Source organism: Bubalus kerabau, chromosome 10, assembly GCF_029407905.1.
Source record: "Bubalus kerabau isolate K-KA32 ecotype Philippines breed swamp buffalo chromosome 10, PCC_UOA_SB_1v2, whole genome shotgun sequence".
In the NCBI taxonomy this organism is placed as follows: domain Eukaryota; kingdom Metazoa; phylum Chordata; class Mammalia; order Artiodactyla; family Bovidae; genus Bubalus; species Bubalus kerabau.
In genome coordinates, this window is record NC_073633.1 from 107,121,903 (window position 1) to 107,192,758 (window position 70,856).

Consider the following 70,856-nt stretch of genomic DNA (forward strand, 5'->3'; position numbering starts at 1 on the left):
ATTCTGTTAGTTCATAACGAATCACAAAATACTACAGCCAGAATCTTACCATCACCTAGTTTAGTCTTGCCTTTCTTCATATAAGGAAACCAGAGTCTAGATTCCAGTGCTTTGCCCAGGGTCAGCAGAGAGAGGATTTTAAATTGCTTTTCCTCATCTTTTGCCCTCCCATCTCTGGCATAATTTTCTTAAATTCTGTTTGTTTCTTTGGCTGCGTGGGGTCTCGGCGGCAGCCCTCGGCATCTTCCTCATGTCGTGTGGTGTCTTTTGTGGGGGCACATGTGCAGCAGTGGCAGGGTGTGGGCTCAGTTGCTCTGAGGCCTGTGGGGTCTTAGTTCCTCGACCAGAGATCAAACCCACGTCACCTGCGTTGCAGGGCAGATCCTTAACCACTGGACCAGCAGGGAAGGCATAATTCATAATTTTTTAATGAATGTGAAGTGAAAGTCGCTCAGTCGTGTCCCACTCTTTGCAACCCCATGGACTGTAGGCTCCTCTGTCCATGGGGTTCTCCAGGCCAGAATACTGGAGTGGGTTGCCATGCCCTTCTCCAGGGGATCTTCCCAACCCAAATTGAACCCAGGTCTCCTGCATTGCAGGCAGATTCTTTACCATCTGAGCCACCAGGGAAGCCCTTTTAATGAATGTAGCCTAAAATAATTAAAGCCTAAACTTTTTTCTAGATATCCTGACAGTGATAGCTACTTTAAATATACTTATTTCCTTAAAAATTCTCAGCATATTGATTGGCTAGAAATCTGTAAATGAATCAGTGTCATGAAAAACACAGACCGAGGAGGGACTTGAGGTTACCTGAGAATAACGCAACGCGTGAGCTGGGCCTTCACTGTGCTGTAGCCGCCTGCGCTGGGACAGCCTGCGGATGCTGAGAGAAGACCGTGCGCTGAACGTTATGTTATGACATCCTCTTTCTGATTTGGATCATTGCACTATAGTTATGTGATAGAATGACCTTAGTTTTGGAATTATACACTGAAGTGTTTAGGGACAAAGTTATTGTGTCTGCCACAAGAAAGAGCGAGCACAGGAGAACACATACGAATGTGCCAATGTGGCAAATGTTAACATTTGGGAAATAAAGGGTAAATGAGGATTCTTTGCACTACTCATGGAACTTTTCTGTAAGTCTGAAATTATGTCAAAATAAAAAATTAAAAGAAAGAAATCAGAAAGACAACTTTTTTGATGGCTACATGTAGAACTACAATGGAAACCAGAAGTAGAAAGATTAATGGGAAAGGCAAAATTGCCCTGGAAAGGAAGCCTATTCACTGACAGTACTATATTTCTCTGGAATTTGAGTTTATGATACTAGACATAATATAGTATTCTATGTACTGTAGAAAAACATGCTCCTAGCAAACATTTGTAGAGGAATTCTTATTTGAGAACATAAATATAGCTATGCTGTCATTCTGTTTGTGGCTTGCATCTTTATTTTTATGTTCTGCTTTAGCAAATCTTTACCAATAGCCAGTGTTATAACTTAAAATCTCTTCACAGACAATTCACAGGAAGTTTCACTAAGATGTTAGGTAAAAACACACCCCAAATAATTAAAGACAATTTTGAGACTATGAAATAGAAAACACACACAAATAGAAAACAAATAGAAAAGCAATTTCCCCCAAAAAATGACATTTCAAAAATTATTTTACACCAAAAGAGGGGAGGAAAAGCAAAACAAAACAAACAAAAAAATGAACTCTAATATGTGCCTTCCGAGTGCACAGGTAGCCTATTCTGATGTCCCCAGGATTTAGCACATTTAAATAACCCTGCTTACTATATGTTAAGGAATTCAAAGACTCTGGTAATAAATGATTTTCCATATGATTATTAACAAATGTATTTTTCAATCACCAAATGTGTAATTCTTAGTGAAGAATTACATAGATTTTGTCTTCTGTAAATCCTTATTTATGATTCATACATCCCAAAGGTAAAATGCCCCTTTATTGAGACTGCAGTTTGGGCTGAGGGGGAGGCAGGAGGATGCTATTGGTGACTTTCTAGTTATCTGAGTAGGCAGTGCATTCACTGGGGCTTATTTTAATATGCTTAAAAGTTTACATTTACTATATACTATTTTACATTTATCAAATATCACATAATAAAGATGTTTTAAAAGAACATATATAGCATTTTCCCTTTTAAAAGTTACATTACAAAATAGAATTTTTCTCTTTCTTTTCTCTGCAACTATTTTAATAGTTGTTGATTCAGATGTTCAACCTTTATTTAGCAACTATTATATGCCAGACTGTTGTAAGTATCCAGGGTGTAAGCACACATAAATGTAACTAAAGAAAGAAAGAAAACCATGGTCCCTGCCTGCAGGTTACAGTTTAGCTGTGAGAACCAGGGCAGAGCTATGTGAAATTCTTTGCAAGTTCAGTACTATCAGAATGCTTTGCCCAAGCAAAACCTCTATAATATTCACTGATGACATTGGTGATGTTTGCACCAGCTATAGACCCTTTTGATGGGGAGAAGATTCTTTATGTTGTAATTAGATCGTGTTACCATTTAAAATAGACTTCATCCAGCAGTAAAGAGATTTGTCACACTGGGTTCCTAAAGGCCGCTGGAAATTGCATCCTTTTGGGAAATCTCAACATCCTTGTCTTGCTGAAATAATAATCACAGCAACAGGTTTTCTGGTAGAAGTAGGGTTGTAGATGTTTGTAAACTTGGCTTGGTATCCAGTTATACCACCATTAATAATCCACCCAGAGAAGAATTTCTCAAGTTACAGCTTGTATTCCCTCGCTGCACCATTTACACACGCGAGTTTTACACAAATTCATAAATTTCAGGTTCCAGATGACAGACTCTCTTTATCAGTCTTTCTGTAACAAAATTTAGCAAACCTGATGCTAATTAGGAAGAGCAGCACGAGGGAGTACCAAAAAACCCACTGGTAAACTGTTCTGCAAATAACTCATGCAATCACTACTCATTCTCGTCAATTAAAATATTTTTTCAAGATAATAAACATTGATCAAAACATCAACTGTTTCAAATCTCATGCAAAAATGCTCTGTGAAATATCTCATTTATGTACTCCAGTGCTTACCTGACTTAATTATATATATTTCGGGTTACGCAGAATTTAAAACAAGGGAGAGACCAGACCTTAAAAACGTCAAAGACTAGGTTTACCAATATGGCATACTATAATTTGGAAAATGCTTGTACCAGCGACAAATCAGAACTTTTGCCTTAATGAAAAAAGTGAGGCTATGATGTATTTTGCCTCCCAAATTTCAGTAGCAAAAGATAGCCATCTTTTGCTTTAAAGTTTTATGATTAAAAACCAACAATTCAAGTATTGAAAATAGTTCCCTTAGTGCTACTTATACATTTAGTCAACTAAACTACACATGAACGCCCACACAGATACATCATATGTTATCATACAGTGGTAAAGTCTAAACATATCACACTGAGCAGGATTTTCAGACTTCAAGTCTGAAAGTCTAGACTCTGACAGGAGTTGCAGAATTATTTTATATGTTTTACTGGGAGGTTTCTATGGCTTTTATTAGACTCTCAAAGGTGTTGATGACCCGAAAACCATTAATAACCATGACCGCAGGAGAGAGTAATCAGCATTCACACTCAGGGGGATCTGACATATAGAATGAATTTAATAAAGAGTTGAATGAATTTTGAATGAATAACCTTTTTCTAGAGTATCACTGAATTTTTAATGCTATCATCAGAGATGTGTTGACTAGAAAAATCAGCAAAAACAAGAAGAAAGATGATGAATCAAGGTTGAGTGACTACTATATGCAGGACAACGGTGCAGGTCGAGGGAGTTTTTTTAAGGTACTTTCAGTTTTTAATGAATTTATAATCTAATCAGAATGATAAAAACACACAAATTAGGCAAGAATATTAGCAAAGGGGAAAAGGTAGCCAGGGTATTATAAAATGTATACTAGAATTATTTTTTTAATTTTATTAATTTATTTTTGGCCATGCTGGGTCTTCATAGCTTTCCGGGCTCTCTCTAGCTGTAGCAAGCAGGGGCTACCCTCTGGCTACAGCGTTCGGGCTTCTCATTACCATGGCTTCCTTTCTTGCAGAGCCCAGGGTCTAGGGTGCATGGGCTCAGCGGTTGTGGCTCCCAGGCTCTCCCAGGCTCAGTAGTCGTGCTGCATGGGCTTAGTTGCCCTGAAGCAGGTGGGATCCTGTCAGGAATCGAACCCTCGCCTCCTCGAAGGAGGATTTTTTACCACTGAGTCACCAGGAAAGCCCCTAAAATGTATACTAGAATTACTGAAGAGGAAAAGCCTTTCCTAGGTTTGAAGGATTTTTGACAAAACCAGAAGCACAAAGGGTAGGGAGAGGTGGAATAGAAGGGGCTGGAATAAACGAAACGTCCCCCTCCCTGCTCCTCTTTTTACCATCTTCAGTGATTGGGAAGACAGCACCAAGGGGAACACAAAATAACCCAGTGGTTCTTGAGGGGCAATTGTTCTCGAAGCTCTTCCTCCTTAATGCTACCAAGGTTTTTTTTGGGGGGGAGGGGCATCATGGTGGGGAGGAAGAAATGGCAACCCCCTTGTCTTCTTGCCTGAAAAAGCCCATGTGGACAGAGGAGCCTGGTGGGCTGCGGCTGCAGAGTTGGACACGACTGAGCACCTTTAGTGGTGGAGGTGAGGGGTGCTGATGTGACCGGAGCGTAGGAAAGTCACCCCTCCAGTGCTCCAAACCCGTGAAATATCTTTAAGTAGGTACTAGCCCAAAGTCTCAGAGAAGGCAATGGCACCCCACTCCAGTACCCTTGCCCGGACAATCCTATGGACAGAGGAGCCTGGTGGGCTGCAGTCCATGGGGTCACTAAGAGTCGGACACGGCTGAGCAACTTCACTTTTCATTTTTCACTTTCATGCATTGGAGAAGGAAATGGCAACCCACTCCAGTGTTCTTGCCTGGAGAATCCCAGGGACAGGGGAGCCTGGTGGGCTGCCATCTATGGGATCGCACAGAGTCAGACACAACTGAAGCGACTTAGCAGCAGCAACAGCAGCCCAAAGTCTTTCTCCCACAGGCAAGTCCCTTGAAAAATTTTAGTTCACATTCAGGAAACAAACCCAATCAAGAGTCGTGTCTGGAAGCATAACCTGGTGCATCCCCAAGCCATGCTGCTGGCACTCTTCCTCTGTGAGGTTTCTGAGTTCAGGTAGGAAGGCCAAGCCAACTAGCATCTATACCCTTTCCCCATTTGGGTATCATGAGTTTTTGTAAAACTTGAGCAACACATTTTGCTTACTGATCTTATCTCTTCCATATAGAAAAACATGTAGGAGATATATGCTGAAACCAACACTGGAGAAGACAGTCCAGAGTTCAGCCCAACCACACTAGTATCTGTTGCTTTTTCATTTTTCACCTCAAGGTACATAAAGTACTGTAAGTGAACAAGTATCATTTCCTGGACTTCCTCTAATCTCACTGCTAACACTTTAAGGCTAATGCGAGGACCAACTCCTGTATAAAGTAAATGAGTTCAACTTCCAGCTCTGTCACCATGGGTGAAGCCAGGCAAGTTATTTATCCTAACCTCGACTTCCTTATTTGTGAAAAGGAATGAATAATAAGGTTTTTATGAGCTATAAATGAGATACTGCAAGGATATTCTGATTGTTTTCATCACTCTGTCTACAGTGTCTCTCTGTAAAATTCACCTCCCACTTGGCTGCCACGTAATTGTTGACCCGCCTCTGACTCGGTCAGTCTCTCGTCAGAACTCGGCGATGGATTCCATGCACACAGGAGAGCCTCACCTTCTGGCCTGCGATGTGTGGCCACTCTCTATCTAGCCTTAACCAACCCGCCTCCAGCCTGTCTCCCACGAAGCCCCTTGGTAACAGACAACTCCTCCTTCCTCAACAGCCCCTGCTCTTTTCAGCTTGTTTCTTTGTTCCTCGTAATCCCTCTGTGTGGAACGCCTTCCCAGCGTACATCCATAGCAGTTGCCGACCACCAAGCGAGCTCGGAGGCCACATCCTCCACAAAGCTCTAGCAGAGTGAGCTCTCCTGGATGCCTGATACTTGCTTTCTTTCACCTTGAAAAAAGTGTTACTTAGGGTCACATTACCTCCCAACCTAAAATGTAAGTCCTTTAAAAACCGAGGTTCAAATCCATTTTATTTTATATCCCCCAGGTCCTCGAGAGGCCACACTAGAGGGCCACACTCACAAAAGAGCTTGAAAAGCATTTACGGAATGAGTAATCAAACACTCATGGCAGACAGTGAGAACAGAGAGGGTAAAATAAAGCACTGGGGGCGTCCAGCGGACAGAGTTGTATTAGCCAACTTCACATTTGAAGTAAATCTTTAAGGGTATCAGAACTCTGCTAGGCAGAAATGATGGAAACCAGAAATCTAGGCCCAGAGAGCAACCTGAACAAAAGATGGAGGGGGAAAATACTGAAGAACAGTTCGTAGGCTGAAATTTAGGAGATGCCAAGAATAGCAGGTAATTAGGACTGAAAGGTCAGACTATAAGACCCTGAAGGAATTCCTAAGGAAAGTGGCCTTAATCCTAGAGGCCAAAGGAAGCCATGGGCGGTTGAGGACAAAAATCACATAGCCATATGTATGCTTTAGAAACACTACTCCATCAACTGGGCATAAGATGGAACCAGGGGTGAAAGCCAACTTTTGCGATAGTTAGAAAACAGTCTTGACCTATATTGGTGACGGATAATGGCAAGAATGTAAAGGTGAGAGAGAATAAGAGAGGACAGACTGGAAAGAGAACTGCAGTGGGGTGAGGGAGAGGGAGCAGGGTTCTGAATCTGGCCTACATGGAGACAATTCAGGTCCATGACCCTGGGTGGAAAAGCAGAACATCTATCTTCACTTGCCTCTAAGTGAAACGCAGCAGCATTAGGCTGCATAAGATTGGCAAAGGTGTCCACAGCATAAACAAGAACTTCTCCACTCAAGAGATGAACCATTTGGGAAAGCCTTTACCAGATATTGGGCTTCCCTCAGCTCAATTGATAAAGAATCCGCCTGCAATGCAGGAGACCAGGTTCAATTCCTGGGTTGGGAAGATCCCCTGGAGAAGGGAAAGTCTACCCACTCCAGTATTCTTGCCTGGAGAATTCCATGGACTGTATATATAGTCCATGGGGTCAAAAAGAGTCAGACGCGACAGAGTGACTTTCATTCATTATCAGAGATAAAGATGAGCACTGAATAAGAAACTTCAAAAATATGAAAGGCAAATTCTGTGTGGGGACTGAGAGAAGGAAGAGCAATAAAAATGGATAAGATCATGTTTGACTGGGACATGCAACGTTTCAGGCCCCACCCCACACTCATCTCACACAAGGACATCCCTTTGCTTGAGCCCAGTAGCTCCAGCTGCAGGGAAATCTAATCGCTTGTACACAGTTGGACTCTTTATTTCCTATTCTGTTCATCCTCCCATATTGTGGCATTGAAAACAATCCAAGGGTGACCAAGTGTCCTGGTTTGCCTGGGACAGAGGGGCTTTCTAGGACATGGGGCTTTCTAGGACATGTGCCTTTGATGCTAAAACCAGGAAAGACCAAGGCAAACTGATGAGCTAGCTAGTCACCCTAAGGGCCCTCAAATCTGGCACTGCATGCTAACAAGGCTATATTAATACTATGCTTCAATTAAGAAAAACACCAGGCCATTTAAGGTTTATTTTAGATCTGAGTTTGTCCATCTGTTCTTCCCACAAAGCAGAAAATATTGAAGGAAAATATTCCTACCACAAGGTCAGACAATTATGGGCACTCCAGTGCTTTAGCAAATGAATATTATCGTCAATAGTTCTACAATTTACCAAGTCCTGGCACATTTCTATCTTATGCAATGCTCACAAGGGCTGTGAGACAGACTTGGTTCTCATCACACTACAGAAGAAACCAAGGCTCTGGAAGATTTCGTCCTTTGCTCTATCTCACAGTGCAAGCAAAGTGGCTGACTCCCAGCACTGCAGCTGCTAAAGAACACCGAATTACTGTGTGTTCCACAGTGGCACGAGGGGTTCTCGCTACGTGGAGATTATGCAAAACTGCAGTTGTCTTTCTTTTGCAGTGTCCATGAACTCTAGCATTATACTAATACATAGTAAAATGCAGTGTCAGCTTTAGGCAGAAGGGAAAGTGAGGCCTATGGGAAAACGCGTAAAAGCCAATGATTAAGTGTTCAAAATCAGTATAATTAGGTAAGAGAAACAATAACTTACAAATCAAATTGTATGGCAAATGGTATCAAACCCATCCTCCCACCTGCAGCCTCTAATTAGAAAATCTTGTAAGGCAGAGACTGCGCCCGCCTTGGTCAATACTGGAATCAATACAGACCCACGTGTGCCTGGAATGATCAGTCCAGCATCTTGGAAAGGGATGGCAAAGGTGAAAGCCTGGATATACAAACCTGGGTAGTCCAATACTACTAGGACTTCACACAAGGGAGCGGCCTGGCCTTGCCGGGTTTATAGGCCCTGCAATTCACCAACGCCCTCTCCCTGCAGCCATGGCAACGCCCACACCACGAGGCAACTCCAGAATTCACCTTTGGATAGCCACGCTGCATCGAGTTTGCACCTACGCGGCTCAAATAAAGCCCAACCAAGACATCATTCCCACTAAAGCAGACAACCGTCACCTTTTCCCGTTTCTCTAGCTCTAATTCACCCAGGGAACATAGCTCTTTCTCTTCACCCATATCCACCGAAGGGGGTCCTGAACCACGACCACTTTTGCTACAGTGAAAGATTAATTAAAAAAAAAAAAAAAGCGGGCTTTTTCTTTTTTGCAGGGGTGCATATCAGAGACGAACGAAAGCCGGATGCACACACAAACATTAACAGTTGCCTAAAAAGGCAACCAAACTGGTACGATCAAAATAATTTTCAGTCAACGTCTCGCAGCGTGTCTGTCAGGCAAGCTCCGTTTCGCTGCCAGCAGACCACGGTCTCTGGAGCCGGTAAATAGTTTCCAAGACGGCTGTTAGGACTTACAGCTCTAAAAAATTTTTTTAAAATAAATAAAACGCATTCCCTGCAGGCAGGGACCGCGCTCGGCGTGAGCAAGAACCGTGACGTATTCGGGAGAGGTTTCCAGAACTGCCTTCCAGGGCGAGCAAGATGCCCAGGGGACGAATCTCCCTGTCGCGCCTAGAAATGCAGTCAAAGCGCCCTCTCGGCGCCCGCCGACGGAGCGCACACCCAGCGGTCTGAGGGCGGCGGCCTCGGCCTCCTAGCAGGCCCGCCTCACCCCGGGGACCCGCCAGCCCTCCAGCTCTGCCCCCGCCGCCTCCTGGGACCTGAGCACACACGAGACGGCCCACCGCAACGGAAAAAGGGAAGAGAACCCCCCCCCCCCCCCCCCACACACACACACACACACAACTTCCGTCGCAGAGCCTTTCTCTACTGGCCCAAGGGCGCCGTGAGAAACCCCGACGAGCCCGGGGCACCCGCGCCGCCCCTAGTAAAGATGGCGGCCACAGGCGCAGCCGCTCCCTCCCCGTGCGGTTGGCGGCCCCTCGGTCCACAGCCGTTCACGCGGAAGCCCTCCACGCCCACCGCGGCTTGACGCATTGCAGGTGCGGCGGGACCAATCAGGCGCCTCGACTCTTTCCGGCCAACCACTGCAGGGTCGCGCTGGCCAATCAGAGCGCCCTTCTCTGATTGAGCGAGGAAAGCGGCCTCGGCAGCGCCAGCTAAGCAACCGGCTCCAGGGCAGCGCGTTTTGGAGGCTGTGAGTCGCGGTCCGTGTGCTCCTCCGCCGGGAGATATAGTGCCCCCGCCCCGCCCCGCCCCGCCCCGCGAGCGCGCGCGCTTGAACAGCTTCAGCGCGAGGCTCGGCGGTCGTCTGGCTCCCGGAGCGGCGGGAGGCGAGTAGTTCTAAAGAGAGGACTGGGTTCCTTTGCCTTGTTCTTGGCCCTCCGAGGGGCACTCTCGAGCCGTCCTCGCCCTGCCTCCTGGCTCGGTGAGGTCGCGCTCCTGACGGCTCATCCGACACGTTCTGTCAGGTGCCGCCGGCGAGATGAGCAAAAACATCCCCTTGCCTCGAAAGCCTGCCTCGCTTGGCCCCGGAAGGCGACCTTTCCTGTTTACAGGCGGAGGCCCAGCCGCCCGGAGCGCACTCGCGGGCACCTTTGTTTCAGAGAGACCCGTTTTCGTTTCCCTTACCTGGTTTTTTCTTTTGACCTCTTCCCGCGGGCGCGGGTTTCCCGAGCCGGCCGGGCAGGAGGAGGACGGCCCAGGGGCCGGCCTGGGAGCCCGGGGACAGAACCGACGGTGAGCTCCGGGGCAGACCAAGGGGCAGTGTCTTGAGTCCTGAGGAAAGACTCTCCTAGATAAGGCTTGGCGAGATAGCCTGTCAGATGGGCCATCAGTTCTGTCAGTTCAGTTGCTCAGTCGTGTCCGACTCCTTGCGACCCCATGGACTGCAGCAGGCCAGGCCTCCCTGCCTATCATCGGAGCTTGCTCAGACTCATGTCCATCCAATCGGTGATGCCATCCAACCATCTGGTACCACAGTCTGCCTAGTGCAGAGTCTGTCTGGGGACCTTTCATCCTGCTCTGTGCCGTGAGCAGTCTGAGATCCAGAAACGTCAATCCACCTTCCTGCAGTCGCCCCGCGCTTGAGGAGCAGAGCATAGACTAGAATCCAGGTTTGTCTCCCAAGCTAGTGCCATAGTAACACCCCATCTTCTGGAGCTTTTGCTGTACTGTGAGATGACTCACAAAGTCCCTTTTGCATTTATTTTCGCACTGGAGGGAGAGTCTCCATTTACGAAGAAGTGAGGCGTATCTTCATGTGAATCAGTGTGGCACAAAATATTCCTCTGAGCTTACTTAAGTCCTGCTGCTGCTGCTACGTCACTTCAGTCGTGTCCGACTCTGTGCGACCCCATAGACGGCAGCCCACCAGGCTCCCCCGTCCCTGGGATTCTCCAGGCAAGAACACTGGAGTGGGTTGCCCTTTCCTTCACCAGTGCATGAAAGTGAAAAGTCAAAGTGAAGTCGCTCAGTCGTGTCCGACTTTTGGCGACCCCATGGACTGCAGCCCACCAGGCCCCTCCGTCCATGGGATTTTCCAGGCAAGAGTACTGGAGTGGGGTGCCATCGCCTTCTCTGTACTTAAGTCCTAGTACATATTAAACCCACTACTTTCGGTGGTCAGAAAACCAGCTCGCTAAATTGTGAGCTCCTCAAGGACAGGACCTATGATTTATTTTCATATTCTCAGTGTTTGGTGAATTTTATATCCATAAGCTCAATAAAGGTTTATTGAAGGAATAGATGAATATTTAATTAATAAATAATTAAGACAGAGGTAGAAAGAAAACCTGTATATGAAAGGTTCTTTTGAGTTCCAAGAAAGTCAATCAACCAATACTTACTGAGACTATTGTATAGAAAGTATAGTTTCTTCTTTCAACACCTTTTTTTTTTCCCATTTGAATTGTCTCCACTTGCTTTTAAATTAAGGAAATATCATCATTATGGGACATTATCTTTTGAAATAACAGGGTTTATCTCCAAGCTTTCCTTTGTATAGTCTATTATGTCCTTTGAAGAATACAGATGTAGAAGAAAATGATTTTTTAAAAAATCTGACTCATTCAAAATTGCTTACTTTCCCCTTTTATTGTTGCTTTTCTGTTCTTTGTAAAGAGATTATGTCCTCTACCTAGCTTTTGATTATTTTTGGCAATTTTTGGAAATAAATGTCCAGGATTGATCAGTTGGAGTAGACATGGCCTAGTCTGTTCTAAGTATTTTAACTATAATTCAACAGAATAAGAACTCTACAATAGTCTTAATTTTTACCATTTATAAAAAGATGTAACTCTGGAGTCAAGTCCCCTGTGACCTTAGCTCTATTTGTAGCCGCATCTCCAGGGGTCTCCTAGTTACTAGGGAATTCTGCACAAGTTCCTCACAAGTTTCACAAGCAAAATATTTAGAATCATAAAATTCTAAATCTGGGAGGAACCAAAGTCCATCTGGGTCCCCTTTTCCAATTTTCAGATAAGAAAACTAAGTTCCAAGAAGTACAAGTTCAGGACAGAGTAGCCTTTAAGGATCCTACTAGACTGAGCTTTCCTTTGACCTTTGAAAACATTTTAATCAAAGATTAATCATTTTAAGGGAAGCAGAGGAACGTTATCATCTGCAAGGCCTCCAAGTGATGGAAAATCTCAAGATGACTTTTCTCTGGACTTTGTGATTCCATTTAGTGATCGGCTGTCCTGAATTCTTCTCTGTGCTAGGCCTTATCTATATGGCTTGTTTAAAATCTTTGACCTTCATTTATATTGCTGACACTTTCCTCTTGTTAAGCTTTATCATATTTATTTACAGCTTCTTCAGGCTAGCAGAGGTCCCCTTTTTTATTCCTAAAAGAGCTGAGAGAAGCTGATTATTTTTAAATTGAAGTATAGTTGATTTGCAATGTTGTGCAAAGCTCATTTTTTTTTGAGATGAGTAATAAACAAATGAAAGCAAAGGTAGTTATATAATTATAATTCTTTCATAACCTGAAGTGTTTTTCAGGATATTTGAAATGCTAGTAAAGAATAATCACGGTTATATCTTCATTTTTCACTATGCAACTTATAAGCTGGTTCCTAAAAACTTGGTTCTTTTGTTTACTTGATTAAAACAGGTATAAATGAACTTGTTCAGAGTATGGTGCTTTTTCACAGAAAGAAAAACTTGTTCCATGACTTTAGCAATGCCTAACCCTCTAACCTAGCTGACCACCTTGCAAATGTTACAAGCAACAGAGTTTAGAAAGTAGAAAATGGCTTTGTGAGGACCTGTGGTATCACCACACAAAACAGGTTGAAACCTCAAAGTACCTCAAAATACAAAGTTCCCACAGGTGCAAAGTCCTGAATGGCTTTGATCAGTTTTTTACCTTTCTTTAGGATGTGAAATGCCTCTATTAGAATCACTATGTCAATAGACCACTGAAAGTATGGCTTCAACATGTTGCTGCTGTTCAGTTTTAAGGTCATTTTCTGGTGACTCAGACAGTGAAGAATCTGCCCGCAATGTGGGAGACCTGGGTTCTATCCCTGGGTCAAGAAGATCTGCTGGAGAAGGGAATGGCTACCCACCCCAGTATTCCTGCCTGGAGAATTCCACAGGTAGAGGAGAATTCCATGGATGGAGAATTTACAGTCCATGGATTCACAAAGAGTAGGACGTGACTGAGTGACTTAACACCTAGGTTTCAAGCTTTGTGTGAAACAGGTGCAACAAGGAAACTTTGTATGTCAGAGGAGAGCTAGAGCAGTGAAACTGTAAATCAGTTCTCTGAGTCACCAATTTCTTTGGCTGCTCTAGAAGAGGGTGATGACTCAGCAGCATTCCAGTGCTGTGGTGGAGGAAATGAGGCTTCGAGGGCTTGTTGCCCTGGGTACCAGCCCATTGGGGGCGCTGAAAAATGGAAAGCCTTGGGTCTTCCCACTGCTGGATTGTTGGATTCACTGAAACTGCTTGATTCCCTGACTGGTTCTGAATTGCCTTCTATCTGACCTTTGCCATATTTAGCTGATTGATGCTATAAAATATTATGAACAAACACAGTTTGTATTTGTTTAGGTCTTTATTGTTTACAAACTAATTTGACATTCTTTTCTCCTATGTAACCCTCACACAAGCCCATGGCTGAGTCTCTGTGGTTAACTGGCTAAGGGAATAGTCATTTAACCTGGCAGATAATACTGTACAATATTATCCTTTTCTTGGGAAATAACTGTTTTCTTTGTCAGAACAATAAAAATAACAAAAGTTTTCACTGAGAGAAGACAAAATTTCTGTCCCTCGCTTTGGTTTATAGGGGAGAATGTGAGAAGAAAGGCGCCCACCAGTATTCCTGGTATAGCTTGAAAACTCTCCTGAAGGCAAATCTTCCCAGTGGCCAAAATGATCCAGTCATCCTGTGGTGATGCCTAGAGTTGGTTTATTAGCCAATGACTCAGAGTCTCTACTTAGAATGAATAAAACTCAAAAGCATCTTCACTGGACTTGGACAGAGATAGGCCCAGTTTTTCTGTTGAACAACCTGCCTTTGGCCGAATTTTCTCCACACAGGAAGCTGGGAATGGATCCAGTCTCACGAAAGTGGGGAAAGAACTGCCAAAGAAAGGAAGGCTCAGCCCAGGTATGTACTTGTTCAGGGCTGTGGAGGGTATGGGTCAGAATCAAAGCAGGAACAGTCCAGCCTATTCCTGAGGAAGTATGACCCACTGCACTCTAGGGAGTCTCCTTCCCAGTGGTGGTTCCGGTGGCGAGATTAAAGCAGAGGACTTCCTTTTCCTTTTCTCTCTGTTTTGGAAAATTCATTTCTCATATCCTCCCTAGCCCAATAGTGAATTGAGCTTAGCACTAATCAATTAAACAATCTATTGATATTTATTACCAGATACTGAGCTGAGTTCAGAGTAGAAGATGGTAGCTTCTGCTAGTATGAGGAGATAGAGTATATGAAAAGATACTATCAGGTAGAAATGGGTAAAAGGTGTAGGAATTCGGGAGACAGGAAGAATTATTTTGAACTATAGTGTTAGTTGCTCAGTCGTGTCCAACTCTTTGTGACCCCATGGACTGTAGCCCAGCAGGCTCCTCTGTCCATGGGATTCTCTGGGCCAGAAGACTGGAGTGGGTTGCCATTCCTTTCTCCAGGGGATCTTCTTGGCCCAGGGATAGAACCCAGGTCTCCCACATGGCAGGCAGGTTCCTTACGGTCTGAGCTGCCACCCGCTGCACTGGAAGGTGGCATCTTCAGCGCTGGATCAGCAGGGCAGCACTACTTAGAGCTGTGGCCACTGGGGAATGTGAGAGATACGTGCTCTAAACAGGACATGAAGGATGGGGAGGGTTTAGATAGGTGGTAATGAAATGGACGGGGCTTCCCTGGTGGCTCAGCTGCTAAAGAGTCCACCTGCAATGAGGGAGACTGGGGTTCGATCCCTGGGTTGGGAAGATCCCCTGGAGAAGGGAATAGGCTACCCAGAATAGCCACAGTATTCTGGCCTGGAGAATCCCATGGACAGTCCATGGGGTCGCAAAGAGTCCGACACGACTGAGCGACTTTCACCTTCCCAGGTGGCTCAGTGGTAAAGAATCTGCCTGCCATTGAAGGAATTAGACAGGGAGCCTGCTGGGCTGCCGTCTATGGGGTCACACAGAATCAGACACGACTGAAGCAACTTAGCAGCAGCAGCAGCAGGAGACAGGGGTATGATCCCTGGGTTGGGAAGATCCCGTGGAGAAGGAAATGGCAACCTACTCCAGTTTTCTTGCCTGGAAAATCCCATGGACTGAGGAGGTTGCTGGGCTGCGGTCCATAGTGTTGCAAAGAGTCAGACACGACTGAGCATGTGCACATGCACACACACACGTGCACACACACACGTGCACACATGCACACACGTACACACACGCACGTGTGTGCACACACACACATGGATCTGGACAGGTATCTGGACACTGGGAGTGGCATGGAAAAGGCAGTGAGTTGGGAGGACGCAATGTGTATTCAGGGGTCCGAGAGGAAACCAATTTGTCTGAAGCAGAAAATCCATGTTTGTAGGATAACAAAAGTAATGCTGAAAAAGTAGATTAACAATGTGGTGAATGGCTTTGAACGCTAGACACAAGAACTTTACATTTTATCTCCTGCAGGCACTGGGGAGCCTCTGAAAAGTTCTGAGCAGAGAAGAGACAGGATGAAACCACACTGGTACTGTGTGCTGGATGGATCAGAAGGGCACAAAGTCATCAGGGGTGAACCAAGAATAACACATGTGAGACTAAAATGGGGGACCCTTAGGATTCTTGCGGAGAAGGCAATGGTACCCTACCCAGTACTCTTGCCTGGAAAATCCCATGGACGGAGGAGCCTGGTAGGCTAAAGTCCATGGGGCCGCTAAGAGTCGGACACGACTGAGCGACTTGACTTTTACTTTTCACTTTCATGCATTGGAGAAGGCAATGGTACCTCACTCCAGTACTCTTGCCTGGAGAATCCCAGGGACAGGGGAGCCTGGTGGGCTGCCATCTGTGGGGTCGCACAGAGTCGGACACGACTGACGCGACTTAGCAGCAGCAGCAGCAGCAGGATTCTTGATCCAGGTAAACAGGCATTCCTTCCTTTCTTCTTTTTTAAAGTTCTGCAGTGGGGTGTTCAGTCTAGCTTGGTGCAGCCCAGTAAGACTTCTGTGATGATGGAAATGTTCTACACTGTTCAACTAGGTAACCGCTAGGTAACCCCTGCTAGCCATGTGGGCCTACTGAGTACTTGACGGTGGCTAGTGAAACAAAGGAACTAAACTTAAAGTGTAATTCATTTTGATTCCTATAGCCACACGTTGCTCATGGCTAGTGGATAGCACAGCTGCAGAGGCAGGACAGAGTTATTTGTTATGAGTCAAAACCAAACCACACAGTCACCAGAGTAGATCTTAGTTCTGTTGGCATTGGGGAGGCCCATTCTTTGGTATAATCCACCATCAGCATCAGTTTCTCTGATTTATCATTATGGTCCAGTTTTCTGCATATCAAGACCTCAATGAAAGTACCAATTTGTGCTGACCGCTGGCTCTGCCCTTCAGGCAAACTGAGTCACCCCAAAACCTAACATTCCAGCTTACCACTGTGGCCATAGAGCCCTCCACCGACCTGGTTGTTAAATCATCTGTAAACTGCTAAATGCCTGTTGTTGCCTGAACGTCTTAAACCTGCTCTCTAGCGTGTCCCCAATTCTAGCACATATGGTAGAAATTAGATGTTGTTGCTTCCTGTTCAGATGTTGATTGAAGTAACTTTGGCGCTTGATTTTTGGATTAATGGGGAGAATGGTAACTCAGGAAATATCCAAAATTGATATGGCTTAAAGAATACTTTGCTCAGTAGGTCAGAGCAATTAAAAAAAAAAGTTTGAGTTCAGTATAAACAAAAAACGATGATCTTCTCCCACTGGGCATTTTGGAATTTGAGTACACATACTTGGTCCCTAAGTCTGTGTAATTATTGGCTGCCTGTGACTTGAGATCCCAGTCCATTAAGGCACAGGTCCCCTGGAGGAGGAAATGGCAACCCACTCCAGTGTTCCTGCATGGAGAATCCCATGGGCAGAGGAGCTACAGGTGGTGGGCCACAGTCCATGGGGTCGCACAGAGTCGGACACGACTGAAGTGACTGAGCATGCATGCAAAGCACAGAGCTAATGAGGCCCGAGTCAGGGGTCAAGCCTCATTCCTTGTTGGTTATTTTGCTCTGTTCTCTATCCCTGACCTCAGCTGGCTGTGTTGCACAGTCATGGCCTTGGTCCCAAGGGTGGACCAGGTGGAGGGAATAATGCTGATCCATCTCCACAGCTACTAGCAAAACAAGCACAAGCACTGTGAATGTTGGGCAAGACTTGTCCTCTACTATACAAAGTAATTTAAACACAGACAAGAATGGGGCACACATTCAAGGGGAATGGTGCTATTTCTCTTTAGACCATTAATATGCTGAGGACTGCTGCAAGCTGAGACACAGCAGGGTATGCAGTGGTCTGGTTATGATTCGCTTAAAATTCCGGGACACTAAGTAGGGCTTCCCTGAAGGCTTGGCAGGTAAAGAGTCTGCCTGCAATGCAGGAGACACAGGGTTGATCCTGGGTCAGGAAGGTCCCCTGGAGAAGGGAGTGGCAACCCACTCCAGTGTTCTTGTCTGAAAAAAATCCCATGGACAGAGGAGTCTGATGGGCTACAATCCATGGTGTTGCAAAGAGTTGGACACAACTGAGCAACTAAGCATGCATGCATGCAAAATAGACACATGCTAAAATTGATATGTTTTTCTCATGGTGCTAAGTCATGGCTTAAAACTCACTTATTTCCTTATGATGGTAACACATTTCAAATTTAAACGTAATGTTAGAATTTTCCCTGTGTTTTTACCTGAGAGTCATTCATAAAAGATAATAGCAAAAAAAGATACTGTAATAGCAAAATTTTAAGTAGAAAAATAATGAGGTATTTTGTTATTGATATAGTAAAGCTTATATAATAATCCTGTATAACATTTAATGAAATGTGAAACCACACACAAACAGCAGGGGCCTGTTCTGGCTATTGGAGATGATTAGTGAGGAAGAAAATCCCAAATGGTGGATCATCATCAAATTATATTGGACCATGGGACAGAGAAGGAGGCAGCTGTGGATGGCAGAGAAGTCAAAGACAAGACTTCTTTCCTGTGAGATAGCTCAGGAGAGGGGCTCCAGTTTGGGACTGGAAATTTCTTAAAGAAAATTCTCTAACTAGATAATCCACCTGTGAAGACACAGCAGCCTACGGTTACAGTGAATGAATTTAGACTTGTGACTTTGTAAAAAGCATCCAGCCAAGCATCACCTCTCTCCCCCCATCCCACTGCCCCCCCCCACATAGAGTCATTTTTTCAGAGCAGTGTAAGCTCCCCCCACCCCACTGCCCCCCCCACACACAGAGTCATTTTCTCAGAACAATGTAAGCTACATGAAGGCTACAGGATCTATCTGTCTATCTACCTACCTATCCATCCATCCATTTGTCTCTATTGAGTTTAAAATACCAACTCCTGAGCTTCCCTGGTGGCTCAGTGGTAAAGAATCTGACTGCCAATGCAGGAGACGGGTTCAATCGCCGATCTGGGAAGATCCCACGTGCCGCGGAGGGTCTAAGCCCGTGCACCACGACTATTGAGCCTGTGCTCTAGAGCCCGGCAGCCACAACTGCTGAGCCCAGGTGTCACAGCTGCTCAAGTCGGAACGCCCTAAAGCCCACAATCCCCAGCAAGAGAAGCCACCACGGTGAGAAGCCTGTGCCTCACAACTGGAGAGAGGCCCCTACCTGCTGCAGCTCAAGGAAAGCCGGAGCAGTAACCAAGACCCAGCACCGCCATAAATAATAAATGCATTTATAAAAATAAAATACCAACTCCGAGAGATGCATCATGGAATAGGACTGGGATGAGAGAGTTCTCGGTTATCTCTTTCAGTGACAGCATAGAGTCGTCAACTAAATGTTTGATGGTGAGCAAGTCTCCTCACCTGTTTAGACCTCATTTGCAAAATGAGAAATGTCCTCTGGCTAGGAAGCATCATAAAGTGAATGTTTTGCTTTTTCTTATACACTCTGCTCCTGGTGTGGTAGGTACAGCTATTACTACATTCCTATGATCTTATTTTAATTTTAAATTCTTGGGTAAGAAGTATTTCTTAAAAAAAAAAAACAAATTTTAATCTTGTGTTCCTTCCAAAAAAAATTAAAAATAAATTATATTAATTTACAAGAGATACAGTATAATGCTTACATGCTTGGTCCTCTGAAATAGATTTTTTCGTTTCAACACTTAAATTAGGCAAATCACTTAGTCTCTCAGTGCCTCGGTTTCTATATAAGGATAATGGTGCTGGCCTCACAGCATGGGCAGGAGGATGAAATGATAGTTAGCACAGGGCCTGACCACAGCCAATGCTCAGTTCAGTCAGTGCAGCCGTTCAGCTCTCTGTCACCCCATGGTCGCAGCACACCAGGCCTCCCTGTCCATCACCAACTCCCGGAGTTCACTCAAACTCATGTCCATTGAGTCGGTGATGCCATCCAACCATCTCATCCTCTGTCGTCCCCTTCTCCTGCTGCCTTCAATCTTTCCCGGCATCAGGGTCTTTTCCAACGAGTCAGTTACTTGCATCAGGTGGCCAAATGCTCAGCAAATGTTATTATTATTTTTTTTTTTAATTTTCAGCTGTGTCACAGGGCATGATATCTTAGCTCCCCAACCAGGGATCAAACCCGCGCCCCCTGCATTAAAAGCCTGGAGTCTCAACTGCTGGACTGCCAGGGAAGTTCCATCAAATGTTATCTTTAAGCTATTTCCATTTCTCCATTTGTCCTCTTCACCTTCAATATGTTTGTGGGTATACACACATATGACATATATGATAGTACATATTATACATTTATATTTTACAATCATATATTATAATCTCAGGCACAAGGTTTACAGTTGAAATTTCTAGATTAAATCCAAACCTGTCTTACCCCTGAATATGTACAATGATTACATTTGTATTTTTTCTGTTACACACAAATGGGTAATCAGGTTAGTGACAGAAGTGATATTAAAATTTGAGATTCCTGACATAGGGTTGCATTCTTTCTATTTTTCTTCAATTTAACATTACTTTATTCCCCAGTGGCTCAGATGGTAAAGTATTTGCCTGTAATGCAGGAGACCCAGGTCCAGTCCCTGGACCGGGAAGATTCCCTGGAGAAGGGAATGGCAATCCACTCCAGTAATCTTGCCTGGAGAATTCTGTGGACAGAGGAGCCTGGCAGGCTACAGTCTGTGGGGTCACAAAGAAGGAACACGACTGAGCAAGTAACACTTTGACTTTTTAAAATAATCGTAGCCATTTTCTCTCAATATCATGAAATATTCCATAGTCTTTTGACTCTCAGTAAATTATGACTTCACATTGCAGTGCTGTGCTCAGTCGTGCCAACTCTTTGAGACTCCATAGACTGTAGCCAAGGTGGCTTAATGGTAAAGAATCTACCTGCCAATGACTTCAAAATAATGTGGCTTCAGTTCATTTCAGTTCAGTCGCTCAGTTGTGTCCGATTCTTTGTGACCCCGTGGACTGCAGCACCCCAGGCCTCCCTGTCCATCACCAACTCCCAGAGTTTACCCAAACTCATGTCCATCGAGTCGGTGATGCCATCCAACTATCTCATCCTGTCATCTCCTTCTCCTCCCACCCTCAATCTTTCCCAGCATCAGGGTCTTTTCAGATGAGTCAGCTCTTCACATCAGGTGGTCAAAGTATTGGAGTTTCAGCTTCAACATCAGTCCTTCCAATGAATATTCAGGACTGATTTCCTTTAGGATGGACTGGTTGGATCTCCTTGCAATCCAAGGGATTTCTTGATTCCTGATCTTTTCATAAATTAGAAAGTTTATTGACTTAAATCTTTAATGAAATCCCAGTGATCATCCAGGTGGTCAGAAGAACCTGCTTCAGGAAATACATAAATCTTCACATGGTACATTTTCAATTTTCAGATGTTAATTTCATTAATACATAATCTAATCTTAGAGTCCCTGAACAAGGGCTCACACTCAATTTTATGCTCCATCCCTGATTCATGGCAAGATCTTGGGTAAGTCATTTGACCTTCTTATATTTCAATGTGTCAAACTGCCATAAAACAATGGCATGTTGTTTTATGTAAAGCAAGTAAAGCATGACCTCATTACAAATCCAATAGACTTGAAAGCTGTACTTTGATAAAGAACTATCAAAAGAGAACTCTAGCTGGTAAAATGTAAAGAATCACAATAATGAATTTTACTATAATAAGATGACTTTGAAATACGGTAGTCCCTTTCCCCCTATTTCCAACTCTCCTATTAACATACAGTTTATTCCCATTCAGGTTTTCGCCCAGGAAGACAGGATGATGGTGATAATCACGTTCAGTAGATGATGCCTTTCTCATCTGCAGAGGGAAGGCAGCACCATTCCCTGGCTCCCTGTGGCAGGCTCGCTTTAAATTGCACAGCTGGTTCCCCCTTTCCTACCGCATTCCAGAAGGCATATCAGTAAAACCAGTTCCATAGATATTTGTCTGAGGCTATCACACAAGTCCTGGGCACCTACAATGTGCCCAAACATTTTCCATTGTTTTAAAACATCTTTTCTGCAGATGTGTCAAAGCCAGAAACAAGCATAACCTAGCAAAGTCCTTCTAGCAGACGTTGTCAATCACACACTTTGCCACATTCTCTGAAAGAGTATGCAAATAATAACTTGCAACTGTTGCCCAGGCCCTGTAAACAAAAGATCAGATTCTGTGCTCTGCCTTGGCAAGAAAAGAAACTGCAGCATTTTGTCAAGATTTTTACAAAGTTCTGGGCTTTACATTTATAACTGATATGGTCCTTTTTCTGCTATACAGAAAATTGAAAATATGAGTAAATTTTAGATTAAAATACTACTTGAAATATAATTAAGATTGTGCATTTAAAAACTGGTCGAGCTCCAAAGTAGAGTCAATTAAACTGTGTGTTCCAACTCTAGGGGATTCTATGTATCTGTTTTTTTCCTTCTTTGTTTCTGTGGATCTACGAATAAAGATCTGATCTCTTAGGACCAGGTAACTAACATTAAAAAAAAAAAAAAAAAAAAAAAGCATGGGGTTTGAAAGTCTACAGAAGATGCACAGGTATATTGATTTCAGTAAGACTAGGGTCAGGATGAGTAGTGTTTTCCATAGGGAAAAAAAAATACAGTAGGAGACGGAGATTATTCAAGCATACAAAAAAAAATTCAGTGGAAACGTAAAAACATTAAGATAAGACTGGCTAAGCATATGAGCATGACACGGATTTAGCAATCGAGCATATATATTCATTTGTCTCCGACATTACCCGAAAAGCAAACGTCTAAGCAGTTTCTTGCGCGAAGACACTTGCTCCCTCCAGACCCCTGTCCTCGGTTGCCGAAGGTGCGGCCGCCCCCACCCCAGAACTGCCCATGGCTCCCCAGGGGCGTGGGCCAGCGGGAGACCGCGAGGCCAGGGCCAGTCCGCTGCCCCGGGGCGCGAGATGCGAGGGGCGGGTGGTGGGGGTAGGAAGGGGCAGGGGTCCCGCCGGTGGGGTGGGGGCCTGGGGCGAGGGGCGGGGGCCTTCTGAAGCCAGAGCCGCCCCCCGTCGGCTACGCAGCCCCTCTGTCTTCGCCCTGGTCCGGGCTGGCACCTGCGTGCACTTCTGGGCACGCGCCCCGCGCCCCTGCACACGTCCCCGCGGGGGGTCCCAGCCCCGCCGGCGGCCGCGCGCGCAAAGGGTCGGCAGGAGTCCGGGCGCCCCGGGGGCGGGGCCAGGACTGGGGGCGGGGCCGGAGGCGGGGCCAGTCAGCGAGGCCCGGCCCTCGCGGCGCGGCGCAGGGCGAGGCGGCGGCGCGGCGGCGGAGGGATACGCGGCGCCATATATATACCGCGGGGCGCAGGCTCGAGGCGCGGCGGCGGTGCTGGGAGCCTGGCGGGTGCGGAGCCGTTAGCGCAGTTGGCGGCGGCGGCGGTCGGCGGCGGCACAGCGCTAAGCGCACACGGGGCCCCGGCAGCAGCTGTAGCGGAGGCGCCCTGCGGTCCCGGCCTCGGCGCGGCCACCCTCGCTCTCTCGGCCTCCCTGCCTCGCTCGCACCATGGTAGGTGGGGCGCGGCGAGTACCGGCGCCGCGGCCGCCTGCCCGCGCTCTCCGGACCCTGTCTCTTTTCCCGTCTTTCTCTCGCTGGGTGGCTTTTCCTGGCTTCCGGGTGTTGCGCAGCCGCTGCGGGTCAGGACGCGCTCTGGGTTTGCATCCCAGTTTCCTCGGCTGGGCAGCCCCGTTTACGTTTCGGCCCGTCGTGGGGCCGGGGTTGGCCGCGCCCGGCCCCAGGCGGGGGTTTTGGCCACGCCGGGGCCCCCGCACCCGCCCGCTCAGCCGTCCGCCCCCGGGCCGCCCTAGGGGCGGGGGTCCGGGCGGGGCTGCGGCCAGCCCCCGGCTCGCGGGCAGCGGAGAATGAATGGGCCGGAGCGAGCCGGTGGCGCACGTCGCCGCGGTCGGAGCGCGGGGCCGCCGCCGTCCCCTCGGGGCGCTCCTCCCGCCTCCCTCCCGGGGGGCGCGGCGCGGGCGTGGGTCGGGAAGGAAGGAGCCGGGGAGGGTGGGGTGGGGGCAGGAAGGCGCGGGGCGGGGGGCAGCGGGGGCGGAAGCGGCGGGCCGGCCGACCGCCCTACCCGGGCGGGGCCCTGAGGCGGCCCGGGGCCCGCGTCGCGGCGTCCGGCGCCCCTGCAGACCCGCCCCGCGCGGCGGTGGAGGCGCGCGGGGCCGCGGGGCACCGGGTGGGCCCCCCCGCGGGAGGCGCTCGGCCGCGCTAACTGGGGCGGGGGGCGGGGAGGAGCGCTGGCGCGCGCCGCGGTCTCCAGTGGAGACGCGAAGTTTGTGCTCCGGGGGAGGTGGCGGCGCGCAGGGCAGAAGCGGGTGGGAGGCGCGGGGCGCGCTCGGGCCCCTCCCGCGGCGGGTGTGGGGGGTTCTCCCTGGCCTGGAGGGAGAGGCGCCCCGCGCCCTGCTCCCGGGGCCACCTCGCCCGGCACTTTCTCCGGCCCGCGCTCCCTCTCGTCCGAGGGGAAATGCCCTCCCCGTTTCCGCCTGTTCTGCGGCTCCCCGGAGGCCAGATGCGCCCGTGCGCCTCTCCGGGTGTGCCATCCCCCGGTCGGCAGGGCTGACATCACCCCCCGCCGTTCTGGCTCGGCGGGGCGGGGAGGCGGCTCTCGGCGGGGCCCGCGCACCTCTGCCCCGAGGCCGACGCGGTGTGGCGGTGAGCGTGTCCCTCTGTGTCGAGGCGGGCCGACAGCCTCGATAGAGGACACTTCCCCGGCGAGGTGACAGCTTCTCTTGCGAGGTGTGGCCGGCAGCGCTTCCTGTTGTAGGAGGCAGAGACGTAGCCCTGGCATTACATAAATCCTCGTGTCTCCTTCCTTCGCTATAAAGAAAACCGGCGTGCCGTGTCTGGGGTAGGGAGGAGAGGAGACACAGTTCTAATTTGAAAAAAATGTTTCCTCCCTAAGTCAGTATGTTGGAACATCACTCTTACTGTGAAAGTTTTCATTTGCGAGTTCGAATAAATTGCCATCAGCTTTCTACTAGGACTTGTTTTGGAACTGGTTTCGTTAGACATCCTTCATTAAAATAAAAATACATATTATCTGTCCTTGAGATGCCGAATTCCCATGGCTGGAGGCACAAGATCAGCGTTGCAGAGACCAAATAACGCAAGTGAGAATTACTTTCGTGGTCATTACCACCTCTAGTAAAGTGTGTTTATTAGGAGCAGCTCTTAGATCTCCCTTAAAAAGGTTAGAGTAAATATCCTCTAGCAAAGTTAATAGTTCCTCTCAAAAAAGGGAGGGTACAGTCTCATAATTATTATGTAGTTTCTGTGTACTTCATTTTTGCAGTTTTGTAACAGCTCAATTGTAGGATCGTTCTATTATTTCCACCCCCCACCCCCACCCCCCCGGCTTTTGAATCATAGAATAATTTGACCAAGGACATTTAGTTGTTCTAAATGATAGGCTTTTAACAAATAACTGCCTAATTTTAGTGATTGGAAAGCATGGAAATGAAGTTGGTAGGATAACCCATTGCTGTATATATTTTTTCCTCTTAATTGTATCTCGTAAAATAGATATAAAAGCCTGTTAATCCAAGCCAGTGCCATTATGTAACGCCAGTTTGGAGATTTGGAGTGCCCGCAGCGGTGCGCAAGGTGCACCGAAGGCCTGACCTGGCCCCGGTCCTGGCTGCAGGGCCAGCCGCGGCAGGTTGGGTCCCTCCGTGGATGGCTGCGGAGAGCGCGCGTCCTGCAGTAGGTGGCGCATTCCTTCCCAGAGCCGGGCCCCGCGGCTGCAGTGGGCCTGTTGCCGCTAGAGGTGCCATTTCTCAGATGATGAACTGACTCTCCTGATTCGACCCACCGCAGAGCAGAGAGCCCGTAGGCCCAGAGAAGAAAAGCTGAAGCGAGACCTTGTCTAACTTGTCATCCTTTGTTAACAGCATAAAGGGTTCCCTGCATTCTAATTGTTTCTCTTAAATGACATGGTTGAAATTTTCACAGTTGAGAAAGATCACTATTAAAAGACTTAATTGGAAAAGCTATGCTGACTCCAGACTCCGGTGGGTTGAATTGTAACCTTTTCTTTTTCTATGCAGGCTGATCAGCTGACCGAAGAGCAGATTGCTGGTAAGTGGGTGACTACAGGGAGTCTCGGTAGACCAGAACTAGGTAGACTCAGTTCTGGTGACTCTTCCCTCTCCCCTTAGTCTGAGCGGTTTTCTAAAGATTTTATTTAAATGCAAACAACAAGCAGAAATATTTAGGTTAAATGTTACTCCTTGTCAGTCTTTTGGAGATAATGCAAAAGTAAGTGGAACTAAGGATACCCCCTTGTTACACTGTGGAGTACGTACTTCACGGTATGCTGGGCTTTGTATGGAATGAGAGTGCATGGAGCCTGCTATTCAAAAATGTAGTTTAGAATTCTTAGGCCACTTTGTGATGCATCCTGAAAGCTTGTGCCTGCTGTTCTAAACGGGGATGGGTGAGGAGGACGGTGAGGACCCCCGTAATCATCGCGAAGGGAATGAAGTTAGTGTAGATTCTAGCTTTTAATATTCCCTGGAGGACTTTTTTGGGTTTTTTGACCTCGGTATGTGGCGTGCCAGATCTTAGTTCCCCAATCAGGGATTGAACCTGTGCCCCTTGTATTGGGAGTGCAGAGCCTTAACCACTGGACTGCCAGGGAAGTCCCTGGAGGGGTTTTTTGAGATGGTTTCTCTTCAGGAAACCAGGATTGCCTTTGAAATAGTCTGAATGCCATGCAGAGAGAACACACTGTTTACCAGGGATTGTCCATTTCTGGTAACTACCTCTCCTGTTGCTGTGAAACAAGGAGTTCTTACAGCTGTAGAGATTTCATGGGAAGGGACTTTACGGACCAATCTTCCCTTGTCAGATTGGACCTAGCACTAAACTGTGTGGAAGCTTAGCCTTTAAAAACGAGGGAATTCCGCCGTTTTATGGAACCGGTTGCCTGTGGTGACGTTCGCTCTGTGTTCTGTGTGGGGCGCGGCCAGTGTGACTGTTGTGGACTCTGTCTCAGCAGATAAGCAGCAGGCAGTTTCTGTTAACTTGCACAACTTGGCTTGCTTTGGCAAGTTCAGGGGACGGGCGTGCTGTGACTGGGTTGGGTGAAGACATTCATTCTAAAAGGTAAACTTGTGTTTTCAGAATTCAAGGAGGCTTTCTCCCTGTTTGACAAAGATGGTGATGGCACCATCACCACCAAGGAACTTGGAACCGTCATGAGGTCGTTGGGCCAGAACCCAACAGAAGCCGAATTGCAGGACATGATCAACGAGGTGGACGCTGATGGTAAGGGCTTTAGAACTGTGAATGAGTGCCAGTGTTGTGTAATTCAAGTTTAGACATGTTACCAGATTGTCTTTCAAGTGTCGAGACCAAGGCAAATGTGCAAAGATCCTTTCTGTGGTTTCCTTAGGCCGTTGACAATTAAAATAGAAGATTACGGGCCTGCCTCTAGCCCTGCTCGCTGTCCAGAACATTTCCTGGATCAGATCGCAGTATTGTTCTTTTCTACTTGCCATGACCTGTAGCTCAGTCTTTATCAACTGGCTCATGAGTCTGCACTGAGTACTATGGGGAAAGTAAAAATAAATAGCCATAGACCTTTAAAAAAGCTTGGTCGTCCCAGGAGACAAACCCCAAGTGAAGTGGGGGAAGAACCTTCTTAGATGTTAATGTATAGAAGTGAGCACAGTGTGAGCTGTCAATGTGTTTATTGAAGAGAATTTCAGGGATCACGTGAGGCTTGGAGGTGGGGTACGTGATGACTGGAGGGACTAGATTTACAGAAGCTGCCAGGAAGACACGGAGCCAGAAGGAACTTGCCATTCGGTCACTTGCTCTCTGGACTCCAGAACAGTGGACAGGAGGCCTTTTTTTTACTGCTTGCTTCTGTCAGCAAGTAGTTTTTAATCACTCCCCTCTCCCCACAAAGAAAAACCATGTGCTTTAGAAATAATATCAAATTAGTAAGTTTGATGTATATAATATATTTAAGGAAATTAATCAAATCTATAAACATAACACTGTGGAATATTAGTAAAGTTTGAAAAGATGAAATAGGAATAAACAGTTTGGATCTAGACTTTCTCCATCAGCTTGATAGTAGCCATTTAAAAATATGGTATAGTAAAGTATGGTGTAATGTGATAAAACAGTTATACTGCTGGTCACATATTTAGAAGCAGGGGTTTGGGGTCAGCTCTTTAACAGTGGTTTAAGTCCATTTGAGCTACTTCTAAGGACTGTTTTCATCGTTAATAATTTGGAGAAAGAGGTTTATTCATAGTTCTGTCTCATTTGACTGCTAAGGTGATCAACCATCTGGGAACATAGCGTGGCTCTCTTATAGTCGAGCCCAGGAAGCTGTCTTGGGACTGGCAAAATGTATTAGGCCCTCTGATTGTATGGAACAAGGAGGGGAATTTCTCAAGCTATAGAATCTAACATTTGCAATGAATTGAATATGTTGATGCTGAAGGACATCACTATAGGGCTATAAGAGATCATTTCAGACAACTGGTTTCTGTCTGCCATGAACATCAATAATGCTTTAAATTTTTGGAGGCCAAAATGCTTTGAAGGAATCTGTGAATTACTACTTTGTTGGTACTGGTGAAAAAGTAACTTCACATAAGGCTTTTTTTGGTTCTAATTTTTATTTCTGTTTAGTTCAAGTTACACTGTTGATCTGGTGGCTTGTCTCTGGCGTATTCATCTGACTTGGTTTTAAAGGAGGAGTTTGGAATACTGGCCACAGAACAGATTCTGCTGACAGTTTCCTGATTGTTAATGATCTGAGCTGAGAAAACACTTCCGAGCCATGCCCTTAGTAGGAAATAAAGATACTGAGTTGGGAGAAAACAGTTAGGTGACTTCCATACAGTGTCTGAGAGACACCCCCTGGAGAAAGCTTTCCAGCAGTCATGGTCCCTGGCATGAGAGTCACCTTTTCCCCACTCAAGTCTTTCCCCACTCGCTTTCTTCCTTAAAAACCTCGGTGGCTCAGTGCTGGGCCTTTTCCAGCATCACTGGTGTGGCAGAGTTAGAGCTGAGGACCTCCCTGACTTGGGGGAAGGCAATCTCGGGGCCTCCCTTGGGAGTGGAAAGATGCAGCCAGCGCTGCTGTGGGCTTTTTTTTTTTTTCCTGTTGAACGGTACAGACCTTTCAGTGGCCAAGAAGCTGTGTGTACAGTTTCCTTTGCATCATTAAATGCTATCCTGAGCATTGATCACTAGTTTGAATTACATGAATCATGTGAAATTGCCCTGTGAAGTTTTTGAATAGTTTAGACCTAAGATAATACAACCTGATAAAGCAGTTCACCAGTTTGTCTTACCAAATGCTTACTGTTCTATAAAATGATTCTAAAATCATCTCTTCAGTAGCGTTAACTGGAGCACTTATTTTACACACGCGTTTGTTTTTTAATTTGAGGTAATGGCACCATTGACTTCCCAGAATTTTTGACTATGATGGCTAGAAAAATGAAGGACACCGACAGTGAAGAAGAAATCCGCGAGGCATTCCGAGTCTTTGATAAGGTAACCCTGTGTCTCCGTTGCGACTGTTGTGAGATACGACTTGGTGGCCATCATTTCTAAAAGCTTTCACGTGCTCTTCTAGTTAGAACATTTCACCTACCTGCCTGAGCCTCTGTAATCTCACTTTCAAATATTCCTGACTTATTGCAGTAACCTTATCATAGGAGAGTAAGCATAATAAATAGTAGAGAAATTTTGAACCAGGCTCTTGGAATTTCTTTTGCTTTTTAAAAAGCCCCTGCGGTTTCTGCACTGGCTGCGTGCATGCGTTTAGTGGTGGAGGGGGCAGCTAGAGAGTTGGCAGGTACACACAGGGGCAGTGGCTCTGTCAGAGCCCTGCCTGCCCACGGCACTGAGTCCCTGCCAGTAACCACTGCGGCGTGTTTGCAGGATGGCAACGGTTACATCAGCGCCGCAGAGCTCCGCCACGTCATGACAAACCTGGGAGAGAAACTAACAGATGAGGAAGTAGATGAGATGATCAGAGAAGCAGACATCGATGGAGACGGGCAAGTCAACTATGAAGGTAAGCACCACGTTTGCCTAGCCTGCTGTGTGATGGTCCTCCCTGTAGGATCTGCGAGCAAGTTAACTAGTGCAGCTAGGGGCTTCTTCCCTTACTCATACTAGAGATGTTAACTTCACTAAAGCTGCTTCTGAAGATAACTGAAAGTTATGATTATTTGTCTTTTCAGAATTCGTACAGATGATGACTGCAAAATGAAGACCTACTTTCAACTCCTTTTTCCCCCCTCTAGAAGAATCAAATTGAATCTTTTACTTACCTCTTGCAAAAAAAAAAAAAAAAAAAAAGTTCATTTACTCATTCTGTTTCTATATAGCAAAACTGAATGTCAAAAGTACCTTCTGTCCACACACACAAAATCTGCATGTATTGGTTGGTGGTCCTGTCCCCTAAAGATCAAGCTACACATCAGTTTTCCGATATAAATACTTGTCCTACCTTAACGATAAGGAAGCACTTAGTGGACTCCTGGCAGGTCCATCTGCTCATGATTAATAACACTGTTTGGGCTGGCCAGTTTTTCATGCATGCAGCTTGACAATTGAGCACAGTCAGGCATTTGTATTAAAAATGAAAAAGTGAAAAAAACAAATTCAAAACCTACTCAGAGGGGTTCTAGTTCAAATTGTTAGTGTAAATTGTAGCCGGTTTACTGAGAAGAGGCATTTAAGATTGGTTCGCCTCAGGATGCCGTGTGGGTAATGGTCCAGGCGGAGCGCCCCTGCTGCAGGGCGGGCCTCTCTACCGCCCCCTGGCGACCGTGACACGCTGGCGGTGCACCCGTCTGTGTCTGCGGCGTTGTCCGCTTTTTGCTGAGTGGAATGGGTGTCAGGCTATCACCATTCATACAAATTTTTAAAAAGAAACTTTTATCAAGGGAGCATCTTTGGACTCTCTGTTTTTAAAACCTTCCGAACCATGACTTGGAGCCGGCAGAGTAGGCTGTGGCTGTGGACTTCAGCACAACCATCAACATTGCTGTTCAAGAAATTTACAATTTACGTCCATTCCAAGTTGTAAATGCTAGTCTTTTTTTTTTTTTTTTCCAATAAAAAGACCATTAACTTAAAGTGGTGTTAAATGCTTTGTAAAGCTCAGACCTAAACGGGGACGAGCCAGTCGGAGGGGAGGCCAGTGTACCTTTAAAAATGCCCACAGCCCAGTATTGGGTACCCCCCAGCCACACAGACACGCATCCCAGCACCAACCGCTGAGCCCAAGACCTTGCCCCAAACCAAGCAGATACTGACGGCTTCATCTTGTTCACGGACACGTAGGTCTACTTGCGGTTTCCCTGGGGGAGGGGGAGTGAATCGTGGTGACTTACTGGTTATTCAGGCAGTGGCGCTCTTAAATGAAGGAAAAAACAAAAACCACTTTCTCTCAAGCATGTATTTAGGGGTTCTTATCAATTGTGCTGCTGATTACCTGTTTCATGTAACTATTTGAGACCATCTGTGCAAGAGATAATTTAGTGCGTCTGTACCTGAATCCTCGCTGTGTGTGGTAGAAGCAGTGGTCTCTTTTCTAAGCCAGTCTCTTCAGGCCTAAAGGACACCACCAGTCACCTTGTGATTCACAGTTTTTAATTTATGATTGTACTTTAGACTTCTGTCTTTCTAACTTGACTTTGCTCCTCCCCACCCCCTGCCCCCAGTAGAACCAATTCTGACCTCCAACTTGAAAGTAAAACTCCAGCCCAGGCGGAATTTTGTATTTCTTTACAGAACTGTAACTGAAGCTAAAGAGATGCTGGTACTGATCTTGGTGGTGCAATTGGTCTACCTAAAAGTCCCCTAAAAAGCGTGTTGGATTTAGTGCAGAGCTCTTTCTGAAGGCTGAATGTGCATTTTTCAGGGTGTTAACCGGCTGCGTCTTATTAGGGGATTGGGCTTTGAGCGTCCTGTGTGGGAGGTCTTACTTTACCCGGAAACAGCAGCAGGCTGCCAGTGAGGCGGTGAGACGCGCTCTGCAGCCCGTCGGGTGCCTTCAGGGTTGGTTTATGGAGACCCTGTGCTTCTCGTCTGCTCCCCACCTCTCTGGCATTTTGCAGCTCCTTCGTTTTCCCTGCCAGAGGGGTGGGTCAGAGCCGTGGAGAGGAGCCTGCCCCTCTGCTTGGCTGCTGCTCTCTGGGCTGGGTGGTCGGTAGAAGACAGGCTGGCGGCGTGGGTGAGGCTTGGCTTCTGTAACTCCCTGAATCTGGAAGGAACATCAGTACCATAGAGGTTTTCTCCTGGTGAGATAGGAATGCGGTTTCTGGTTCGAGGAAGTGGATAACCTGGATATTTCTTGCCAGGAGGTCAAGTAGCCAGACTGTTGACCCATTCTCAGGCCTGTGGCCGATGATCTCTTGGTAGCTTTAAAAAGGGTTAAGGACGATTTGGCTTGTTTTTCAGGAACTTTGCCTTCTGTCTTAGCCCTCTCGCCATGTCTTTTTCTAGGAGCTGGGTGGACTCTGTTGGTCCCGTAGCCTTTCCTAAAAGACCACCCTTGAAACCAGGTTCATAAGTGGCCAGGATCCTGTTTGGGAGCCGGAAACGTACCCCCAGGGGGTGCTGAGTTCCAGTTTGGCCTCGAGGGGAAGCCTAGTCCACTGGGGCCTTTCTGGCCTTGGGGGGGACGACCAGCCCCCTAGGGTTAGGTGTCTGCAGTCCATGGGGGTTTGTGAGGACATACACTGGGCGAGGGGGCGCGACTCTGAAACTTGGCCAGAACCTTCCCGTAAACTCTGGCCCCACTTCTAACTGCTCTATAAATACATATACATATATTTATATATACATATACAGTGACTAGTTTAACTGGCATCCGCTTGAGCCTGAGACTTGCCATAAAAAACTGCTGAGCCCTTGGCGCACACGCTCACAGTTTCGTTCTCCATCTGTTTGGGGTAGGTGTCGAGCAAACGTGTCTTGATATTTCAGATGGGCTTCTGATGCACTGTTGCCAAGGAAGGCTTTTTTTTTTCCTGATTTTTTGACAAACGAATTTTTTGCACACTTTAAATCAGTGACTTTGGGCAACTTTGAAACACACTGAAAACTAGCTGCTGTACATACTTTTATACCCTCTTCATAAGCGCATGTCTGACTACTCGTGACCATGTCGTGACGCGGGGCTGTGCAGTCGGCCTGGCACAGTTTGGGCCGTCGGAGAAGCAGTGTGACTAGCGGCCCCTCAGCAGTCCCGGGAACTTCCTCCTGAACAAAGAGTGTGAATTTGGTCAAGTCTGCTCCTGGTTCATTCAGCCATTTTCAACATTTGAAGTAATTATTGTATATCCTAAATACATCTATCCTTTTGGTAGTGACTAGATTTCCACGAATGTGTCTTACTATATCCTTCAGCTGGCGGTTACTCTTAGCTGTTATTGATCCCTTGAAGTTGTTCTACAGGAGACAAGTTCTCTGCTGTCTGTATCCCTCGGAGGAAGGTAGTGGCGTGGGTGGAGTGTGTGTTCTTTCTCCAAATTTATTATAATGTTCATTAAACACATCTGTAGCCAAGATGGTGGTAGTTCTCTTGTTACAGAAGTCACCCTTCACCATGCGATTTGCGAAGGAGATGTACTTGAACGTTGCTGTAAATCTTTTGAGATAAACTGTTTGGAGATTTAACCACCTCTCTGATGGGGGACCAACTCTATGGAAATTGTAAATAAGTTTTATTTATAAACCTGGCACTGTATTCAATAAACATTTCTGCAGCCTTTCATCTCTAACTGCGAACTCTGGAGGTTTTTAGCCCCCGCTGCCGTCCATGCCGTTTGCTCAGTGAACAAGCTGTACCTGCCCGCAGGTGTGAGTCCACCTGCGCCCTAGTACACTGGCGGGCCCAGAGCCACCACAGAGACGTCCCACTCGGGCCTTACCTGCTTTTAAAGCTCAGGTCTGGGGACTTAGCCTGGTGGTGCAGTGGCGTAGGCTCTCCCTTCCCAGGGCAGAGAGCCAGGTTCAAACCCTGGTCAGAGAACTAGACCCCATATGCTGCAATGAAATGAAGCCTGGAGTGGCCAAATATTAAAAAAAATACAGTTCAGGTGTTAATAGCTGACATTTTAGCACAGTATCTTGGCATTTTAATGTATCTATGTTTGCTCTGTGTGGAAAATTCACACCATGAAAAGATTCATTTCTCTTTAACCTCAAGGTTAAATTCAAGTCTCTTTAGAAATTGTGTGAAGAAGTACACTTTAGAAATTAGATGGGGGTTTAAATATTAGCTGGGAATTCACAGTTCCGTAAGCAGCTGCTTCTGCCCAAGTCCCCAGCAGGACAGCTGAGGAACGGCGGAGTCCGGGTGGCGGGCCCGGGAGAGGGGCGGGGGGCGGTGGTGCGGTTCCCACTGAGAACCTTGGAGTGGAAACCTGGCCCTAACCAGTACTGCCCGAACCAACGTGGCCCCCAACCCCCATCCCGAGACCGTGTCCTCAAGCAGGAGCAGCATCTGGCTGCCCCGAGTTTGCGGAAGGGCCTTCCACAGGCTGCCTCGCCCCCTTAACAAAGCGCGAGGGAGCTGAGAAGGCAGGAATGGTCGCAGGTTAAGGCCCCGATTTGGTCAGAGGGCCTCTGCCTTTGCACCGCCAACCCCTGCGCAGGGGGACCGAGCCCTCTGCTGAGACCTCAGGCCTGGCCTGCAGCCCGTGGACAGGTTCTTTCCCTCTCTACGCCTCACTTCAGAAAGATTACTGGACTAGGCACCTTGTTTAGTCGCTCAGCCATGTCTGACTGTGACCCCAGCAGCCCACCAGGCCCCTCTGTCTGTGGGATGCTCCAGGCAAGAAGACGAGTGGGTGGCCATTTCCTCCTCCAGGGGACCTTCCCGACGCAGGGCTCGAACCTGTGTCTCCTGCACTCCAGGCAGATTCTTTGCCACTGAGCCACCAGGGAAGCCCAGGTATCTTCTACCTCTGGCTTTCTAGGATTCTGACCAACCCAGCTTGGCATCGCTTGGTATCGAAATAGAAATTGCAGCCTAAAGGGTGGGAGGCAAAGGAGTATAGGCGTGTTATATACTTGGAGATGATAAATGGGATTTTAAAAGTCTCAGCAGCTTAATGTTGGGGGTGGAGCAGAGGGTTCAGGTCAGTTCAGTCACTCAGTCGTGTCCGACTCTTCGCGACCCCATGGAGCAGAGGGTAAGTTTTGTTGTTAAGACTGTGGGATGTAATATTGGAACGTGGGTCAGGGAAACTGACCACGAAGCCACTTCCATCCTCCTGGCAAGACAAAAGTAGGAAGCCGCCATTCACTGCCTGCGGGAGATTCAGTCCAAGTGACAACGTCATCTGGTTTTTCAGCAGTTTAGGTTCAGGAAGAACACACACACACACACACACACACACATTTCCAGTCTGAGCCGAACTTCCCCGGGCCCTGTGGGCTGCTGCGTCCAGTGACTCAGGATGCCTTAGAAGGAAATAAAACTTCAAGTTTTTTATAGCTTGCTGCTGCTTCTCTCCCACCGCCCTCAGCCCTGTGCTGGGGCGGGAGGAGCCGCTCGCCGGAACCGGCGGGAGGGCTGGCGGAGCCCAGGAGCTGGGTCCCCACCGGCCATTGCTGAGCCTGGGTTAGAGAAAACGGTGGCAGCCTCCTGCATAAGTCACTGATGTCTGCCTGTGTCAGCAGCCTCGGCGGTGAGGGTGTATTTACAATTCCCATAGCATTTCAAATGTGACTTTTTTTTTTTTGACTGTGCCTCAAGGCCTGTGGGATCTTAGTTCCCTAACAAAGGGTTGAACCCTCGTCCCTGCATTTGAAGTGCAGAGTCTTAAGCCCTGGACCGCCAGGGGAGTCCCAGCAAAGGTCACATTTTTAAGTTTTGTTTTCACCTTTACAAAGATACAAGGGAAAATCCCAGAGTCTCCTCCTCCAGTAAGATAATTTCATAAACATTTTGTTATAACGTAATAACCTTTTTATCCTGGCTGCATACAAGCAATGTATAGTTTGCTTTTAAAGTTTTTCTTTCCCTTTCTGAGTCTTAATATACCCTTCAAGTTGGGATTTTATTTGTTATTTTGTTTTGTAGTTAACTTCCCCACACAGACTGATAACAGAGTCAATATTCGAGATAATGGATTACTTTTAAAAAGCAGAAAACAAGTGAAAAAAATCATAAAATGATAGTATTTTAGTTAAAGGACTAGTTCATATAGTGTGGTCATTGTAAACAAATAGAAAATAAGTGAAGACAAATTATAAAATGATAATATCTTAAAAGGACCAGCACATACATCGCGCTCCCAGTGCAAGTATCCATATCTGGTGATTCTCAAACTTTTCCGTGACAAGAAACTCGTTAACCTCAAAAGGCAGGCCCATTTTTACAAAAGTATCTCTCTGATTCTAATAAAAATGCCATTTATTGTATAAGGTTTGTGATATTTCACTGGTAACTCAGCAGGTAAAGAATCCGCCTATAATGCAGGAGATGCTAGTTCGATCCCTGCTTTGGGAAGATTCCCCTGGAGGGGGGCATGGCAACCCACTCCAGTATTCTTGTCTGGAGAATCCCATGGACAGAGGAGCCTGGCAGGTTACGCTCCATGGGTTCGCAAGAGTCAGACACAACTGAGCAACTGAACCACCATTTTTCTGATTCTAATAAAAATGCTGTTTATTGTATAAGATTCGTGATAACAACTGACCCCACTACCCTGTAAAAGATGGTTAACACTTTGTATTTCCTTCCAGAACTTTCTCCTTCTTATGGATACAGAGATATATTTGACAAAACTAAGATCTATATGTGTATTTTAAATTAAGGATAATATTCTTTCTTACATATAATTACATATTGCATATATATAATATATGTATTATAGTCTTTTTCATTCCTTATACTTTTTTTTGAGATATAATTCATGTCACATAACATTCATACTTGCAAAGCATACAGCTCAGTAGTTTTTAATATACTCACAGTGTTGTATAACCGTCAACGCTGATTTTAGAACGTTTTCATCCCCCGAAAGAATCCCTGAGCCTGTTAGCAGTCCCTCCCCACCCCCCTTCCCAGTCCTGGTAGCCACTAATCTACTTTCTGTGTTGATGGATTTGCCTATTCTGGATATTATATAAATAGAATAATATATTCATATTTTTAAAATCCTCTTTCACTTTTTATACTGAACATTTTTCCATATACTTAAATTCTTGGATATAATTTTTTAGGAGCTGGCTCTATCAAGATAGCATCATTTACTTCATCTCCCAATAAAGGCCATTTGGCACATTATGTTTTGAGCAGTTTTAAGTATGGGAACATGGTTGGAAGGTTGGAACGGGCGTCCTTGTAGCCTCTGCCCATTGGCCTACGTAAGCCTGCTGGAGCTGGCCCCGGGCCGTGACCCTGCCCCCGAGGCAGGCCTTGGTCATTCACACTTCACACACCCTCCTGAAGTCTTCAGTCTGAATATTTGCTTTTTTTTGGAAACCAGTCTGAGAGGAATCAACAGGATGCTGTGAAATTCACCCAGGTTCCACATTTAAACAGATCAGATCAGATCAGATTAGTCGCTCAGTCGTGTCCGACTCTTTGCGACCCCATGAATCACAGCACGCCAGGCCTCTCTGTCCATCACCAACTCCTGGAGTTCACCCAGACTCACGTCCATCGAGTCAGTGATGCCATCCAGCCATCTCATCCTCTGTCATCCCCTTCTCCTCCTGCCCCCAATCCCTCCCAGCATCAGGGTCTTTTCCAATGAGTCAACTCTTCGCATGAGGTGGCCAAAGTCCTGGAGTTTCAGCTTTAGCATCATTCCTTCCAAAGAAATCCCAGGGCTGATCTTCAGAATGGACTGATTGGATCTCCTTGCAGTCCAAGGGACTCTCAAGAGTCTTCTCCAACACCACAGTTCAAAAGCATCAATTCTTGGGTGCTCAGCCTTCTTCACAGTCCAACTCTCACATCCATACATGACCACAGGAAAAACCATAGCCTTTAAACAGATATCTTTAAACATACCTTTAAACAGATATCTGCATTCAAATCCTGTCTTCCCGTGTGGTGTGAATTTTGCCAAGTACCAAGTCTGCCTCAGTGTCTTCAAGGTGGTTGTAAAAGTGAGTGAGATGCTGCAAATCCACCAGCATCAAGGCGAGCACGCATGTGCACGCTCAGTGGCTCAGTGGTGTCCTACTCTGCGACCCCGTGGACTGCAGCCTGCCCGGCTCCTCTGTCCATGGGATTCTCCAGGCAGGAACACTGGAGTGGATTGCCATTTCCTCCTCCAATGGACGGTGTTTAAAAACACATTGTTCTCCTTCCACACAGGGTGAATTCTGATGCCACAGAAGAAAATGAGGGCAGTCTTTCTGCTTACTCTGATTGATCCAGCTCATGTTGGTTCTTGGGAATTGTCACTTCCTTCCTTTGTCTAAAGCACACAGACCTAACCCTCTGCTCCTCGCCCCTCCGGATGCCCTGATGGTAGTCGCCAGCGTCTCGTCCCCGGGTGCCTCTTCCCCAGAGTCAGGCAGCTCTGCTGGACCCTCAGCCAGGCCAGGCCCAAGGGCATCCCCATGGGAAGAGCTGTGGCATCCTTGAGGACTTGTTGGCTTGGTCGTCTGTGGACAATGATGGAGAGCCCATTCTTTTTTTTTTTTTCAGATAATTGTTTTTTAAATGTTAAATTTATTTTTTAATTGAAGGATAATTGCTTTATAGGATAGTGTTGGCTTCTGCCGAATACCAGTGTGAATCAGCCGCAGGTACACATATGTCCCCTCCCTCTTGAGCCCCGCTTCCCATCTCCCTCTCCTCCCACCCCTCCAGGCTGTTACAGAGCCCGGGTTTGAGTTCCCTGAGTTGTACAGCAGAGACCCCGTTCTTGTTAAAGGCCCTTGACCACAACAGGAGAGGTCCCTGGTTAGGCGCTCTCTTTACCTACCCTTAGCCTCCCGTCCCCTCCACCCCATCTTGCTGCTCCCTCTCTTCTGGGGCCCCTGGGGCCCTCCCCAGCTCTGGCTAGTCCTTGAGAAATGCTGCCTGCCCCCAGCCAGGAGCCCTTCTACCTAGTACCGCTGGGCCCCATCAAAGCTTGTGGAGCCCCCTGGTCACGCCTCCCCTCCTCTCTTCTCCGCCTCCATCTTCACCTTCAGCTGGCAGGGGTCACCGGCACCCCTGGGCTCCCACGGCCTGATTCCAACTCAGGGTCAGAGATGCTCCCCAGACCTCAGAAGAGGGTGATGATCCAGTGGTTGGCTCAAAGCTAGTGAGCTCGTCCTTTCTGAAGGGTCCCGGAGGGGAGCTCAGGGTGTGGGTGCAGCCGTTCAAAGAGGGCAAATTCTTTAACTCAGTCTTGCAAACCTCAGCCTGGGCTTCCCATTCAGGCTGCCACCTATGAGCAGGAAGGAATTCAGAACCGAGTTCTTTTGCTGTTTCCTAGTGGGAGAGCCAGCTCAGGAGAGGAAAAAGTGAGAGTGCTGTATTCTGGTTGTTTGTTCTCAGGTTCAGTGTCTACAGTGTCTAGAGCACAGAATTAAAGAACTTCGAAATAGTGGAAGGTTCGGGAAGATCCGCTGGAGAAGGGATAGGCTACCTACCCCAGTATTCTTGGGCTTCCCTGGTGGCTCAGCTGGTACAGAATCTGCTTGCAATGTGGGAGACCTGGGTTCGATCCCTGGGTTGAGAAGATCCCCTGGAGAAGGGAAAGGCTACCCACTCCAGTATTCTGGCCTGGAGCATTCCAGGGACTGTACAGTCCATGGGGTCGCAAAGAGTCTGACACGACTGAGCGACTTTCACTTCACTTTTCAGCCTCCACCTTTTGGGAATCCTCTGCAAGCTGTTCCTAGAAACATTATTAGATACAACTGCCATGAATGTGCTGATGAGCAACATGTGTCAACTCGAGTACATGAGAGCAGACGCAGACAGCAAGGTAACAAAGCCATCATCAGAGAGGTTTTGACACAGTTCTCGCAGTTACTAAGAAATCAAGCAGACGATAGTGTGTTTGAACCACATAAGGAACAAGTTTCGCTTTATGTATGTATGTATGTAGAACATTGATTGCATCCAGACGTTAGAGATTTCACATTACTTGGATGCCAATAAATACGAAAACATAGATAAAAGGGATAATTTCCTAGAGAACTGACTCAAGAAGTGGAAAATGTAAAACAGACTGACCACTAAAGGGATATAATCAGGAGTTTAAAACATATCTGCCTGTGCTGCTGCTGCTGCTAAGTCACTTAAATCGTGTCCGACTCTTTGTGACCCCGTGGGCTACAGCCCACCAGGCTCCCACGTCCCTAGGATTCTCCAGGCAAGAACACTGGAGTGGGTTGCCATTTCCTTCTCCAATGCATGAAAGTGAAAAGTGAGAGGGAAGTCACTCAGTTGTGTCAGACTCTTCGTGACCCCATGGGCTGCAGCCCACCAGGCTCCCTGTGCTGGGTATTGTCAAACTGTGCCCCACCCCTCCAACGAGCGATGAGCCCTTGGTCTCAGCCCCTTGAATCTAAGGGAACAGGGTGGCTATTTTTTTAATTAATATTTGTTTGGCTGTGTCAGGTTGTGGTTGGGCCATGTGGCTTTAGTTCCCTGAGCAGGGGTGGAACCCGGGCCCCTGTGTCGGGGGCACGGAGTCTTAGCCACCGGAGCAGTGGCAGAGCCCCTGGGGCACTGTGGCCACTTCGAGCGATGGGATACACTGGGAGGGGTTGCTGGTTTCTGGGCCCATGCATGTTTCCCCTTCTGCCCATGGGACATTCTGGAAGCCCTGAGCGCTGGATGCTGGAGAGGCCACATGTAGACGATTCCGTGGACAGTCCGTTGGGCCCAATCTTCTTTTCTGCTGTCGTCACCAAGGTGCCCAATAGGTTGAGGCCTGCAGCCTCCAGGCCAGGCCATTTGCCAGCTGAACACTGAGTAACCTCTGTCGGGAAGACCCCCTGGAGGACGGCATGGCAGCCCACTCCAGTCTTCTTGCCTGGAGAATCCCACAGACAGAGGAACCTGGTGGGCTACAGTCCATAGGCTTGCAAAGAGTCGGACATGACTGAAGCAACTTAGCAACCTCAGTTGACCTCAGATGGAGCAGAAGAATCACCCATCTGAACCCTGCCTGAACTCCTTACCCACAAAATCAGGAGATAAAATGGTAGTTAAGTCACCAATATTTGGGTTCATTTGCTTTGAAGTAACAGATAACAAAGCCACCGCCAAAAATAGAACAGATCCTTCCAGGGAATAAAAAAACAAAACAACAAGATTACACCACCACCCTTTACCCATCCTTGAAATTCTTCCAGAAAATAAAAAAAGAGAGATTATGTTAAAACAGATTATCCACATCAGATGAGAATACAAGAAAGGAAGGAAAATGACAGGCTGGTCTATACACCTAGATGCAAAAATACACAAATGCAAATATTCAACTCAGTCCTTCAGTGAATGAAATAAACTGCATCTGTGAACATATTGGTCGTAATCCAATAATCCAGTGATTATTTCACATGGAAGGAGACAGGGTCATACCAGGGAAAGTAAAGGTCGAACAGCCAAGCTAGAGGAAGGGCAGATGCCCCAAGACTCAGGCTCTTCTGGAGCTGGGACCCCGCTGCTGCGTCCAGCCTCCGGCTCTCTTGCCTCGCGCACCGCCTGTCCTTCCAGGCTTCCTCACAGACTGGCTTTCTCTACCTTAGGAAGTGTGGCTGCCGCCTGTCCTGAGTCCACACCCTACACTTGCAGCCAGGTGGACACCGTCTGTCGGCCCAGGCTCCCACACTGTGGGGAGGAAGTCTGCTGCAGTCTGCCTCCTCTTGGGCTCTTCAGCTGGGCCAGGTGGGAGACTCTGGGCAAAGGACTGTGTATGAGTTTCTTGTTGCTGCCGTAACAAGTATAGGCCCTGGGGCTTAAAACAGCACATTATCTTACAGTCCTGGAGGCCAGAAGTCTGAACTCACTTTTTTAAAAAAGTGATATTTATTGGAGTACAGTTGCTTTACAATATCATGTTAGTTTTTACTCTTTGGCAAAATGCATCATTTCTACAGACAAATATAGCTCCTCTTTCTTTAAATTTCCTCCCCATTAAGGTCACCACAGAGCATTAAGTAGAGATCCCTGTGCTATACAGAATATTCCATTAGTAGTCTATTTTATGCATAGTATCAATAGTGTATATTTGTCAATCCAAGTCTCCCAAGTCCTCCCACCCCACCCTTCCCCCTCGGTATCCATACATATATTCTCTGTCTGTGTTTCCATTTCTGCTTTGCAAATAAGACCACCTATATAATTTTTCCAGATTTCACATATATGCATTAATGTATGATATTTGTTTTTCTCTTTCTGACTTCACTTTGTGTGATGCCCTCTAGGTTCATCCACATCTCTACAAATGACCCAATTTTGTTCCTTTTAATGGCTGAGTAGTACTCCATTGTATGTATGCACCACGTCTGCTTTATCCATTTCTCTGTCAATGGACCTCTAGGTTGCTCCCATGTCCTGGTTTGAAGTTACTTGGACGAGGCTAAAGTCACGGTGTCCGCAGGACTGGTTTCTTCTGGAAGCCTCAGGAGGGAGTCCGCTTCCTTGCCTCTCCTGGCTTCTAGAGGTCGCCTGTGTTCCTTGGCTCCTGGCCCCTTCCTCTGTAAGAGTAGCATCTTCACATCTCTCTCAACAACCCTGCTTCTGTTATCACATCTCCTCTGACTGTGACTCTCCTACCTTCCTCTTGTAAAAAGCTTCGTGATTAGTTTTGGTCCATCTGGACAATCCAGGATGTTCTTTCCACCTCAAGATCCTTGATCACATTTGCAAAGTCTCTCTTTCCAGGTAGTGGAACATATTCACAAGTCCCAGGAACTGGATGTGGACCTCGCCGGGGGCTATTATCCTATCTGCCCTAGACCGCGGTTGGCATGGCTTGGATCACGTTCTCCCCTCTGGACCAGTTCACAACCACTAGGAAGCTGGGCTGCTCTGAAGTCAGGGCAGTTTCCACAGAAGCCTCATGTGTGAGGGGAGGGCTCAGAAGGACAGGAACACTGCCCATGGAGGGTGAAAGCTTACCCTTCAGGGGCATTGCTGTCCAGTCATCATCTGAACTAGAAATGTGAAGGCGCTCATAATCCCTTCCTTGCCCTTCATGCAACATCAACTATATTACTTTAACCAACACTTAAATAGCACTTAGTCTGTGCTAAGCATTGGTTTAAGCCCTCGACAGAGTCACTTATGTAATCTTTGCAACACATTTTTCAACTTCAGTGAAGACAGAAACCATTAATAAGAGAGAGGTTGTGGGGGAAACTTGTTCCTTTTTATGGCTAAGTAATATTCCACTGTTTGGAGAGGCCCCAGTTTGTTGTTCATTCATCTGCTGATGAGCAACTGGGTGGCTCCCATCTTTTGCCTCCCCCTTGATCTGACCAGTGATGCATGGGTCTTAGTGGGTGACCAAAGAAAATGGTACCCTAGTGGGTGATGCTGATACCACAAGTGAGAAGAATGTACAGATGTGCCCAGGGGCCCTGTGCCCTGCCCGCTATTTTGGGGGCAGTGCTGAGAGCCCGGATGTTGGCCTCAGGACACCCAGCTCTGAGTCCTGACTCTGCCGCCTGGGCTCCCAGGACCCCCGGCCGAGTGGAGCTGGCCGTGCTGGTGCTGACGGGTGTGTCAGGAGGCTCCTGTGGGTGCGGGGACCCCTCGGCGGGCCGAGCAGCTCAGCAGGCGGGCAGCTGCTGTGCTTCTTCCCAGGCTCACGCGGACAGTGAGTCTCTGGGCCTCGTGCGACCAGCCCGCTTGCGTCTGCCTCCTGCCTCCCTGCTTTCTAGTCTGCCGGTCGAGGCAGGTTGCTGCTCCTCTGAACCGCTTTCCCCACCTGGGCTCCTGGGTCGAGCTGGGCCTGGAGCTCGATTCTCTTGCTTCCAAACTTCAGATTCCTTCCTCTGAAATGATGTGAGGGGACGCCTTCTGGCAAGTTGCTGTGGAAAGGTGAGGGGCAGGCACTTTGTGAAACTGGCCCACGTGAGCTTCCAGATACAAACCTGCACACAGCTGTGCACACACGGGCAGGGCGGCCGCCAGACCCAGAGCGACGGGGAGGACTCGCGCTGCCCCTGCCGACTAGGACACACTCTTCCCTTCAGTGGGGCCGGGCCAGGGCAGCCCTCCCGTCGAAGGCTCGCCCGCGCCAGGGCTCCAGGGCTGGGCTGGGGCAGCCCTCCCATCGAAGGCTTGCCTGCACCAGGGCTCCAGGGGTGGGCTGGGGCAGCTCTCCCATCGAAGGCTTGCCTGCACCAGGGCTCCAGGGCTGGGCTGGGGCAGCCCTCCCTTTGGAGGCTCGCCTGCACCAGGGATCCAGGGCCGGGCCGGGGCAGGAGAGGACGCTTGGGTGTTTGGGGCCATTCCCTCCCAGGCCTCCTGCATTGCAGGCGGATTCCTTACTGTCTGAGCCACCAGGGAAGCCCAGGTGGCTCAGTAAAGAGCCCGCCCGCCAGTGCAGGAGATGCAGGAGACGTGGGTTCGATCCCTGGGTCTGGAAGATCCTCTAGAGAAAGAAATGGCAACCCGCTCCAGTATTCTTGCCTGGGAAATCCCCTGGACAGAGGAGCCTGGTGTGCTACAGTCCATGGGGTTGCAGAGAGTCGGACACGACTGAGCAACCAGACCACAAGGATGCTGTAGAACACTGTGAGATCGAAGGCCACGGAGGTGTTTACCAGGCACGCGTCGGACGAATGTCCACACCGCCCCCCCGGGAGCCCTTGCTCGCCCGTCAGCACGTCCAAGGGCACACCCCATGAGCGCACACCCATCTGCCCCCAGACTTGTTGGCCACCTGCAGTCAGTCTTCCTCGGACGAGGCCAGGCCGGGCTGGCTCAGGCGGCTCGCGGCCGGCCTGCCGACTTTCCCCTCAGCTCTGGCCTGAGATGCTGCAGGGAAGGAGCCACTCGCGCCCTGAACTCTGACCTGCCCTGGGCGGTCTGCAGGTCCTCTGGCCGGGGTCCAGCCACCGGCCACGCTTCCTGCCTGCCCTCCCCTCCTGCCAGACACGATCGCAGGGAGAAAATCCCACCCTGCATGGGGCTTCTTCTTGGAAAGAGGCCTATAGGAAGGGCCGAGGCTGGCTTTCCCAGCTTTAGGAGCCGGGAAGGCACTCGGAGGTAACTGGGCCGAGCGCTCCACTCACCAGGTAAAGAAATAGGTCCCCAGTATTGGAGGTGGTGGTTTAGTCGCTCAGTCGTGTCCGACTCTTTGTGACCCCATAGACTGTACCCCACCAGGCTCCTCTGTCCATGGGATTCTCCAGGCAAATATACTGGAGTGGGTTGCCATTTCCTACTCCAGGGGATCTTCCCGACCCAGGAATCGAACCCAGGTCTCCTGCATTGCAGGCAGATTCTTTACTGACTGAGCTATGAGGGAAGCCGTCCCCATAGGGTGGTGAGCCCTCCCCAGGCCCAGAGGGAACCTTCTGCCCCCGAAAGTCACGACCCCCCTGTTGGTGTCCCAATTCCCTCCTGGGTTAGGACCCCAAGGATGAAAGGTCCCAGCTGGCCCAGGGTTTTGCTTCGAGCCGTGACCATGGGTCTTCTCCCAGCTCCCATCAGGACGTGCCCTCCCGAGTCCTGGTCTCCTGGAGCAGGGGCGGGTGGGCCCACTGAACTGGCCGGCTGACCGACACTGCGGCGCGGTGATGAGTGCCGCTCTGGGGCATGTGTGGCCTTCACCCAGTTCAGCTCACCCTTCCCTGCACCACCCCACACCAGCCCACCCGGCTGAGAGCGTCCTGGAGGCCAGCGCCAGTCCACGCGTGGTCTCTTCTCGGCAGAGTCCAGCTCGGGGCAGGCTCGGCGCGGGCGCCTGGCCACTGATCACCAAAGAGGGTCCATTTAGAACGGCGGGGCGGGGCGGGGCCCGGGGAGAGCGGGGCCCGGGGAGGGCGGCCTGGGGCGGGCTCTGGAATCCGTGGTCCACGGCCCACCGCCCTCCTGATGGTGCCCGCTGAGCACCCGGTCTCACCTCTAACCGCAGGGCCAAGGGGTGCCCGTGAACGCTTGCTCAGGACAGGTGGGGTGGGGACTCCCTGGGCGTTCAGGAGGTGAAGTCTCCGGGCTCCCGGTGCAGAGGGCCCGGTTCAGTCCCTGGTCTGGGAACTGGATGCTGCACCTGAAACCCAGCCAGCACGTAAATTGTAGGAAAAAAGGGTGGGCTGGGTGGGCAGCAAGGCCACAGGGACCCTTCGAGAGGGTCCTGACTGTGAACAGACGGGGTGCGGGGAGTGGTGTGAGGACTGGCTGGGAGCCCAGGACGCGGGGCAGGCAGGGGGTACCTGACTCAGGGGGGCAGTGGGGAGCCGGGGGCCTGTCGGGCTGCTTGCTCTCCATGTACCCCCAGACTCATCTCCGCCCTTCTCTGCTGCTCAGTGCCCGCGAGTGGGGCTGGCCTGCCTCCACGGCCGCAGTGGGCCCCTCACCTGCTGGCTTCTGGTTGGCGTGGGCCAAGGGAAGGCACTTAGGCAGGTTGAAGGGCAGGGGACTCAGTCATTGCTGGGCCATGAGTTGGCAGGGGCTGTGCCCCAGTAGCTCTGTGTGTGTGTGTGTGTGTGTGGGAAAGACAGAGAGAGAGTGATTGTGTGTGCATGTGTGAGTGACTGTGTGTGTGTGTGTATGTGTGACTGTGTGCACATGTGTGACTGTGTGCACATGTGTGTGTGACTGTGTGCACCTGTGAATATAACTGAGTGTGTATGCATGTGTGTGCGTGTGCACATGAGTGTGTGTGTGCATGTGTGTGAGCATGTGTGAATGTGTGTGTGACTGTGTGTCTGTCACTATGTGTGACTGTGTGTATGAGTGTGTGTATGTGTGTGTATGAGTGTGTGCACGTGAGTGTGTGTGTAACTGTGTGTGTGTGCCTGTGTGTGTGTGACTGTGCGCATGTGTGCACAAGTGTGTGCACATGAGTGTATATGTGACTGTGTGTGGGAGTGAGTGTGCATGTGTGTGTGTGTGTGACAGTGTGTGCCCACGTGTGTGAATGTGTGCATGTGTGACTGTGCATGAGTGTGTGTGCATGAATGTGTGCACGCATGTGTGTGTGCACATGTGTGTGAGTGTGTGTGACAGTGTGTGTGAGTGATTGTGTGACTGTGCATGAGTGTGTGTGTGAGTGACTGCGTGTGTGCGTGAGACTGTGCACATGTGTGACTGTGTGCACGTGTGAGTGTGTGTGACTGAGCGTGTGTGCGTGAGTGTGTGCACATGAGTGTGTGTGTGCACGTGTGTATGTGTGAATGTGTGTGTGACTGTGTGTATGTGTGAGTGTGCATATGTATATGACTGTGTGAACATGTGTGTGTGTCTGTGTGTATGTGACTGTGACTATGTGTGTGACTGTGTGTGAGTGACCACACATGTGAGTGACCACACGTGTGAGTGAGTGTGTGCACGAGTGTGTGTGAGTGTGACTGTGTGCACATGGCTGAGTGCACACATGTGTGTGAGTGACCATGTGAGTGAGTTTGAGTGTGTGTGGGTGAGTGTGTGTGTGAGTGACTGTGTGCACGTGTATGTGACTAAGTGTGTGTGTGTGTGTGTGAGGGTTCCGGCCCAGGTGGGCAGCCCTCCCCTGCAGCCCAGGGTCCCTCTGAGGGTGCTCCTGCCTGTGGTTGGTGGGAGTGGCGGCCAGGGCAGTGTCCAGCCTGTGATGCTCCCGTTCCCCACGCTGGTCCCCTTCTCCCCGTCCACACCCTGTAAACAGCCCTGGTCCCCTGTTGGCGGGTCCCCTGTTGTCAGGTTCCCTCTGCCTCCTGCCAGGACCTGGGTGTGGACCCTGTAGGTCAGAAATAGTCAACAAGCATGGCGCTGGACGCTGAGGGGAGGCTAAAGGGGTCCTGACAGTCACTGGGGCGCCAGGCTTACCCCAGAGCAGACCCCAGGGGACAGCAGGACTTCTGGGCGAAGCCACGGCCCGCTCTGCGGAGGCCAGGGCTGAGAGAGGAGGCCCTGAGCCCACAGACGGTCAGGGCGACACCGGCAGCTCCTAGGAGGACAAGCCCAGACGGCTCTTCCCAAGTGCAGGCGGTGGGGATGCTGAGCCTGTGGACGGGCTCCTCTCTCTTTCGCATGCCAGCCCGCCCCCTCAGCCCGCAGGGGGCTGGCCTGGGCTGCCAGCAGGCACACGGAGCCCCTGGGCCTTGATCGGCCAGTCTGGCACCTTGGGGAGATGTGGGGAGGGCAGTCGGGTCCACGTGGGGCTCATCCTGACTGACTTCCCTCCTAAGCAGTGATGGGGCCCCAGCGGGTGCTGCTCCCAATCACTGGGGCTGCAGCCTGCCCCCCGCCACCCTGAAAGGACTCGGGGGCTTCAATCCAAACCCGCTTGAGAAGCTACCCAGAGCTGTCTTGGCTTCTCTAAAAAACTGGAGAGAACAAAGAAGCTAACTTACCAGTTACCATGGAAACCACCCCCAAATTTAAAAGACTAAAACCACAGTTCAATATCAAAAACCCTGTTTTTCCCCCACTCTTAAAAACACACACTCCCAAACCCCACTGGACCACATTAGTCTGATGAGATGGGCAGGGGTGGGGGGGATGAGAAAAAGGATTCAGAACCCCAGGGGCCCATGTGGAGATGGGGCTCCCAGAATTAGTTCTGGGGGTTTAAATTAAAGCACCAATAAACATTTGAAATGCAAAAGACCTAAATCCTCAGGTTCTGCTGCAGAGGAAAACAAGATAAAAGCTTTTCGCTGGATTAAAAGGGAGAGAAGATATGCAGGTGGGAGAGGGGGCCGATGAGCCAGCTGGGCACCGGTTCCGGGGAAGGCCCGGGGCCACTGCTCGATCTAGAGCCCCATCCCTGGGGCTCGGCCGCCGCTCCAGCCTCAGCCTGTCTCATTCCCCTGCCGCCTGCAGGCCCAAGAGCTGAGGACCCAGTGCAACGCATCTCCAGCATTCCTGGAGCTGGTGTGGGTGCGTGGGGACTGAACCATTTTCTGTTATGTGGAGGCCTCTGCTGAAACGCCAGGCCCACTCCTGTGGGGACAGGCCTCCCAGAGACTCAGCCTAGTCCGAGGGACATGCCCCGGCGGGTCCCTCGGTGTAGCTCTTCCCTGCAGGCAGGATGAGTCTGCAGGACAGGCTGTGCCCCCTCCTGGGAACACTTCCCTGGCTGGCCCATCCTGGAGGCTCGGGCATGTGGTCTGAGTGGGACTAATCTCACCCCGAGTTCAGGCTTCCCACATGGCGCTAGTGGTAAAGAACCTGTCTGCCAGTGTGAGAGATGTAAGAGACTGGGGATTGATCCCTGGGTCAGGAAGATCCCCTGGAGGAGGGCATGGCAACCCACTCCAGTATTCTTGCCTGGAGAATCCCATGGACAGAGGAGCCTCGCAGAATACAGTCCATGGGGTCACAGAGAGTCAGACGTGAATGAAGTGACTTAGCACACGTGCAACTCAGTTCCAGGGGGGAGGCTGGCCTGGCCACAGGGACATGTTAACGGCAAGTGACACGTCCTTGGATGCTGGCCTGGAGTTCTGAGGAGATGCCCTCCTTCCTCTCTGGACGTGAACCTGGATAAGTGTGCTGGGGGCGACCTCGAGCCCACGAGGGGGCACATCCCCCTAGAAAGAGGATCCACCGCTCAGGAGCAGTGCTGAGACAGCATGGTCCTGGATAAAGCTTTGCCTGAAGCCCGTCTCCTAGCCCCCAAACATTTCAGTTGTTTGAGCTGAGACATTCTCTACTGTGCTCAAGCTAGCTGGCTTGGTTTCCCATCATCTGCTCCTGAGAAAGCTTTCTGCTCGGTACAGATCTCAGCCCCTGGGCCTGGCATTCAAGGCTCATTGCCATCTGCTCCTTTCCCCTTTTATCTGCAGCCCCCCTAACCGCTCCACACAATTCCTCCACTTGGCACTCACCCAGCTGGCCTTTTCCAAACACGCTGTGGGCAACCCACCCTCCGGGGTGTCGCTTACAGCACCATCCCTCTAGGAGAGCCCGTCCTGTCTATCTAAGAGCTAAGTACTCAGCACTTAGTAGTACTCAGTACTACTCAGTACTCAACACACTAAGTACTCAGTACACCCAGTAGTACTTAGATAAGTAGAGTATATTAGATTAGTACTAGTCAAGGCTCCAGAATCACTGCAGATGGTGACGCAGCCGTGAAATTAAAAGACGCTTATTCCTTGGAAGGAAAGTTATGACCAACCTAGATAGCATATTCAAAAGCAGAGACATTACTTTGCCAACAAAGGTTCATCTAGTCAAGGCTATGGTTTTTCCTGTGGTCTTGTATGGATGTGAGAGTTGGACTGTGAAGAAGGCTGAGTGCCAAAGAATGGATGCTTTTGAACTGTGGTGTTGGAGAAGACTCTTGAGAGTCCCTTGGACTGCAAGGAGATCCAACCAGTTCATTCTGAAGGAGATCAGCCCCGGGATTTCTTTGGAAGGAACGATGCTAAAGCTGAAACTCCAGTACTTTGGCCACCTCATGCGAAGAGTTGACTCATTGGAAAAGACTCTGATGCTGGGAGGGATTGGGGGCAGGAGGAAAAGGGGACAACAGAGGATGAGATGGCTGGATGGCATCACTGACTCGATGGACGTGAGTCTGAGTGAACTCCGGGAGCTGGTGATGGACAGGGAGGCCTGGCGTGCTGCGATTCATGGGGTCGCAAAGAGTCGGACACGACTGAGCGACTGAACTGAACTGAACTGAAGTGCTAAGTACTCTTTATCTCCCAAGGCCTTTCTCCTTCTTTAGGGAAGACATCCTTGGAAGCCTCTTCTGTGTGTTCCCGATTGCCCGGGTCTCTCATCTGGCCCGGATGAAATACACCTGGCTTCCCAGGTGGTCCGTGAGCTCCAAGCATCATCCCCTTGGCTTGGTTCAGTAGCTTCCTGGAACGTCTTCCTGTTTCAGCACGGGAACTGTGTCCATGCACAGACACCCGTCTCCAGGCCCTGCCCTGTCCAGGCAGTCAAGAAGATGCATCATATCACACTCGTTTCCACATTTGGTCCCACAGTAGCCCTGTGAGGTAGGAGCTTTTGACCCACTTTAAGAACAGAACCATGAGATCCAGAGCAGTTCAGTGACTTGTCCAAGGTCACAGGTTCCTGCATTCGCAGACTTGGCACCACAGACCCAGGACTTCTGATTCCCTTGTTCATTCCTCAGATGAAAGACAGACCTGAATTTTACTGAAGGGCCCCGTGGGGTATGAGTACCCCCTGCAGAGCCTAGGGGGGCCCTTGTTCTCCTATCATGGACCCAGCAGACCAGGTACCAGGTGGAGGTGGATTTTCAGCAGCCAGAGTCTGGCTAGCTTCATCCTGACCGCGCCAAATCCCAGAGGCCTTGCTGAGGGGTCGTGTCCCTCCAGATGAACAAAATAAATTCATGGAAATGTTTTCACAAGGGCGTTTTTCCTCTGCTGGTCTCCGCTTCCGTGAAAAACATAGACTTGAAGGTAAACAGTCTTGGCCGCTGCGAGGGAGCAAACGCAGGCTTCCCTGCCCGTCCCCAGCTCCGGCACTTCTGCTTCCTCAGCGCCTCTTTCCGGCACCACCCAGTGTCCCCAGGAAGGCCTGAGGACCCAGTTCCAAGGGTGGAGGGTGTCCCCCAGCAACAGGCCACGGGAACACCTGGAGCTCAAGAGACAGCGCCTTGTTTAAGAGCATCATCAGTTGGCACACTTGGGTCGCTGCCCTCTGAACTCTCCCCTCTCCCATCAGACCCGGCCCAGTGGCCTGGAGGAGAAAAAGGGGGGCCCTCCTGAAACGAGGGGTGCTGTTAGGTTAAAACGGAGGCTCCATCCTGAAGGGAAAAGTAATCCGTGGACTTGAGCCGTATTTCCTTCTTACTTCCAGACTGTGGAATTTGCTCGAAAACTGCATTGTCATCTTGATTTTCAGCTTCTTGAAATTAAACACTGCTAGGAAGGGTTTGTACGAACATCCCTAATTGCAGAGGGCAAATCGCGAGGAATTACTGTCTGTTTGTTTACGCTTTACGTGTTCTACTTGCAAACTGCTCCAGCATCCACTTCACTTTTGTCTTGGGTTTTTTCTTCTCCCCAAGATTCTGGTGGGGGTGCATCCTTCCAGTGACTCCTGGGAGGGACCGGAGGAAGACAGCGGTAGAGAGACCTGCTCTCGGGCACCTGCAAGTTCAAAGTCCACGTGAAGGTCAGCACCATGGCAGGCGGCATCGTTGGTCGCGATTCTTCACTCGTCTCTGCTGGCGTCACACATCCGCACCCTGGCCACAGACTCCTAACATCCTCCTTCTGCTGAGCACGGGACTGGCTTTGCCTGCCGGCAAGCGGCTGGAAGTGGCCGCGCGCCAGTTCGTGCCCTGGGAAGTCGGAGGCTGCGCGTATTTCCACCCGTCCTGGTGTGTGTCTGCCATTGTCACAAGAGAAGTGTCTCCTGACCGCTGCCGCCCTTTAATCCTGGGACCCAGAATGGACGTGTAGGGGGGTCAGAGTTGCCCCTGTTGACCTGCAGACCCTCAGAGAATAAATGATGGCGGCCGTAATGCTCAGAGTTTTGAGACGCTTTGTCAGACACAGCACTTCGTGGCCACTGCTGAGTGATGTATTTACCAGAAATTCTGTAGATAGCAGGTGATTAATAAATGATACCCTTCCTGGTGTGTTTATTTCCTGCAAGTTTACTGAACATCTATGCTTTTGCTGGGCACTGTGATTTGTTAGGTGATGGGGGTACAGAAAACAAGAATTACTAAAATAATAATAATTAATGTTAAAAGATTATTTCCTTGTTTATTGTTGGCTGTGATGGTCTTTGTTGCTGTGTGGGGGCCGCTCTCTGGCTGTGATGAACGGGCTTCTCACGGTGCTGGCTTCTCTTGGGGAGCTCGGGCCCCGCAGTGCAGCTTCAGCAGTTGTGGAGTTCCAGATCAGTGGTTGTGGCTCACGCACTCAAGTTCAGGCTCAGTAGTTCTGGCCCATGGGCTTAGCTGCCCCCCGTATGTGGAATCTTCCCTGGCCAAGGATCAAACCCACGTCCCTTGCATTGGTTCAGTTCAGTTCAGTCACTCAGTTGTGTCCGACTCTTTGCGACCCCATGAATCACAGCACACCAGGCCTCCCTGTCCATCACCAACTCCCAGAGTTCACCCAAACTCATGTCCATCGAGTCGGTGATGCCATCCAGCCATCTCATCCCCTGTCGTCCCCTTCTCCTCCTGCCCCCAGTCCCTTCCAGCATCAGAGTCTTTTCCAATGAGTCAACTCGTTGCATGAGGTGGCCAAAGTATTGGAGTTTCAGCTTTAGCATCATTCCTTCCAAAGAAATCCCAGGACTGATCTCCTTCAGAATGGACTGGTTGGATCTCCTTGCAGTCCACGGGACTCTCAAGAGTCTTCTCCAACACCACAGTTCAAAAGCATCAATTCTTCAGCACTCAGCTTTCTTCACAGTCCAACTCTCACATCCATACATGACCACTGGAAAAACCATAGCCTTGACTAGATGGACTTTTGTTGGCAAAGTAATGTCTCTGCTTTTGAATATGCTATCTAGGTTGGTCATAACTTTCCTTCCAAGGAGTAAGCGTCTTTTAATTTCATGGCTGCAATCACCATCTGCAGTGATTTTGGAGCCCAGAAAAATAAAGTCTGACACTGTTCCCACTGTTTCCCCATCTATTTCCCATGAAGTGATGGGACCAGATGCCATGATCTTCGTTTTCTGAATGTTGAGCTTTAAGCCAACTTTTTCACTCTCCTCTTTCACTTTCATCAAGAGGCTTTTGAGTTCCTCTTCACTTTCTGCCATAAGGGTGGTGTCATCTGCATATCTGAGGTTATTGGTATTTCTCCCGGCAATCTTGATTCCAGCTTGTGCTTCTTCCAGCCCAGCATTTCTCATGATGTACTCTGCATAGAAGTTAAATAAGCAGGGTGACAATATACAGCCTTGATGTACTCCTTTTCCTATTTGGAACCAGTCTGTTGTTCCATGTCCGGTTCTAACTGTTGCTTCCTGACCTGCATATAGGTTTCTCAAGAGGTGGGTCAAGTGGTCTGGTATTCCCATCTCTTGAAGAATTTTCCACAGTTTATTGTGATCCACACAGTCAAAGGCTTTGGCATAGTCAATAAAGCAGAAATAGATGTTTTTCTGGAGCTCTCTTGCTTTTTCGATGATCCAGCGGATGTTGGCAATTTGATCTCTGGTTCCTCTGCCTTTTCTAAAACCAGCTTGAACATCTGGAAGTTCACGGTTCATGTATTGCTGAAGCCTGGCTTGGAGAATTTTGAGCATTACTTTACTAGCGTGTGAGATGAGTGCAATTGTGCGGTAGTTTGAGTGTTCTTTGGCATTGCCTTTCTTTGGGATTGGATTGCATTGGTAGGTGGATTCTTAACCACTGGACCTGCACGGAAGTCCAATAATGAACATTTATTAAAGATTTACTAGAGTCCAGGTACCATGCTTGGCTCTGTATATTATCTTATTGAAATTTCCCACCTTTCTATGGAGAAAATGGGGAGATTAAGCCTTTGAGAGTGTAAGGGACCTGCCTCAAATCATGACTGGCAAGACCCAGCTCCTGTCCTCTGGAGCTCAGCGTCTGGCAAAGAAGGATGCTTGCCCGCAAACACTCAGGCACGCCGACTGTGCGCCTGGCCACTGCTGCCGTCTGAGCTTGGCTTCTGTGGTGAGGCAGCAGAAGGCAGCCTGGACGTTTGGGCAGGACGTCCTTCTTTCCTGCTCTGCTGGCAGAGCTGAGCTGCAGGCTGTTAGCAAGCTGGGGGTTACAGCCTGGCACCGTATGGCACGAAGGTGCACGTGAGCCCCGTGGGCTCAGGAAAGCCCTGCCTTTGGAGCTATAAAGGCTCAGAAGGAAGCTTCTGGAACTCTGGATCCAGCTCTGCCACAGGCATGCGGTATGGCCTTCAGTCCACCCTTTGCCCCCTTTGGGCCTCAGTGTGCTCCTCTGTAAAGTGGGCTGGAGCGTGTGGTTGAGTGACCTCTATGGGGGTGTCCATGTCAGCGACGTGGGGAGCTTTGGATCCCTGCTTTGGAAGGAAAGTGTCTTCTTTGTCATCTGCAAGGGTGGAGGGGGGTGTAGAGGAGGAGTGAAGATGTTCTTTCGGAAATTGTGTTAAAAGCCGTCCAGGCAGTTTCTCATTTGTTAGATGAGAGACTTTGTTGACTGTGGCTCTTTCTACTGGAAACTGGCTATCGAGTGGGATTTTAGCAACAGCATGTGGGGTGTGTGTGTGTGTGTGTGTGTGTGTGTGTGTGGTGGGCTTTAGCTTTTCAGATGGAAGGATCATGAGCCCGACATTAGCTTCCATTTACTGAGCGACTATGATGAGCCACACACGCGCTTCTCTCCGTCAGCCCTCCACTTGATAAGGAGGAAACTGAACCCTTTGAGGCCTCCTGTGCCGCCTTATCTTGTTCAGGAGTCTCTCCTCATAGGAGAGATGCCCTTCGTGGCTCTGTCAACTCAGGCGAGCTCTGGACGTATCTGAACCTCAGTTTCCTAATCTCCAAAATGGGCATATGAAGGCCTTCCTCACAAGTTTCTGGTGAGGACCACACTGAGTAACATAAATGCTACTGGGCCACGGAAGGCGCTCGACACAAGTAATCATTTTACTTAATGTGCAAATAATCATGTGTTAAAATACAATCCTTCTCTTCAGAGGCACTTATTCCATCTCTTCCCAGAAACTTTTATTTGGTTTCACAGTTAGTCTACTTTGCTCAGTTCAATCCAAACCACAGAATCATAGAACATCAAAGCTCAAAAATCACCCAGTCTCTGACAGTCCAGTCAGTTTTAGACTTATCTTTTCACGCGTCTAACCAAAGAGCCCCTTTTCCTAACTAAACCTTACAGAGAAGTCCAGTGAAGGAAACACAGAAGGGCTGAATTGTTCTGCGGGAGGCGGGGGGCTGGGTGGTGCCAGGGACGACGCCCTGCTCAGTGGGCACCCTTCTTCCCCTAGTCGGGATGTCTAAGTGCCGCTGAGGATCCTTGCCCAGTGCTCTTCAAACTCCGTGAGGTCTGAACTCAGTCTGCAAGCCCATGGCGCACAGTCTGGTTCCTGCCAGTTTCGTTTCAGTTACGTAAGCATCTAGTGTCTGTTGAACTGAGATGTAAAAATCTATTTTTCACTGCAACTTGCAATCAAAAACATGGCAAAGCCAATCACCCCAATCCTTTCGCTCCACGTTTGGGGAAACAGAGCCCAGAAGCAGGAAGTGACCTGTGGGGAAGGGGTGGACCCAGGAGACCACAGGTCCTGGGCTCTTGGCTGCCGGCGCTGGTCTAGGGAGCAGTTACTGAGCATGCACGGGGTGGCCTCTCTGAGAGACAAGGAGACTGAGGCTCAGATTGGGAAAGAAAGAAGGCTGCAGCGCTTCCCTGGCAGGCCAGCGGTTAGGGTTCCATGCTTCCGCTTCGGGGGTGCAGGTTCGATCCCTGGTCGGGGAACTGAGCTCTCCCCTGTGCCGATTGGCAAACAAACAAAGTAAAAATGAAGTGAGGGCACAGGAGAAGGCAGAGCTTGATTCAGCCCAGCCTGGGGCCTCTGAGCCTGCCTGTCCCGGCGGCCCTGCTGCCTGGGGTAGGGAGGGTCATCTGGAGCCCATACTGAACGGTGAGGCCAGACAGAGGAGGAGGGGACCCCAGGCTCTATGATGTGCATGGAGGGATCAGACAGAGGAGGAGGGGACCCCGGGCTTTATGATGTGCATGGAGGGATCAGACAGAGGAGGAGGGGACCCCGGGCTTTATGACGGCTGGAAGGGCCCGGCCCCGCGAGCTCAGAGGAAGAGGAGTTCCCGGGGGGACACAGCCCTCACCGGCTTCCACTGGTCAGGAGGGCCGGCACTCCGGGCTGGAGCTGGGGTGACCCGCCTGCTGCACCCGGTGCCCTTGGTGCCACTCCAGAAGCCACAGGGAGGGCGGGCGAGTGAGGGCAGCCCCGTCTGGGGGCGACCTCGAGACTGTGGGGCTGCATTGATGTGAATGAGCACCTCTGCCCCTTGCAGACTGCTGGTCAGATGCCTCCCTGGCGACCTTGCCTGGGACACTGAGGCGGAAGGCATCAGGGCTGCAGTCAGTCCTGACTTTTGCTTACTTTAGTAGCGGTCGTTTCCTAGACACGGCCCCTCCCGCTCTCCCGTCCTCCCGGCGTCCCCAGCCACTGTGTTCCCGCGTCTCTGTCTCTGTGTCTGGACACCCCAGTCTCTCTCCACGGACAGTTCTCTGTCTCCCTCTCTGGGTCACTGTCTCCACTTTCCATCTCTCTGCTGTTCTTCCCTCCTTTTCTTTATTTTTAAATAACTTAATTTATTTATTTTTAGTTGCGCTGGGTCTGCCTTGCTGGGAGGCCTTTCCTCTAGCTGCGGCAGGCGGGGTCCGCTCTAGCCGAGGGGCTCAGGCGTCTCCTTGGAGGGTGCAGGGGCTTCAGTGGCTGCCGCTCCTGGGCTCTTGAGCACAGACAATAATTGCAGCTTGCAGCCTTGCTGCTCCACAGCGTGTGGGATCCTCCCGGCTCAGGGACCGAATCCGCATCTCCTGCCCTGGCTAGTGGGTTCTTCAGCCCCAAGCCAGCAGGGAAGCCCGCCCCTCCTTTCGTATCACCAGGGCAGAGCTGGCTGTTCTGAAGACACAGCAGCTGCACCCTTGCTAACCGCACCCCAGGCCCCACAGATCAGTGACCGTGTGGGAGGAGGCCCTTGGGGCAGGGCCTGTGATTTGTGTCTCCCTTCTCCACAGGAGCAGGATGGGAGCTGTACGTGGCTGCTTTCTCCACGGGAAGCTTTCCCAAGGTACTGCCAATCAACGGCGGCCTTCTGTGCCTGGACGGCCTGCTCTGGGACACCATCTGGTTCTAGAGAGAACTGAAATACCCACGCTGGACAGGCATTACTAGAAACACAGAAAGCAATTTCCCCTCAGCATTCACAGGCCCCTCCTGCAGCTCTGGGAGGGAAGCCAATATTGTCCCCATTTTATGGATGGGGAAACTGAGGGCCAGAGATGCAAGTGAAGTGACTTCTGGAAGTCACACAGGTAGTTCAGAGCAGAGCGAAGACTTGAATGCAGGTCTCTTGACCCTAAACCTCGGTGCTCTGAGTGTGAGGCCTGTGGAGATGGAAGCTTCCAGAAAATGCTGGAGGGGAGAGTAAGAGGGTAGGATGCAGGCTGCCTGGAGCTACCCAGGTGGCACCAGTGGTAAAGAACCCACCTGCCAACGCAGGAGACCTAAGAGACATGGGTTCGATCCCTGGATCAGGAAGATGCCCTGAAGGAGGGCACAGCAGCCTACTCCAGTATCCTTGCCTGGAGAACCCCATGGACAGAGGAGGCTGGTGGGCTAAGTCCATGGGGTCCCAGAGTCAGAATGCAGGATGCAGGCTGCTTAGAACTGGGACTGCGTTCCTCGTCTGGGTCCCAGGGTCGAAGTGAGGGAACTCCGACAAGCAGAAGAGCTGCCCTGCTGCTGGAGGCGTAGCTTCTGTGTGAGAAGGCTCCGCCGCAGCGGATGGGAGTGGTTGGTGGCGGATCCCTCCCAAGGCGGAGTGCTGAGGCCAGAGGCCAGGCAGATGGCCCGGCTCGGGCAGCTGCTCATCCCAGGCGTCCTCCCAGTGCTTCTGCGGGAGTCTTGATTCAGGGCTTCCGGCTGATCTTCGGTGGGCAAAGCAGGTTATAGGGACCGACGAGGGGCGGCAGTGGCGGGCAGCACCCCGCCCCAGCGCTGCCGAGTGGCCGCCGTCGTTTCGTCATCAGTCGTGACCGACTCTCTGCAGCCCCGTGGACTGTAGCCCGCCAGACTCCTCTGTCCATGGGATTCTCCAGGCAAGAATACTGGAGTGGGTTGCCATTTCCTTCTCCAGAGATCTTCCTGACCCAGGGATTGAACCCACGTCTCCATCTCTTGCATTGGCAGGCAGATTCTTTACTGCTGAGCCACCAAGGAAGCCCTGCCTGGTGGCAGCATATTATGAACACACCCTTAGGACGGTCAGGAGGCTGTTTGTCCTCAGCTCAGCCTATCAGTAAGCAATGCTGGGGTTGGATTGGTCCTTGTGCTTTTTATTGTGATTGTAAGACATCCTTCACCAATACCCATCAGGAAACCTTGGAAAAGATGAAGGTTTCTTACTTACAGGACCTGGAAACTACACAGCACAGTGAGGCCTTGTGGCAGGGAGAGAGAGCCTGGGCTTTTGCTTTTATTGAGGTCAAGTATTTCGTGGGCTCACTCTTTATTGGCGAATTTAAAACATTAAGAGTGAGAACTCAAAGCATGAGAAGAGAAAAAACAAGTGGCCCAAATGGTCAGGAATGGAAATCAGCAAGATCTCCGACACAAAGGAGCCTCAGTGGGAGGAGCAGGGAGGTGCTTTGTCAGGTCTGGGGCTGGCACCGTGTTTATCCGGAGCGCCGTCACTGAGGTGGTCGCCTCAGCAATCAGACTCACGCCAGTCACGGGCACTACGCGAAACAAAGCACCAGAGGCAACCGGCAGGGTTTACCCGGTAGAGGCCCTCCACCACCGAACTGCAGGACCGGGCACTCTCCCCACACGGAGACTCTCCCTCCACGGTCAGCTTTGAAGGGTCAGGAGAAGATTTTACTGAGGGAGCTGAAGCTGCTGGGCTGGGGGAGGGCGGAGGCTCTAGTCCATTGCTGTCCATCCTGGGCACCTGGGTTGAGGGAAGCAGGTTCGCCTCATCTGGCCTCCATGCAGCATGCGTGCTGCACAGCTCTGGGGAGCACAGGTTCTCTTGTGCAGTGCACAACCCACACTCCTGTACATGGCAGCCTGGTCTGGGAAGGAGAGGCGCCTGACTGAAGGGAAAACAGCCCAGTACCTGACAGACCCTGGCTCTGAGAACCAAAAGGCTGGTCTTGGTCCACTTTAGTGACCAGCTCAATTTCAGACTGAACTAACGCACACTGAGCTCCCATTGGGCTTTCATGGTGGCTCAGTTGGTAAAGAGTCTGCTTGCAATGCAGGAAACCAGGTTCAATCCATGGGTGGGGAAGATCCCCTGGAGAAGGAAATGGCAACCCATTCCAGTGTTCTTGCCTGGAAACTCCCATGGACAAACAGAGACCTTATTTTGCCTACAAAGGTCCGTATAGTCAAAGCAATGGTTTTCCCAGTAGTCATGCACAGACGCAACAGCTGAACAATAAAAAAGTATGAGCACCAAAGAGCTGATGCCTTCAAACTGTGGTGCTGGAGAAGACCCTTGAGAGTCCCTTGGACTGCAAGGAGATCCAACCAGTTCATCCTAAAGGAGATCAGCCCTGAATATTCATTGGAAGGACTGATGCTGAAGCTGAACCTCCAATACTTTGGCCACCTTATGCGAAGAACTTTGGAAAAGACCCTGATGCTGGGAAAGATTGAAGGCAGGAGAAGGGGACGACAGAGGATGAGATGGTTGGATGGTATCACCATCCAACTCAATGCCATCCAACTCATGCTGACTCAGTGGACATGAGTCTGGGCAAACTCCGGGAGATGTGAAGGGCAGGGGAGCCTGGCGTGCTGCAGTCCGTGGGCTGCAAGGAGTCGGACACGACTGAGCATGTGAGCCTTAGAGCAAGTATTAGGTGCCAGCTCGTAACACATGACCCATCTCATTCAGGCCTCTGCGTCTCCGTGTGCTCTCTACTTCATTTGCCAAACATTTTTATTTGTTTGCTGTTCTGGGTCTTGGTTGCAGCAGGCAAGATCTTCGATCTTCCTGGTGGCACGCGGGATCTTTAATTACCGCGTGAGATCACTTAGCTGCGGCACCTGTGATCTGGTTCCCTGACCAGGGGTTGAACCCAGGCTCTCTGCACTGAGAGCGCCTGAGTCTTAGCCGCTGGACCACAGGGACGTCTCTCTACTACATTTTGAATTAGAGGAAATGTACTTGCTTTATTGATGAAATGACCACATTCACATTTTCAATGTAGACGTTTCACTTTCCAAACGCGAAAGTCAGCTTTGTAGCCAAGTCTGGCTTGCAAGGTAGGTTGCCTTTGTGCCTTCAAAGATAGCGACAGTCGAGTTGGTACCCAAGAGCTTTTCTGGGGCCCCGCGGATGTCTCTTTTCATACTTATGACCTACAGTCATCAGGTAGGTACTCAAAGCGTCCCTGGGCAGCTGGCTCTCAGCCGGGTAGGGAAGGGCCAGTCTCAGTTTTCTTATGTGTGGATGGAGATGATGATACCTGCTGCATTGTATCATGAGGCTTACATGAAGCTGGAGGTGCTGTTTATAGAGTACCCCGTGAACCAGATCTGTTGAGCCTTGGCATTTGTTAGCTCACATGACTTGCACCTGGCACAGAATCCCCACTGTCTGCTGAATGAATGAACACCTCACACAGGGCCTGCTTCTTGGGCAGGCCCCCTGGGCCCCAGGCTTGGTTTAATGCTCTGCTGTTGCCGTCTTGAAATGTTTCATAATTTTTGAAGAAGAGACCTGCTTTTTTGAAAAATAATTTTAATAAATGTATTTAGTGAGCAGCTGTGCTGGGCCTCGTGGCTGTGCACAGGCCTCCTCCGGTTGCGATGAGTGGGGCCACCCTCTAGCAGGGGTGTGCGGGCTTCTCGTTTGGCGGCTTCTCTTAGAAGCACGGCCTCCAGGGCGCGAGGGCTTGGGTCATTGCAGCACACGGGCTTAGCTGCTCTGTGGCAGGCGGGATCTTCCCAGACCGGGGACTGAACCTGTGTCCCCTGCATTGGCAGGTGGGTTCTTAGCCACTGGACCACCTTGGAAGTCCCTGCTTTTTTTTTTTTCAAAGGGAGGGAGTAGACATATTAATATCCTTTGCAAAGGGGCTGTGGGAAAATGGGGAGCGAGAGAATGTTCATGTCCCAGGTCTTGGGCAAGTTCCTAGGACAGGCCACCAAGGCAGGGTCCCTGGCTCCACACAGGACCCTGCGTTTTGATTTTGCACTGGGTCCTGCTAATTAGGCAGCTGGCACCGCCTCTCCGTAAGCCCTGTGGGACATCCTATTCCGCCTTGTCATACCCATTCTACAGATGCAAAAGCTGAGGCATAGGGTGGTGGAATGACAGGCATGAAGTCTCCCGGCCTGCAAAGCGCAGAGCAGGGCCCTGGCGTGGGCTTGGCCAAGGGCAGCTCACCTCACTGAGAGGGCAGCCTTGCTGCTGTGGCCTCGCGCTTGCGCTGGGCCTGGCCAGGACAGGCTACAAATCCACAAAGTGGGGGGCCTTTCCCTTCAGCTCTTAAAGGTCAGGGTGTTGGAGGATCTCACCAGCCTTTGGAAAAACTTCCAGTTTTTGACAAAGCGGTAAAAACGGCCTTCAGTCCGCCCACTCTGTTTCTCTCTTGTTCTGGAAGATGAGTGAATAGGAAGTGGGGGAGAAACAAGGAAGACAAACAGATCTCGTGGGGAGTCAGCAGCGTCTCCCTTTTTGGCCTGTTTGAGGGGAGGGGGACATGGAAAAGTAAAGCCACCCATCCCAGGCCTGGGGGCTCAGGACGGCTGAGTCCACAGCTCTCCAACCAACGCTGGAAATGAAGAGTGTGGGACAAGCTGGTCCCCACCACCTAGAACAAGGGGAGGCTGGTGTGTCTTAGTCACTGCTAATTTCTGGCAAATTACCGGCCTTGGGAGCAGGACTGCTTGTAAAGTTCTCACTGCTCCAAGCTGGAGGCAGTTTATTCCAAAGGAAATGAGGGCCACATCTGTGGAGGTGATGGGGAGTCGGGGCCTCTTGCGAGCTCGTGGTGCCTGAGCTGGGATCTTAGGTGCGCCTGCGGTGGGCCTGGTGCTCTCCCCAGCCCAGCTTTTATTTTCCTGGAGTGGTTTGCAGAAGGATGCTCAGAAGGGTTTATGCGAGCTCAGGACGGTGTGCATGGGTTCTTTGAAAAATAATGAAGTCCTCTACTACTCCCAAGGCTGAGTGCATGTGATGGGGGAGTCGTGGGCGGAAGGAAATTGCAACTGGTTTTTTTTTTTTTTTTTTTTCAGCCTGAGAGGGAGGGTGTTGGAACAGACTCTGAAGGAGAGGAAATGCTCTGTTCGCTCTTAATTCTGAGGTGGCTGGATTCACACGTGGCACTCCAGCAGCTCAAGGCAGAAAGGGAGCCTCAGGTTGCAGAGGAGAGTAGGTCTCAGGCTGGAGGCCCTTGAGGGTAAAAGGAAGTGGGGCGGGCGGGGGGCAGGGGGAAGAGATCACGCCTTCGCCTCCCTGCACCTCAGTTTACTCAGCTGTGAAACGGGACCCGGGCGGCAGAGCAGGACCGAGCTTGGACATTCTGGGGTATAGAGAGGGGGGCAGAGGATCATTCATGGCCCTAATGTGTGCAAAGTGCAGCTAACAGCCTCTTTAAAGACAGTCAGTCCTTCTTGCTCATGGTCATCCAGCAGACACCCCAAAGAGGGCAGGAGCGGCTGGAAAGCGCCACGAGCAACGCTTTCATGTGTGTGTGTAACTTTATGTATTTTGGCTGTGCTGGTTCTGTGTTGCTGGGCGAGCTTTCCTTGCCAGCTCTTCTCCAGCTGCGGCGAGCAGGGGCTGCTCTATAGTTGTGGCACGGGGGCCTCTCACTGCGGGGGCTCCTCTTGTTGGGGAGCGCAGGCTCTAGGGCACACAGGCTTCAGTAGTTGGGGCACTCAGGCTTAGTTGTTCCCTGGCAGTGGGATCTTCCCAGACCAGGGATTGAACCCGTCTCCTGCATTGGCGGGCAGATTCTTCACTACTGGGCCACCAGGGAATCCCAGGAGTAATTCTAATCGTAGTAAATTCTAAAGCAAATATCTGTGTAATGAACAATCCAGATCAAGACAGAACGATGCCAGCAACCCTGAGCGCTCTCTCCTGTTCACGTCCCTTCCCGTAGCCTATGGGCACTCACAGCTTTATTTACAAAGACCATTGCTTTTTCGTCTCAGCTTTGCCCCTGTGTATGCAGCTTTCAATAATGAAGCTTAGCCTTGCTTGTTTTTGAATCGTGTACAAAGGACTCACACAGCGCACGTCAGTTGTGTCAGCTTCTTTTGCTGAAAATCAGGATTGTGACATTTGCCCGTTCTTCCAGATGAAGAAATGGCGCCTCAGAGAAGTGAAATGACACAGTAAAGGTCACGGAACGAGTCCTGGCAACGCTGGGCACGAGTCCACACCACCTGGTTGCCTGCTGCGGTTGCTAACGCCCCTTTCTAACAACAGGCAGAGGAGTGGCCTGGGATACGAGACGTGGCCCTGCTGAACCAAGCCTAGAGGAGCCGTGTGTCCCCCGAGCTCCTGCGGGGGGATCACATGCTGGGGACATTCTCCCATCGAGAGTGTAAACAGTGGGGGAGACGGGGTTCCCCCAAAGGAAGTGGGGTGGTCCCAGGGCAGTGGGGTGCTCCTAGGAGGGGCCAATGCTGAACAGCCAGCAGCAACATGTGTCTTCTCTTTCGTTTTTTCCTGAATATGGGTCGATCCTTTAAAATTTCTCCTGTTCCACCTTTTTTTTTCCTGTTCAAGTAGAGTTGGTTTACAGTGTTGTCTTCGTTTTAGGTGTTCAGCAAAGGGCTCAGTTACGAACATATAACATATACACACATGGGAAGCCCATGTACATACATATACATATGTAACTTTTTTCAGCTTCTTTTTGATCTTAAGTTATTACAGGATATAGTTCTCTGCGCTATACGGTAAGTCCTTGTCGCAGCTGTTTATATATCAGTTCAGTTCAGTCGCTCAGTAGTGTCCCACTTTTTGCGACCCCATGAATTGCAGCACGCCAGGCCTCCCTGTCCATCACCAACACCCGGAGTTCACTCAGACTCACGTCCATTGAGTCAGTGATGCCATCCAGCCATCTCATCCTCTGTCGTCCCCTTCTCCTCCCGCCCCCAGTCCCTTCCAGCATCAGAGTCTTTTCCAATGAGTCAACTCGTCGCATGAGGTGGCCAAAGTACTGGAGTTTCAGCTTTAGCATTGTTCCTTCCAAAGAAATCCCAGGGCTGATCTCCTTCAGAATGGACTGGTTGGATCTCCTTGCAGTCCAAGGGACTCTCAAGAGTCTTCTCCAACACCACAGTTCAAAAGCATCAATTCTTTGGTGCTCAGCCTTCTTCACAGTCCAACTCTCACATCCATGCATGACCACAGGAAAAACCATAGCCTTGACTAGACAGACCTTTGTTGGCAAGGTAATGTCTCTGCTTTTTAATATGCTATCTAGGTTGGTCATAACTTTTCTTCCAAGGAGTAAGCGTCTTTTAATTTCATGGCTGCAGTCACCATCTGCAGTGATTTTGGAGCCCAGAAAAATAAAGTCTGACACTGTTTCCACTGTTTCCCCATCTATTTCCCATGAAGTGGTGGGACCGGATGCCATGATCTTCGTTTTCTGAATGTTGAGCTTTAAGCCAACTTTTTCACTCTCCTCTTTCACTTTCATCAAGAGGCTTTTTAGTTCCTCTTCACTTTCTGCCATAAGGGTGGTGTCATCTGCATATCTGAGGTTATTGATATTTCTCCCGGCAATCTTGATTCCAGCTTGTGCTTCTTCCAGCCCAGTGTTTCTCATGATGTACTCTGCATATAAGTTAAATAAGCAGGGTGACAATATACAGCCTTGACGTACTCCTTTTCCTATTTGGAACCAGTCTGTTGTTCCATGTCCAGTTCTAACTGTTGCTTCCTGACCTGCATACAAATTTCTCAAGAGGCAGATCAGGTGGTCTGGTATTCCCATCTCTTTCAGAATTTTCCACAGTTTATTGTGATCCACACAGTCAAAGGCTTTGGCATAGTCAATAAAGCAGAAATAGATGTTTTTTCTGGAACTCTCTTGCTTTTTCTATGATCCAGCAGATGTTGGCAATTTTATCTCTGGTTCCTCTGCCTTTTCTAAAACCAGCTTGAACATCTGGAAGTTCACGGTTCACATATTGCTGAAGCCTGGCTTGGAGAATTTTGAGCATTACTTTACTAGCGTGTGAGATGAGTGCAATTGTGCGGTAGTTTGAGCATTCTTTGACATTGCCTTTCTTTGGGATTGGAATGAAAACTGACCTTTTCCAGTCCTGTGGCCACTGCTGAGTTTTCCAGATTTGCTGGCATATTGAGTGCAGCAGTTTCACAGCATCATCTTTCAGGATTTGAAATAGCTCCACTGGAACTCCATCACCTCCACTAGCTTTGTTTGTAGTGATGCTTTCTAAGGCCCTCTTGACTTCACATTCCAGGATGTCTGGCTCTAGGTCAGTGATCACACCATCATGATTAACTGGGTCGTGAAGATCTTTTTTTGTACAGTTCTTCTGTGTATTCTTGCCATCTCTTCTTAATATCTTCTGCTTCTGTTAGGGCCATACCATTTCTGTCCTTTATCAAGCCCATCTTTGCATGAAATGTTCCTTTGGTATCTCTGATTTTCGTGAAGAGATCCCTAGTCTTTATATATAGTGGTGTGTTAATCTCAAACTCCTAACTTCTCCCCTCTCGGCCCCTTGTGGCTTTGGTCACCAAAAGTTTGTTTCTACGTCTGTGAGTCTGTTTCTGTTTTGTAAATAAGTTGATCTGTATCATTTTCGAAGAATCCACATATAAGTGATATCATATGATTTGTCTTTATCCCTTCCGCTTCTGAATGTATGAGTTAGGATAAGATGTCAAAGTAACACCCTCAGTGGGACTTGCAGTGCCGGGGACCTGGGTTTGATCCCCGGTTGGGGAACTTAGACCCCACATGCCAGAGTGGTGATACCAAAACAAACAAACAAACAAACAAAACCCAACGCTAAATATCTGTGGGTAGCAGTGAGCAAATGAAGTTAATGTAAACATCAGTTTTTTTCTGAATTTCTTCCTCGAGAAAGCCTCGCATTCCCCCTCATAGGCTCTTGCTGCTGAGGCTGACACAAGCGTAAGGCAAAACTGGGGCACTCACAGCCGTTGGGCGCCCCCGGACCCCCTCCAGCCGCTGCTGGGCCATTGTTCTTTCATGTAACCCCCGCCTTAGCATGGCCCCTCGGGTTCATGCAGGGGCCTTGGAGTCTTGAGAAATGTCCTCAGTCTCCAACACTGGCATAAAATGTTTCCTCACAGTCTTAAGGGGGCTCCTGGCGACTCGGTTATATCCTGGCCTGCAGCGAGGTTCCGGGTTTTCAGAAGACAGGAGCAGCTGAGCTGCGACTCTGGGGAAGGAGGAGAGATCTTGGCTGGAGCCGGGAGGACGAATATCTGAAGACACCCGCTGAGGACTCGGGGCGGGGCCGGGGCGGGGCCGCTTAAGGGTCACAGAGCAGGGACGGTGCTCAGGGGGGCCTGGGGCGCGTCCTCCAGGGTCCTTGTGACGGAGTCCCGGGGCCCCTCCAGGAAGGCGCAGCAGTCTCCCCAGGAGGCCCCAGCCTTGGGCAGGGCGTGAGTACTGTGCCGAGCACCTTCATGTGTTCACTCACTTGAAACGGGGCTTCCCTGGTGGTTAAAGAAGCCGCCTGCCAATGCAGCGGACCCCGGTTCAATCCCTGGTCCAGGAATATCCCACAGGCCTCGGAGCAACTAAGCCCGTGTGCTACGGCTACTGAGACCACGCTCTAGGGCCAGCCGCTGCAACCGCTGACGCCCCAGCACCCAGGGGCTGAGCCCTGCAATGAGAAGCTACCACGAGGAGAAGCCCCTGAACCGCAGCAAAGAGCCGGGACCCCTCGCCGCTGCTCGAGAAAGTCCGCCACAGCAGCGAAGACCAGCGCAGCCACAAGTGAAAGAAAGAATCTTCAAAAATTCATTTGAGACTTGCAAGGACCCTACGGGCCTTGCTATTTTATCATAAAAGGGAACGTTCGGAAAAAAAAAAAAAAAAAAAAAGGGAACGTTCGCTTTTAACGGATGGGGAAACTGAGTTATCGTGAGGTTAGGCCTGGCAGCCTAGGGGTGGAGCCAGGATCTGCACCTCGGTGTCTGACTTGGTTGTCTTCTAGAGCCTAACAAAGTGAGGGGATGGGGCGAGGCGACCTGCTGGGTCCCTCCTCGTCCACCCTGAGAATGGCTGATGGGCTGCTCCGCGAGCTTTTGTGAGGTCTGCGGTCACACAGGGCAACAGCACAAACCTCGTGACAAACAGGCAGCTTTGTAAAAGACGAGCCTGTCAGGCCAACCGGCTTCCTTCCCGGAGATCACGAGAGCCCGGGAGAAGCCAGGCCGGGCCCGTCCCGCCTGTGGTCTGGGGGAGCAACCGCCAGCCGGGGGTCCCTGGGCCCTCTGCGCCCGGGTCTCCCTCTGAACCGGCCCCCTTCAGCCGCGCTGGATGAAGGCCCCAGGCCGCCCCAGCACAGGCCGGCTTCTCTTCATGGCCAGAAACGCCAGAGGCTGGGAGGAGGGAAACCAGGCCTCTCTCAGCCCTTCTCTGTGCGGTAACGCTGCGGTGTCATAAAGCGGGGTCGACCCAGACAGAGCGGGGAACCCAAGGCTCGCCTTGGCTTGACTTAGTGCCTGCTTGGGGGGGGCAAAGATAAGCCACAGGGGGTGGTATTTGGGGGTCACCAGGTCAAGGGGGGAGGAGCTGGGAGATTGGGACTGACATATCCGGACGATGTATAAAATGGGTAACTGAGCCAGATAGACAGCACAAGGAACGCTACTCAGGGCCCTGCGGTCGTCTGGATGGGAAGGGAGGCCAAAGAAGGGGAGATATATGTACATGTACAGCTGATTCACTTTGCCGAACAAGAGAAACTAACGTGACATCGTAAAGCAGTTACGTGTGCGCTCTCCGTCACTCAGTCTTGTCTGATTCTTCGCAGCTCCGTGGACTGTAGCCCGCCAGGCTCCACTGTCCATGGGATTTTCCAGGTGCCTCTGTCCACGGTATTCTCTAGGCAAGAATGCTGGAGTGGGTTGCCATGTCCTGCTTCAGGGAATCTTCCCAATCCACGGATCCAACCAAGGTCCCCTGCATTGGAGGCCGATTCTTTATCATCTGAGCCACCAAGGAAATCCATAAAGCAACTATACTCCAATACAAATTAATTTTTTTTTAATTTATATTTAAAAATTTTTTTCTTTAACTTTTTTAAAAAAAGGAATCACCAGGCCATTGTCAAAACAAACAAGCCTGGTGAGTCCAGGGGGGAGCCTGGGGGAGCTCTGAGCAGCAGCACCAGGGGTCGGAACAGGGCTGGGAGCCCCCGTGACCTCCTCTCCTGGGCAGATGAGCGAGCAGGCTTGGAGCACTTACCCCAGGTCACAGCGAGTGACAAGGGGACTGAGGTTCCCAGGAGCCCTCTCGAGGCCGAGGCCAGCCTCCGGTGCCTGAAACCTTCCCTGACTTCGCATCTGGCACCAGCTGGGGAAGCCCAGTGCTCTGCTCACATGGGCTCAGAGTCCCCGCCACAACACCAGCAAAGCTGAGACTGAGAATCACGCACACGAGCCTGTCCCCCTCTGACAGTGAGGGCTCAGCTCCTGCCTCTCTGGGTTCTCGGAGCTCCTCCACCGAGAAACGGGCCTGGGTGCAGGCTGCCAGCGTCTCCGCGTGCTTCTCCAGGCTGGGAGGTCACGGCCCGTCTGGGGCCTCGGCTGCCTCGGCCGTCAGGACCGCGGGGCCCGTGGCATCTCCTGGAGGGTTTACCCCGCGCCCGCCCACCCGCCCAGCCCCAGACACAGCCACGCCACCAGTCAGCGCTCACCTCCCCTCACGAGCACTCAGAGAGGTTCACACACCACCGCAGAGCGGTGGAGGCGAGGGAAGGCGGACGACTGCCTGCTCAGGTCAAGGACAACCAGTCAGCAGGCCCTCCAGGGCGGCAGAGCCAAGAGCCTGCTCCCAAGTCCACGCGCCCGATCCCTGCAGCCAGGACACCCGCCCTGCTCACTCCCAGGACGTGTGGCCCCGCGTTTCCGTTCAGAAGCCCCCATCCCATTCATGGGGTGGGGGGAAGGGAGGGGCTGGCTATCGGCCCCCACGCCCCACCCACACCACACCATGATCAGATTCTCGGGGCCCTGACTCCCAGGCTGAGTGACAAAGACAACCTGATGCCATCCAGCCATTTCATCCTCTGTCGTCCCCTTCTCCCGCCTTCAACCTTTCAATCATCACAGTGACGGCCCTCAAAAGCTCCTTTCTGACAGAGTTCTCTGAACCTACCTTTGTTTCTTTGGATTTTCTTCCACCACTGTGGGCCGTGTGATTTCCTTCCAATAAATCACTTTTTTCTCCAGCTTGTTAGCCAGAATTAGGTTCTACAGTTCAAGAACCCTCTGGGTATAACCATGGCAGAAATGATTTCCTTTTCACTGCATGTACATTTAGTGGGTGCCCAGACAGGCCTGTATTCAAATGCGAGCTCTGTGCCTGTTGGCGACGGGATCCTGAGGAAGCGACTTCACGCCTCTCATCTGATCTTCAGCTCTCATCTGAGAAAGGACGATACGACCGTGTGGAACAGGGAAAAGGAACTATAAGGAAGGGTTAAAGGAGATGCAGAGGATGGGCAGTGAGTGAGTGCGTGCCCTTGGCCACAGGGGCGGACGGCGCTCGTGCCCAGGCCTCGCCCCTGCCCCATCCGCGTCCTCTCCGTGATGGTGCCGTGTCCTCCTCCTTGAGAGTGGGAGGCCCTTCCCTTCTCCTTCACTCTGGGCTCCACCATGTGCTTCGGCCAAGGGGACGACAGCAGATACGGGCCCGGGCGCCTGATAAGGGCTCGTAGGCTTGGTCTTGCCTTCCCGGGCTACTGCCATGACCTTCGGATGGGCGTACCCAGGCGAGCCCACTGGTCTCAGCCGGAGGATGAAAGAAACTCAGAGCAGAGCCGTCCCTGACTGAGTCCAGCCCAGGTCAACCAGCCGCAGACTCTCAAGGTAGCCCGGCCAACACCAGCGGAGCCGGTCAGGTTCAGCCTGGGTCTGCCAGCCTCCAGTGACTCACAGACATGTAAAAAAAATCATGCATGGGCTTCCCTGATTGTCCAGTGGTTAAGAATCTACCTGACAATGCAGGGGACACAGGGTCGACCCCTGGCCCCAGAAGATTCCACATGTCTCGGG

General features: G+C 50.0%; 1 protein-coding gene across 2 annotated transcripts; it reads left to right on the forward strand.

Moving 5' to 3' along the window:
* The first annotated feature begins 23,156 nt into the window (after window positions 1-23,156).
* On the forward strand, window positions 23,157-30,913 carry CALM1 (calmodulin 1). Of its 2 annotated transcripts, XM_055538915.1 has the most exons (6): window positions 23,157-23,296; window positions 25,840-25,870; window positions 26,918-27,061; window positions 29,211-29,317; window positions 29,708-29,843; window positions 30,013-30,913. In XM_055538915.1, exons 1-6 carry the CDS (start codon window positions 23,294-23,296, stop codon window positions 30,039-30,041), a joined length of 450 nt encoding a protein of 149 aa, XP_055394890.1. In that variant the 5' UTR covers window positions 23,157-23,293; the 3' UTR covers window positions 30,042-30,913. The 2 variants fall into 2 exon arrangements, with proteins under 2 accessions (XP_055394890.1, XP_055394889.1); XM_055538914.1 differs by lacking the exon at window positions 23,157-23,296 and having other exon boundaries at window positions 25,834-25,870.
* Window positions 30,914-70,856: the final 39,943 nt, after the last annotated feature.

Excerpts from the sequence above, each read along its gene's own strand:
- CALM1 (XM_055538914.1), top strand. The coding sequence starts at position 25,834 with ATGCAGGCTGATCAGCTGACCGAAGAGCAGATTGCTG. Across the intron at positions 25,871-26,917 it reads GACCGAAGAGCAGATTGCTG|AATTCAAGGAGGCTTTCTCC; the intron begins GTAAGTGGGTGA and ends TTGTGTTTTCAG. Across the intron at positions 29,844-30,012 it reads CGGGCAAGTCAACTATGAAG|AATTCGTACAGATGATGACT; the intron begins GTAAGCACCACG and ends TTGTCTTTTCAG.